The sequence below is a fragment of the Chiloscyllium plagiosum genome, chromosome 22 (genome assembly GCF_004010195.1).
Source record: "Chiloscyllium plagiosum isolate BGI_BamShark_2017 chromosome 22, ASM401019v2, whole genome shotgun sequence".
NCBI lineage: Eukaryota > Metazoa > Chordata > Chondrichthyes > Orectolobiformes > Hemiscylliidae > Chiloscyllium > Chiloscyllium plagiosum.
The window spans coordinates 15,687,938-15,750,118 of record NC_057731.1 but is presented as its reverse complement, the minus strand read 5'-3'; the positions used below and the strand labels follow the sequence as shown (position 1 = coordinate 15,750,118).

Genomic DNA, 62,181 nt, shown 5'->3' with positions numbered 1-62,181 from the left:
CAGACCATTATAAACACCGGAGGAAACATCAAAGAAGCGCTTTGCAGGAGGCTCCCAAGCACTGATGATGTCGCCTAGCCAGGGGACGAAACGTTTGCAACAAAAACTTCCAGCTCGGCGAACAGAACCACAGCAACCTTGTAACCTTCCCACCTCAACAACCCACCTTTCTCATCCCACCTGCAACCTCCATCCCTCCACTTGCAGCTTCACACCCCTCCAGCAGTCTGTATGCCCATCCCTCTTACATCTTCATCTTCCCCCCCTTACTCCTCTTGCATCTTTCTCCTTCCCCACTACCCCCTCTCCTACCATTCTTGCAGCCTCTTTCTCCCTATCCTTCAAGTCTACTCCTCCCGTTGCATCTCTTGTCGCCTCCTTCCCCTCCCTGTCAACCCTTTGTCGCCTCCCTCTTCTATCCCACTTCTCTGGGAAGTGCCTTCTCACACCAAAGAGAAAACCACACCTCCCCATCTTTTGTCTATCTCTCTGGCAAAAGGTAGCTCCAGATCTGCTGGCAACTCACTCATTACCAGTACTAGCTATCATGCTGCTCCAATCACAGGCTGCTTCTCTCATCCTTTTGCTGACATCAGCTGCTGTGGGAGAGAATCAGCCTGTGATTGGAGCAGCCCCAAATGTCATTCCGACCTCCCAGGCTTGTGTATAAGCAGCAATGTGAGAAAAGAACGCAAATCTTTTGTCCTACGAGAATTCAGTGGCTGATCAGTTGTATCCATGTTGTCATTTGAGTTACTGCTTTATGTGCTCCAAACAAAATGTAATTGTCCACTTGTAAAACTGATGTCAATCTGGCAGAAAGCTGTATTGCTGAATGCACTTTACAATGCAATGCTGTATGTCAAGTCTATGCCGAGATTAAGGAAGGATCACAGCAATTCTTCAGCAACCATGGCTCATGGAACAATCAATGTGTTCAGAAATTACACACCTCTGAAGTAAGGAGGACTTGAACTATCACTGTGCCGCAACAGCAGAGTTCAATCCTGCCTTAGAACCTATAACTTGACCACAAATAGAAGCAAGGGATAAGTGCAATAAAGATAATTCTATAACTATGTTAACTATTAAGCATACCATTGAGATCTTGCAGCAGTGCTGTATATTTCCCCATGGAGCGGGTGGGGAGTGTACATTACAATAAAAAATTGTCATGTTATGCTCCAGACCCTTTGGCATTCTTGGTAATCAATCTGTATTTTGATTGTTGCTCCAGATGACTTGGATATTTCAACACTAGTCTCTTCATCTATTTAAGCATCATTCATGAAATATGTGTTCATCACTTTTCCTTTCCTGTGTACAACACTTTATAATTTGTATATCATTACTTGATCCAAATAATTGCACAGTATCTGAATTGCCTCTTCCAAACATCACTACCTAGTACTACTGTTCATAAGAACTGTTGATTTTTCTATTTGCTTGTGTTATTTTTTTTCAAGATGGAAACCTGCTTTTTGGTTATGGAGTGAAATCTAGAAAGTTATAAGTGAAATAATTTTGCAAATTTCAAGGATCAAGAATAACCCTCAGTTAACCCCTCCCTTTCAGCAGTCATTCTTAGATTATTGTTCTTTTTATTGAAAATTAAATTTCAAATAATTTATGTGTATTCATGTGCAGTTTTACAAAACAACTCTTTTAGTATGCCTTGAGCATAACTGTTGCCAAAACCGTGTATGTATAGAACATACAAAACATGCCAAATGTATTTTATTCTGAAATCTACTCTCAGAATAGCTGTTAATTTCACAAAATTGTCAACAAAATGAAATGTAATTACATTTAAAAACATTGTTTTATATAAATTTAATAACATCTGTAAAAAGGAGTTTTCCCTATTTGTGGTGTCGTCCAGTCATGCGATTCCTATTTGAGACTGTTGGACATTAACAGTTAAAAATATTTTGTTCACCTCAGCCACACCATATTTGAGCACTTTTCACGGTCTTGGAGACCGACAGTAATCTGGCAATAGATATTATTTGTTTTTAGTGAAAATGTTGGAGTTGTTTTTAATTACAAAACAATAGGCATTGTTGATAACGACTTGCATGAATCAAAACAAACTAGGATATTCAGCAACAAGTAAATCTCACTCTACTGGTCCATATTAGCTTAAAACAAAATTTGACATAATATTAAACAAAGTTGAATTTGAAAATTGCAATATTGATTACTTTCATTGATTTAAAATAACTCTTGATTTTAATGGCATACATTGTTTTATAAAGAAAACAACTAGCAGTATATTTGATGTTTCTTCCAAACAAATAAAATCCAACACCAAAACAGTCCATTTACTGCATGATAATTACATGCTTAGATACGTAAACATATACATATTGGTAAGCTTTTTTACATTCAGATTATAACAAAATACATTGTTCTGGACATAGTACTTACAAATGAGCTACCTCTGGGGGAAATCTCTGAGGAATCGATTTTCTGTTGTCACATTGGGCAGTTTCTTCAGTACATATACAACTTTCAGGACATTTTACTGGTCTTCGCGCACATATTTTTAAAAAAAACAGACTCAGTATCCAAAAGAGAGTGAATCTTATTGCGGATTTCCTAGCATTGATAAAGATAAAGACACTATTTGTTATTGCTGAAAACTGCATGATTTTTGCAATTTGAGATCAGTAACTTTGATTTGTATATGATCAGTCATGATGGAATAATTTCTAAAGTAGATGAAAGCTTTTATTATCAAATTAGTTGCTAATTGAGCTAAGAAAAAGTGGCATAAAATACCATAAGTTATCAAGTAGGGAACTGTCAATACTTGTGATGGCTTGTCACAATTTCCATTTGACTTGTGTTTATTCTATACACCAGACTAAAACAAACTCATGGTAAATAAGTATTGTCTTAAGCCAGCAGTTTAGGGATGAAAAAAAATGTGCTTTTATTTTGCCTGAGCAGATCCAAAAGAATAAATCACATTCATACAATGAAAAAACAAAATATAGAAAGTATCTTCCAAGTTTTCAAATGAGCTTGAAGTTTTTCAGTTGCAATTACTGTGATCCATTCCAGAGTTTTGGACTGGCATAAAGGCTGGGGGTGGTTTGGATACTTACATTGGCTGAAAGAGGGCTTTCTTTTGGATGTTTACATAATTGGGTTTATATGTAAGGAATTGTGAATGGAAAGTTCCCTAGCCTACAAAGAGGGAACATTCCAATTGCATAATTCAAGCATCATAACAATGGAGAGAGAGTTAACATGAATTTAGTGTGTGCTGACTGAATTTTGTAACCACTACAGTTTGATCAAAACATTCAAAGGAAGAGTTGTTTTTTCCAGAAAGCAAGAAATAAAAAAACATCAAGAATTGTTTATGTTCAGAAAAAATTGGCAGCGTTACTGTGCTGAGTGGATTCATTATGGGAAGTGCTAGGAAATCCGCAATAAGATTCACTCTCTTTTGGATACTGAGTCTGTTTTTTTTAAAAATATGTGCGCGAAGACCAGTAAAATGTCCTGAAAGTTGTATATGTACTGAAGAAACTGCCCAATGTGACAACAGAAAATCGATTCCTCAGAGATTTCCCCCAGAGGTAGCTCATTTGTAAGTACTATGTCCAGAACAATGTATTTTGTTATAATCTGAATGTAAAAAAGCTTACCAATATGTATATGTTTACGTATCTAAGCATGTAATTATCATGCAGTAAATGGACTGTTTTGGTGTTGGATATTATTTGTTTGGAAGAAACATCAAGTATACTGATAGTTATTTTCTTTATAAAACAATGTATGTCATTACAATCAAGAGTTATTTTAAATCAATGAAAGTAATCAATATTGCAATTTTCAAATTCAACTTTGTTTAATATTATGTCAAATTTTGTTTTAAGCTAATATGGACCAGTCGAGTGAGATTTACTTGTTGCTGAATATCCTAGTTTGTTTTGATTCATGCAAGTACATTTTGTTTTCAGGTCATTCATGAAGTCTGGTTTCAGTGAAATTCCAGAAAGAAGCTTTGTGAATATAAAGTCCCTCCAGCTTCTGTGAGATCATGCTTATTTTGCATTTTCTGCTGTCATTCAGCAATGAATTATTGTGTTTTTTTGGGAATAAGAATTGATTATCTGATAACTGTTTAGCATTGCTGCAAAAAGAGATACTAGTGCTGAAGGCTGGGGCTAGATTGTTTTACTATTATTACTTAGGATCTGATAATGCTACTAAATGCTTTGCTGTCAGCATTGTACAGACCCAATGGATAATGTGAGGTTTGCTGTTTACTCAGTGAAGTTCTTGTGATTTTCTGGAAATGTCAGAGATGTGATAAGAGCAGAGTCCAGTGAATAATCAATTGCTGCCTATTATTTGTGAAACACTTTCTCTTTGTGAAGGTTTTAATAATCTTTAATATAAGATTATTAAAGGATTGGACACTGGAGGCAAGAAGCATGTTTCTGCTGATGGGTGAGTCCCAAACCAGAGACACAGTTTAAAAATAAGGGGTAGGCCACTTAGAACAGAGTTGAGGAGAAACTTCTTCACCCAGAGAGTGGTGGGTGTATGGAATGCTCTGCCCCAGAAGGCTGTGGAGGCCAAGTCTCTGGATACTTTCAAGAAAGAGTTGGATAGAGCTCTTAAGGATAATGGAATCAAGGGTTATGGGGATAAGGCAGGAACAGAATACTGATTGAGGATGATCAGCCATGATCATAATGAATGGTGGTGCTGGCTCGAAGGGCAGAATGGCCTACTCCTGCACCTATTGTCTATTGTTTTGTGTGTGGTGGAGAGAGGGACAGAGGTGGTGGAAGAGTTTCAGGGGAAATATGGACAAGCATGGAAGCTACATCTTAGATACAGCAATCAAGAATCTAGTTGTAGAGTAACTGTTAATGTTCCAGAATCCCTATTGATGGAGAATAGAACCGAAGCTAATCTTTACAATATTTATTTAGAGTCATTACAAGTGTTACCTTCCATAATAACGACCAATGTCAGTCTGTCTATTTCAAGGGGCACAAGGGAATCTCCAGCTAATGCCTGACTACTCACTAATAATAAATAGGCAATTAACAGATTCCTGTCCCTCTTGAAATAAAAATGAAACTTTATATGAAAAACCAACAATTCAAAATAAATTGAATGAAAAACCTTTATGTTCTACAAACAACATAATGTTGCAAACAGCCCTTTCTCAGACCCTTAACAATTTATTGGTGCATAAATTTATTTTTGTAAAACAGGGCGCTGATGATCCGCCTCCACCCAATTTAATCATTTATTTTCTCTACCCAGCATTTGTTTCAAGCCAGCAATGTTAATCTGAACCTTTCTTCGCTCTCACTTTTCATACAGTGTAGATTATTGCACAACAAATAGTATCCCACTCAATACATCTTCTCCTTTGGGTCCATCCATTGCGCAGAATCTCACTTGTTGATTAATAGCAGTTCTGAAGAAGATCACTGGATTTGAAACATTATCTCTGCTTTCTCTCTACAGATGCTGCCAGACCTGCTGAGTTTCTCCAGCAATTTATGTTTTTGTTTCAGAATTTCATATCTATGCCTCCACAAGAGTCAGTATTTCAGCATTCTCTAAAAGAATGGTAATTGTTATTTAAAGTTATTCCAAAGGATTGCTACTTAAAAGCTAAACTGATATATGTAAAAGCCTTACAAACCTGATTTCCAATTCTACATTCTATACTTTTTAATTTCTCAGATTTTGCAGTACCATCCTATAAGAAATCATCAGCATGCATTATGGAAATGCCTGAAAGATTTCATTTTATGATAGCAACAAAATATTTCAGAATTTGCTGTTAGTTGAACACAGTCTATTTTCTGCAAAAAGCTCTCACTATACAATACCATACCTTGGCATCATTGAGATTAAAGGTAAAGTCGCCATAGTCCTATCAGACCATAAGACTGCTCTCTCATTAGAGAAAGAGATAACTTGTGTGGTTTAACCTGAGGTTCACCATGCCTCTGGTGAGGGGGGAGTTTGGGATGGAGACTCCTTCATGGTAATATCTGTTGATGGGGGAATTGAACCCTTGCTGTCTGCATCATTCTGCTTCGCAAACAAACTGTCCAGCAAACTAAGCCAACTAACTCCTTTACACAATGATATTTGTATGGTTCCTTAGATTTCCTTCTGGACCCGCTGCCAATTCCTGCAGAAACAGCAACACTTCTTGAAAAGTATGGCCTGTCAGAAATGTCACTTTTATGTTGTTTGATACGAATGATCAAAAAGGATTTTTGAGATCACTTTACCAACTGTGGGAGAGTCCATGCTAACGTCTGTGTCATTTAGTAGCTCTTCAAAATTCCAAGCACCTCATATTACATTGATATATTGCTTTTTATGACTGCCAGTTATCTTAAGGCACTTTACACCAATGAAGTCCTTTTTGAAGTGTAATTACCGTTGTAATGCTTCAGAAATCCCATCTGCAATGATTTTATCAGTACAAATCCACTTGTATGGTACCTCTGAATGAACTCCCAACTCTCTCCAACTGTTTAATTAATTTTGTTTTGACTCTTTTATTAGTTTACTTCCAGCACTTCATGTTTGCAAGGAAGACTTATCGTTCTGTTCTGAAACTATTCTGTTTCTTCAGTTCATTGATCTGTTTAATCACCTCTTCTATCTGCACTTCCATATTTGTTTGGATTATGCCTACAGTATTTGAGATTCACACTACTGGAGATTTTTTTTCCACTAAAAGATCATTTTTGACTCAAGAGTGAGTTCTGGACCAATCCTTACACTGAGCATTTTTACTCTCCACTCTTGTCACACTTTCACATCATTCTAAATATTTAATTGATGTTTTAAGTTCCTAGAAAAAAAACAAAGAACTGCGGATGCTGGAATTCAGAAATTGCTGGAAAATCTCAGCAGGCCTGGCAGCATCTGTGGCAGCATATGTCAACCTATTTTTTCTGCATAGATGCTGTCAAGCCTGCTGAGATTTTCCAGCAATTTCTGAATTCCAGCATCTGCAGTTCTTTGCCAGACTTACAGAGGATTTTCCAGCAATTTCTGCTTTTGTTTTAAACTTCTTAGTATCATTTTTCTAATAGTCCCCCAATTGTTGCATCTCTCTGGAACATATGTCATCTGAGGACACACTGGACAATTGACCTTTGTGTGTGATAGCTCTGTTAAGTGCTTTGATGACCCATGTTATCACTATCCTGCCTGTGATCTACAACTTATTTTCCTCAGAATTTACATCATAAAACACATGAGCGTTTAACAGATCATCTTTTTTCTAGGTTTCATCCAACAAGTCTAGTAGAAGGTCCAAGCCTTCATTATTATCCAATTGATGGGCATCTGTTTTTCAAACTACATACAGATTGTTTACATTTTTCAACAATACTGTTTCCTCTTTGATCGAAAATGATCTATGCTTACACAACCTCTTTGTTTTTCCAGTAGTCATATGGCTCAGTCTCTGAGGGCATCCAAGTGGAATCATAGCCTCATAGTACACACATGTTTTCTGCTGTTTTCCACAATGGATTTCAGTTTGAAAATTATTTTTAGGTTCCACTTATCACTGGGTTACCATGTTCATAATTTCTGAATACACATTGAGGGATCGAATAAGAGCCAATCTGTAGACATGTACATAAATATTTAAGTACAGAATTATACACACACACCTACTAACCCCAGTGCATCATTATTTCAATGAGCCACCACACACTGCAGCACAGAGGAACTATAAAAGAGGAGAGGAAAGTCACTTATACAGTGTATTAAAAAAGAATGGGCATCCAATGAACACAATCTGCCGATTTCTGAGCAACAAATCCAAACAAGCAGACAAAACTCGTCCAGAAACCCTAGCCACTCTCCCCTACATCAAAGACATCTCAAAAATGACTGCTGGACTACTCAGACTTCTTGGTGTCATGGTAGCCCACAAACCCACCAACACACTAAAACAGCAGCTGATGAACTTGAAAGATCCTGTACAGATATCAAACAAAATGCACATCATTTACAAAATATCTTGCAAGAACTGTAACAAACACTCCATTGGACAAACAGGCAAAAAACTAGCCACCATGATGCATGAACATTAACTAGCCACAAAAATATATGATCCACAATCACTAGTATCCTTACATACAGATGTGGAAGGATACCCCTTTGACTGGGACAACACATTCATCCGAGGACAAGCCAAACAGAGACATGCACGAGAATTCCCAGAAGCACGGCATTCCAACCAGAACTCTATCACAAACACATTGATTTGGACCCCATTTACCACCCTCTGAGAAAAAGAACAGGAAATTACATCACCACAGGAAATGACATCACCAACCCAAGGAAACCTGAACACATAAATAGAAAGGCGGTCATAATACAAGTGCTTCACCGGAGGCTCACTGATGATGTTACCCAGTATGGTGACAAAATGAACCTTCCAGCTCAGTGAGCAAACTTACATCAAACACTGTCATCAGTTTACATCTGCATCTATAGAAGTACAAATGAATTGTCCACTGTTTGCTTACAATTGAATGTTATTTAGCGGTTGGTGTACCAGCCAGGGTTTGAGGAACACAGCACATATCTTGTGTCCTGCCTCCTGTCTTCTTTTTCATGATCCAGCCACTTTGGAGCTACTGAAGTCGCACTAGTCTGTTTATGATATTTATTAGCCAGTGAGCACCAGTGAATGTCAACTGCTTGTCATTATATTTCAACCGCTGTATGTTTCCTGAAGACATTGATTGTAACTGTTGATAAATTATAAGGATTTTGTAGGCTTTTCTCTTGCATCATTCCCATACCTCCATCTTAATGTCTACATCTATCTTTCTATTATTATTATTATTCTATCAAGCACCTTCAGACATATTCTGAGTTAAAGGTGTGGCATTAATGCTAATTGTATGAAATAAATTCTTCACAATTTATTGTATTTAGCCATCTTGATATGCAGAACATTTACCAGAAATCCACCAAGTGTCTGCTATGGTTATTATCATCAAGGGTTTTGCTTTGTGAACCCGAGTGAGATTTCTCACACTATTCTGTGAAATTTTCCTTATTACCTATGCATCATGCTTGTTTGGTCTCCAGCTCGTCCTCTCGCCAGAAATACACACCCCTGCCAGAAGTCCTGGGATATCCAGTGCTGTCAGTCTGGTGCTGCTGTGCTTGATTCATTTATCTGAAGCATTGTCCTTAGGATGGCTGACAGAGGCAAGTTGGTACTCAGATTTGCTGACAGGAACATAGAGATTCTAGTGGATGGAGTGGTGCAGAGAAGGGCTTACTGGCAGAGGAGACCATGCCACCAGACCCTGTTAGCTTGGTCCAACCTTCCACCTGGATCAGTGCAATTTCCATTGTCCAGAGGAATGCCCAGCAATGCTGTAAAAAGATCAGCGACCTTCTGCGCTCCCTGAGGGTAAGTATAACCATCTTCTATCTGTTACCTTACACTTTATCTTTATAACTGCACCTACTTCCTATCAAAACTCATGGTGTACCACCTTCACTATTTTATGCAGCATCTTCCTTCAATCACTGCCCCCCTCCAGTTCTTCTGTGCTATTAACGCTGCATGCCCTCTTCATGGCCTACTCACTCACTCTGAACACCTCGCACTTTATCCCCTACCTATACTAGTACTACAAGCTAAGCCAAGCACTTTTGTTTCACTCAATCCCTCTCTTTGCCTCATTTCATGAGAAAATGGCCCACAGTAGGGCAGAAACAGCAATGATAGGTAGCAAGGTGCTCAACGTTTGTCTCTGCACCACATATGAAGAGAGGATCCTTGCCCTAGTTGGTGAGGACTGCGACTTTTCCTATGGTGATGCCAAAAACCTCCATATCCCAGCAGCTAAGTAAGAATCATTGTACATTGTTTGCTGCTGTTTCACTACTGTCACAGTGAATGTACTCAACATGCCTGAACTTCTTTCCCCTTTTCTATGATGCATTTCCTCTTTTGTCTCTTGCAGGTATAAGCAGCATTAGCATAATCTTAGCAGTCAAGAGGACAGCTGCACAAGTCATCTTCTTCAGGAGTTAGTTGGTTTAGTTTGCACCCTCTGGCATGCAAACAACTGACTGCCTTCACGGACAGCTGGTGGCTGCCATGGAGTGCCAGGTCCAGCATTCTCAGTATGTGCTGGATATATGCACTTCATTGCTCTAAGAAGGCTACAGGAAAGAAGGGGTCTCTAGCTCACTTCCACAATTACCAAGGTGGTGCCAATAGGCACCAGCAGGAGGTGAAGCCACATAAAGTGTCCCCTAACCCCAGAAGTCTCATTTCAGGACACTGCGGTGTGAGCCAGGACTTCTACCCGCCACACTGCCTTCGACCCTCATCTTCTGGGAGTTCAAGTCAAGTAGGGTTCATGCCTCTGGGCAATTCACCTAAATATATCTGGGCCACAAATGCCCAGGACCACCTGACTAACGCTCTCAAGTCAGCAGGCTCCATGTTAGGGCAGGCTCCATCTATCCCAGCTGCAGACCCTGGTTTGTAACAAAATGTAGTGGTAGAAAAAAGAAGACGACGACCTGAGGAGATATAGGTGGCGTGAATGAAAAGTCATTGTAACTATGCTCCCACATCTGTAAATATATGTTCACTTTTCATCATCAGCTGTATGAATGAACTTTGTTTTAGCTGCAACTACAAGAGTATCTGACACAAGTCATCCTTAGTGGTACATGATGTTTTATTGTCCAAGGTGTCAAGTGAGCAGCTCCTGTGCTATGTGAAGGCTCAGGACCTTGGAAGCGGTTGCTGTTTTGGCAACTAGGTTGAATCTTTCCAGGCAGCAACAATGTTTATGCACAATAGCCTTTGGTTGGATTAATTTGTAATGTTGTTTTGTATCGTACAGAGTGCCTGGGGTAAGGATTATACTCTATACAGTGGGTCAGTGTGTACGTTGCATATGCAGAACAACCTCGATTATCTGAACGAGACAGACGGGGAGTATTTTGTTCGGATAACTGATCTGATTGTTAACAAGGAAAGCATTTACAGCACTTTGAGATCATGTTTGGATAATCCGAAATTCAGATTATTGATATTTGGATAACCGAAGTTGTTCTGTGCAGCATTTTGTGATCGCAGATGTCTTTCACCTGTACTGTGTGTGTCTGTTTAATACTGTTGCCCTTTGAAGAGCCTCATATCACATGAAAGTGCAGCCCCCTCCCGCACAGAATGAAACACAAACCTCACCTACTCCAAGTGTGGCAGTAGCCATCTTCAACGCCTTTGTGCACTTGCTATTTGGATGAAGATAGAGTGGTCTACTTCACAGAGTGAATCACAGACTCAGCCTCTCCGTTTAGGTGATTCCCCCAACCTCTCATACTACCCCTTGTTAACCCCAAAAGCTTTGATATTCCCCACATTCTCATCCAACCCATTTATTTAACTCTTCATTTCCCTACTTTACCCCTGAGCCCCAGGCATACCACACCATCGTGTTGGGCATAGTAATACACTGTCCCTCAATTGAAGCCAAGGTTGTGTAGATATTTTAAGAATCTCCTTCCACATTAGCCCTACCTCTTCTATGCTCAATTGTCTCTCCACCCTACATCCCACTCCACCCTCCATTATTTGATGATTTTGCTCCCTTTACATTTGTTCTCCCCTCTGCATCCCAACATGCTGCCTCCAGTTCTTGCAGTTGAGTTCCCCAGCTTCTCTACTGCAGCAGTGCCCCTTGATAACCTGTACACTTGACATTTAGTGGGCAGAACTTCAGGACTGACCATGGTTCACCCACTTGACTGACTGGGATGTACAGCCCCATCTGATGTCTAACCAGCCCCATTACTGAACTGCGTGCAATTCCTTGACTGATTGCTGTGAGGGCCTGGACTGATTGATCTGGTTCCATATTACTGACTGTGACCCACTCCCTGGACTGTGGTGATATGGATTCCTGACCATGATCACAACAAGCAGCCACTTGACTCTGTCCAAGCCCCTGGACTGGTAGCCAACACTGCCATTGACTTACTGAGTCTGGACTCCCTGAATAAAGGCTGCTTTCCTTGAATTGACTAAGGATTACTCCCTATTGACATTGAGCCATGGCTATTTGGTTAGTGTTGAAGCAATGTATTTGCTATGTACATCACTGGCTCAGGGTGTAGGTGTGAGATTCACATGGTACAAGGACAAACAGCAACATGTCCCCCCATTGACTGATCAGTGCTGATAACTATGACAAGCTCGTAAAAACATACTACTGCAAATGCTGGAGATCTGAAATTAAACAGAAAATACTGGAGAAACTCAGCAAGTCTGGCAGCAACTGTGGAGAAAGAAGCAGAATTCATGTTTGGAGTCCAGTATGATTCTTTCCAGTATGACATTACAAGTGGATAAGCAATTTGCAAATAAAGATTACATTGCAGCAGCTCACCAAAGGGGTGCCCATGCCAGAGCCCAGTCCAGCAATTGTACCTGCTCTGTTCCAGGCCTCCAGCCTGTTCTCAGCTGCTTAAAGGTAAGTTTTCTCTGGGTTAGTACTGCTGCCTCACAGCTCTAGTGTCCCAGATTCGATTCCAGCCTCGGGCGACTGTCTGTATAGAGTTTGCACATTCTCCCCGTGTCTGTGTGGGTTTCCTCCGAGTGCTCCGGTTTCCTCCCACAGTCCAAAGATGTGCAGGTTAGGTGAATTGGCCACGCTAAATTGCCCATAGTGTCAGGTGCATTAGTCAGAGGGAAATGGGTCTGACTGGGTTACTCTTCAGAGGGTTGGTGTGGACTGGTTGGGCCGAAGGGCCTGTTTCCACGTTGTAGGGAATCTAAAACTCACTTCCCTGCGACTGCCTCTGCCCCGGGATTCACATCCCCAAGACGGGCTCCACTCTGGAACTCACTTCCCCACGATGGCGTCTTCTCTGGGCTCGCTTCCCCACAACAGCCTCCGCCCCGGGGCTTGTCAGCGCCAGCCTCTGGTCCGGAGTCTCCCTCTGAGTAAGTCCAAGTCAAAAGTTGAAAAAAAACACAGATTAGGAGAAAAGAGAGAAGAAAAAGGGCGGAGCAGAGGAACTCCAGTGGGAGCATCTTACTCTGCTGCCATCTATTGACTGCTTTTCAAGATGGAGACCCAGAGGAGCATGCAGCAAGCTGAAATTGCCAGATACCTGCTCTGATTAGCATTTTGGGAATTGTCACCATCTAGTTTCTATTAGATGGGAAAAGTGAAACTATGTATAAATAATTTGAGATTCAAATAATACTGAAATGCTAATACATGCAAATAGGCCTCTTGCTGCTCACTATTACATTCCTGCCCAGTGTTCAACAACTCAGTTGGTAAATGAGATGTTTTGCTCTCAAGATCAAGAATCTTATTTCTTCCAACGTCACCTTATTTTCCCAATCGCATTACCAATGCCCTCTGTTAAAGTGCTTGGGAGATTCTGCTCAATGTTTTAGCAATGGAATAATTGAAATGTAGGTAACTTTAATGAACCCATGCCATCAAGACATTCACATTAATTTGTAATCACATCACTCATACATTTCACATGCTATTCATCCAGTTGTTCTGAGATTTCTTAAGACTTATGGATTTGATCAATAGTGGAGATACTTTAAATTTAATTTTATTGGGGTCAAACAACGTTTACATCAAATAGTTTGGATATGCAAATTTGATTTTAATGTTTTGATGCAAATAATGTTGTTCTTGCACAAAAATGTATAATGCTACAATTTCTAGATTCTAGTCAATATCAAAGAAAGCATTGTAGACTGGAAGTGTACAATGGATCTAGTGATGCTGAACCTTCAGTTGGAAAGCCAAAAAGTAGCAACAGCTGCTAATTTAGGCTCCATTCAACTCTGCTCTTGATGTGAGCTGAATGAATAAGCATGAAATGCCTTGAGGGTGAGAGAAGATAATTCTACCTGGCTGGTCCTAAATGTGTTTTAACTGATCTGGATACATGCTTCACATTTGCTGCAGTAGTGTATGGCTCAGTGAATAAAAAATGCACATGTTTCAAGGACAACAATCACAAAATTTAAACAAATTAATACCATCAAAAAGTTTAAGATTTGCATACAGTATTTTTATGCTGTTTCAGACATTTGGTCAGGGAACACTGATACACTGTCATATTTCATAAGATTGACTGTTTTGTCCATTTTGACTTGGTCTTGGTGTAGCTCTGAACTAAGAATAAATTTTTTTTGAAAGCCTGTCACAGGATTGGCTAGACCAGTAATTTTTGCTCATCCCTAATTACTCATGTGAAGGTGATTGTGAGCTACTTTCTTGAACTTCTGCAGTTCAACTGGGAATACATACACCCACAGTTCTGTTGGGAGGGGAGTTCAAGGATTTTGATTCTGAGACAATGAAGGAATGATAGTACAGTTCCATGTCAAAGTAATATGTATCTTAGAGGATGGTGGTGGTGTTCCCATGCACATGGCTGCCCTTTTAATTGGTAGACGTCATGTGTTTGGAAAATATGAATGATATTAAGCTTAAAATTGTGTACAGTTTTATGAACTTTAATCAATTGTTAACTTTTGACAGTTTGTTTACTTCGAACACATTTTATTCAATTGCTGATGATGCATTCAAGGGCCTTGATCATCTGAAATATCTGTAAGTAGATGTTAAATCTTCCTTCTGGAATGGAAATTGGACATCTTGCAATAGTATGATCGTTTGTGTGATCAAAATGGTATAACACAATTTTTTTTTTCCAGTTTTATAGAAAATAATAAAATCCAGTCTATTTCAAGGCATGCTTTCCGAGGCCTCAAGACAGTTTCCCATTTGTAAGTATGTTACTGTTACTTAATTTGTAAATCTTTTCCCATGTAACATTGATTCTTATATTTATAATACAGTGGTGCCTTGGAATCCGACTTTAATTCGTTCCAGGAGGCTGTTCGGATTGTGAAAAGTTTGGATTCCGAAACTATTTTCCCCATAAGAAATAATGGAAAGTGAATTAATCTGTTTCTGGACCCCCAAAAAAAAATTTTCAAGACACTTTTAACTGCAAATACACATGGTTAAGGTAAAATAAGATGAGTAAATGACCTAAATATCAAGTAATTCTAATAAAAGCAAGAAATAAATGTACTAACATGAAAATAACTTAATTTACCTTAGTGAGGAGTGCTAATGGTGAATGCACTTATTTGCTTCACTGCTCTTCTTGGGTGCCATGGTGAATGCACAAGGATGATAATTTAAAAAACCAGCACAAATCAAGGTGAAAACATAAGGTAAACTAGTGATGGACACACGAGAGATGCTTTCACGACTACTTCCTGGGACGAACTGAACAAACAATGTGCGACCTGAACGGTTCGTGGTATTCGGATTCTGAAAATGTGTTCAGATTTTAGGGCAAAATTTTCTCAAAATAATTGTTCAGATTCCAAGTTGTTCGAACAATAGGGCGTTCGGATTCTGGGGTCACCACTGTAATTAGATAATCATTGCAATCATTAGGTGAATGTTTCACCTTCACTTAACAATTTACATTAAATTATGTACAATGTTGTGAGAACGTGCTGAATAGTTCCTTCCTTTCACCTAATAATCTGTAGATATATAATTGCATTAATTGAGCCCTTAAATCTAATATATTAGCATAAAATTGACTATAGCAGTTAGCAGTGAACTGCTTCGGCTACATTAATCAACTTGCTACTTCTAATGCTACTGACTTCAGAGAAAGGATATTAATTATTGAATTAAGGAGCTTTGATCCAGTTTTATTTTCTGTTGAACATTGTGCCCTCATTTATTTAGTATAACTTATTTACAACACAGATCTGTTGGCATACAGTGAACAATAATGCAAGAACCATGAAATAATACCTGACACATGAGTAATCAACATTGAAGAAAAATAGAATTACAAAGCTAACTCTAAAAAATGTTACCTTTCTCATCGTCCCCACCTCTGGGTATGAGGCAGCAGGCTGTAAAATTAGACAATAGATTTGTTTTTACTCTAAATAAGCAGTTCAATGCAAACAGTGTTCATGTGAAGCAGAATGTGAAGGGAAAATGGCAAGTTGTAGGAGATAGTGGAATGTCCATTCAAAGGCCAAAGCTAATCCATTGATTCAAGTCTCACCATGGTAGTTCATCAACTTTACAATCAAATAAAAGTTCTGTAATGCACATCTAGTCCTGGTAATGGTGATTAAACAATAATTAAAACCAATGCACATTAGGGAAGGAAATCTATCATCCTTAATGGGTCTAGCCTACCTATGACTTCAGGTCCATTTAATAGGTAGGATGGGAGTGTGTATTGGTTACATCTTTTCCTCCCTTTACAGAAATGGCACCCTACACACTAAACAAGTAGGGAATGAGACTTTTACCCTTAGAGGGTAACTCCACTCCTGATCTCCCCAAATTAGTGCAACTCTATCCTTGCTAGATTACAATCCTTCATCAGTACATCGTAATCTTTTCCAGTAATTCTTTATAAAATATGTTGTGAAGGCTTTCCGGAAATTATGGTGTATAAAATTTACATGTCTCCTTGGTGCAACTCCCATCTCTTAAACAGCAGGTCATTGGGTATAAATCCCAAACCAGATTTTCAGCATATAATTTAGCCTGGGTCTTCAGTACAGTACTGAAGCGCTCATGATTTGGAGATGCCAGTGTGGAACTGGGGTGTACAAAGTAAAAAAATCATACAACACCTGGTTATAGTCCAAAAGGTTTAATTGGAAGCACTAGTTTTCGGAGCACTGCTCCTTCATCAGGTGGTTGTGGAGGACACAATTGTAAGACACAGAATTTATAGCAAAAGTTTACAGTGTGATGTAACTGAAGTTATACTTTGAAAAATACCTTGATTGTTTGTGCTTCCAATTAAACCTGTTGGACTATAACCTGGTGTTGTGTGATTTTTAACTTTGTACTGAAGCAGCACTGCATTGTTGAGGCTACCAGCTTTTGGTTAAGACATTAAGCCATGTCATGGAACAAAACAGCTCTCATAATACTGCATGTGTGGCAGAGGATTGCTGACAGATATCTAGCATTTAGGGATCAGTCTGTTAATCTGGTAAGTGAGCATCTGTCAAAGATAGAAGCTGGAGCTGGTCTGACTTCCACATAGGTTTATTCACAATATCTCAGTTTAAGTGTAGGCTACCTTTCATTTTAACATACCAGTCTCTCCCAGGTTGAAGCTGTTCCCAATATATGTGCCCTAATCTTTTCCCACTTGCAGTGAAATTGTGATGAGTTAAATTCAGCTAACCCAAAACACTGATTGTGGTGAAGCTGTCAGTCTTTCCTGCTGGCAGAATAGGAAATGTAGCATTAAAGTTACTTGTAATAAGGTGAATTTCCAGACTGGTGACTCCAGATTAGCCAAATGCTCAGACATATTTGATAAGACTGTGCCAGCCAAATGAAGCAGCGTTAGGCCTTACTGGAGTGTGAAATCACAGGCAAGTCTGTAGCAGTGGCTGCAAAATGGTCTTGCTCATGTCCTGAATGAGTCTGCACCAAAAGACAGTTGTAATGTAGCTACCACTGGACTGTTTGCTCTCTTTTACCAAATCACTCCTTAATATTTAAATATATAATGTGTAGTTGTGAAAATCAATGGAAGAAATGTATCCCTGCTTTTGTCTACACCAGAATGCTTAGTCCTGATAAGGTGCCATTTCTTGTAACAGGAAAGTCCAAGAAGTCAAGATGCATTGCATATGGTCAGGACACTATTCACACAGTATGAGGCTTACAAAATAGCCTGGATGACCTCTCAAATTTTTGATGTGTGAATCAGCAAAAATGTGCCAACAGAGAAAGAAAGGAAGAATATTACCCTGATAATCCTGAAGAGCTCATTAATGCCTGCCTTCTCACCTGCCTGTTTCTGTAGCTGGAGAGGCTGGAGAGTTGCTCTGGGATTTAACACTGCAGCACAGATAAATAGAAACCATGTTTGTCTGCCTTGCTGACATTTTATTCTCATCTGACGACAGCACACTAAACAGAACAATATTACTGAGTTTATCCAGAGCTTAAATCCCAGCTTTTTTTTCAGTGCCTTTTACTATTACAAGATCAGGCCATTGTGAAATTTGATCAAAAGTAAATGCATTTTTCTCATATTTACTTTATTGATAGGTTTGAATTTGTTCTCATTTGACATTGTGCATGTTGTAGGTATATCAGGTTACTTAGGGGCTTCTTCATGTATCTCGATGCTCTGCTTAGCATAGATTTATGCTGGAGCACTTATGATTCAACTTATTGCCATTTTATTTAATACCAGCTGCAGTTAATCACAACTACAGCATGCACATGTCCACATGCAATTGACACAGCAATTACCATGTTAGCACAGTTCACTGATGAAGTGTCCCCGATTGCTGCCTAATTCATCCATTCACTGTCATCTGTTGGTTTATTTATATTCAATTGCATTATTTCGCAACTGACCATATGCAGTCTGTGATCATGTTTTATCTGATATCAGCATGTTTCTGAAGTCAAAAAATGATGTATTCATTGCATTATAACAAAACAAAAATCCTAAGATTTTGACCTTAAATACAAATGGGCAAATCATCTAACATTTAGAGTAGGATTTGCAAGCTGTGTATAATTAAAGTGTAAATTAGAAATCAATACCCTCTGACTCAGCTCACTATCATCTCTTGGAACTGCTACGTTAGTTTGAGTACAAGTTCAACTGATGAGAATAGTTTCTGCTGCATTTACTGTATGTAACATCCTAAACAAAATCCATTAAGCAGTGTCTGCATAATGATTAATGCTCATGAGGAGGCAGCTGAATGTTGAAATGTGCACTAAATCAAATTAACAATCTCACTTTTATAGAACATGACTCAGATTACCCAATGTACTTGATATATAGTGTCATGATAGTACCCCCTTGTGACTTGAACTGGATAGTCACGTCTTTTATAAGTGAAGTTCTTCGAACTTAGGTTCTGTTTTGGTCCAATAAGTTGCTTCACTCCAAAAAGCTACAATACAGCATCTGAACAATTTATTTTAAAATAATTGTACAAAAAAAGAGCAACCTTACTTTGTTACAGCAATGAGTTGTCTGAGTTAGACATGTTTACTTCGCAACCTGAACTTCTCTCAGCATTTGCTGCTTGATGGTCTCATTGCACTCTGTTTCAAAATCTTACTAACTCCACCACTATTAACTCACTGTTCACAACCAGAAAAGGTGTCAAAGGTGTCACAGTTTCTTGAAATGGTTTTTGATGGTCCAGGTACACATCTGTGTTGCTTGTTATTTACATCTTATGGGGAAAACAACATCAATGTAAGCTCATTAAAGTCTTAGTTGCAATCTAAGGTCCTTTTGCCATAGCATATCAAGAAACTGAAAACAGGGTAAAACTCTCTTAAGCACCAGAAAATGTTGACATGAAACGCAAATACGTATTTAAAGTATAGCCTTTAATGGCAATTGTACTGACATACCCCTAATCTATTACACTGAATGAAAGTGCACTTTATGTCATGTCACATTTGAACAGTTAACATAGAATTCCTACAATGTTGGCCAACAACTCCACACTGACTCTCTGAAGAGCATCCCAATCAGACTCACCCTCCCAGCCTATCCCTGTAACTCTACATTTATTGTGGGAGGAAACTGGAGCACTTGAAGGAAACCCCACATACACAGTGAGAATATTAAAACTTCACACAGTCACCCAGGCTGGAATTGAAGTTGGGTTCTGGCACTGTGAGGCAGCAGTGCTAACCAGTGAGGCACCATGTTATGTAATATACTTTTACAAATGTTCTGAATAATGAATATTTTTGTAAAAATGTTTTAATTGCTTATTTTTAAGAACCTTTTTTAAAAAGTTCATAAATGCACTTAAAGAACTTTGAAACTGCTTTTCAAGATCCAATATTAAGAATGTGTCTAGTCAAAAATGGTTTTGACCATAACAGTGAACCTCTTCTTTGCATTCTGAGTGACCAAATGTGGTGTTATTGATCACATGACTATTAAGTAAACAGTTAAACAAGTAACAAAGAAGATAGCTAATAAAATCCTGCACCGCAACTAGGTTCCAAAGTTGGTAAAAGTAAGTCTAACTTTGCTGAAGTAATACTTAGCATTTCAAATTTAAGGATCCAGTTAATTTGAAGGCCTAGATTCCTGTTTTACTTAATATTGAATTTATGAGAGGTAAGTTAAAAATATTAGTTGCTGAGTTGTAATAAATTTCATATTTTTAAAAAACAAGTGTACAATAAAAACAAAATACCAACTACTGTTTCAAAAAAAAATTAAAGCATTAGAATGAGAAACAGGATGGGTTAGGGTATCATTCATACATGCTCCTTTCTGTCTTGAGTCATCTTAATAAGTATCAAAGAGAAATTGTTGGGGTAAAAGTTTAAGAATTATTAATTACTAATATTATTGCCTTTCATTTTTATTTGCTTTCAACAGAAGTTTGGCAAATAACAACCTTCAAACCCTTCCTAAAGACTTATTCAAAGGCCTGGAATCATTAACCAATATGTAAGCGAGTTATTTGCCCTTCAGAATACTTTGAGTCGTCTTTTTATGCTGTAAGATGTAGATAAATAATCTTTGTACAGCAAGAAACTTCCAGTATATAGGTATTATATGTGTTGCTGAAGTGAGTTTACTCAATTAATACGCTAAAATTGGTCTTTTTTTATGTTATCACTATACTAAGTGGAGCCTTATTCTTGAGAGAGAAAAATCATATGCATGAAGAGCTTACTATAGATTTTTGACATTTAGATTGAAGGTTTTCTTATTCAAAGAATACTTGAGTGTACCTTATTGAGTTTTTGTAAGATCTCATGTAACCAGCAGATTCAAGTAACCAGCAACCCTATTTTCCATACATGCAAGATAATGGGGAGTTTATTGCATATGTTTATCAGTAGGTGTAAATATATTTGTTCTGACTCAGTTGTGCTACCGAAAATCCTCAGATACAAGTGATCTATAAAGCCCTGACACTTGCAGATCTCCAGTAAACAAAGGTTTTGCATAGATGCATTAAGGACTCAGAAAATTAATTGAAGTGCTAGACTTCAATGAGGCCTAACTGCAAAATTCAAAAAAAGTACAAAAAATGTCAAGCAATAATGTAAACACTTACCTCTACGTAACAGCATCGCTGCACACTTGACTTTTGAGTATTTCCCTCTGCTTAATGTCTATTGCTGTTCTTTTCTCAATAGGGTTTACTGTTGTCACCTCCAAAGCAATATTTAAATCTGTTAGCCTAGGCTCAAGTTTGGACAGACTTCAATACTAAAAGCAAAATGTAACCCTTCCTTCTTTGACTGCCTCAACAGAATTCAAGCTGTCACCAAATTCTAAACTTTCCACCTGGTTTACGGAGCACTCAATTACTCCAAACCTGTGATTACACTCTAAGATTTAGCAGAAATAATTTATTATCCAATTTTTTAGCCATATCTAAATTACAGTTACTCAGTAAGCTTCCAGTTCATGATAATGGTTGATTTAATAATTTACAGCTGATTTACTGCTATTTGCTAACTGTTAAACTGTTGACTGCAATTAACTTGCTTGAATCTTTGAAGAGGTAACAAGCAGGGTTGATGAAGATAATACGTTTGATGTACAAAGTTAAAAAATCACACAACACCAGGTTATAGCACACTAGCTTTTGGAGCGACGATCCTTCATCAGGTGATAGTGGGGGGCTCGATCGTAACATAGAATTTATAGCAAAAATTTACAGTGTGATGTAACTGAAATTATACATTGAAAAATTGATTGTCTGTTAAGCCTTTCATCTGTTAGAATACAGTGATAGTTTTACTTCTTTCATGTGTAAATCACAAAACCTTTCTTTTAAAAGTTGCATTCTCGCGTTAGCTGTTAACAATGGTGATAGCTAGACAATATGTTGAAGGTGTTGGCCCCCTGTGTTTTTAGATTAGATTAGATTACATTACATTGTGGAAACAGGCCCTTCAGCCCAACAAGTCCACACCGACCCGCCGAAGCGCAACCCACCTGTACCCCTACATTTACCCCTTACCTAACACTACGGGCAATTTAGCATAGCCATTCACCTGACCTACACATCTTTGGACTGTGGGAGGAAACCGGAGCACCTGGAGGAAACCCACGCAGACACGGGGAGAATGTGCAAACTCCACACAGTCAGTCGCCTGAGGCAGGAATTGAACCCAGGTCTCTGGCACTGTGAGGCAGCAGTGCTAACCACTGTGCCACCGTGCCACTGTGTTCTCTGTCTGTGCCATGATGTTTAGATTGATTCTAATCTAAAAAGTGAGATAACAGAGTTTTACATAAATTCATGCAGTTTTTGAGCTCAGAGTTCTACATGAATGCATGCAGTTTTTGAGCAAAGTACAATGTAACTCTGCAAGTACAAATTCACCCCACAAAATTTGTGTGTGCATGTGGGTCTTTGTGCAAACTCCACACAGACAGTCTGTCTGACAGTTGCCCAAGACGGGGATCGAACCCAGGTCCCTGGCGCTGTGATGTAGCAGTGCTAACCTCTGAGCCACTGTGCCATGGTGGGAGATGACTCTAGTCAGCAGTAAAATATCAATACATTAGGAGTGAAGAAAAGTGGCAAATGAAATATAGAAAAATGTAAAATTTTACACCTTGAGAAGATAAACAAGACAAGAAAATTAATAAAAATGTTAGGATAGTGGGAAATGTAGAGAAACAGAAGAATTTTGGAGTACATGTCCACCTTTGCCTGAAAATAAAATAAGTAGAGTATAAGAACATGAACATTATGCTAGAACAGCTTTAAATACTAATTAGACTGCAGCTAGAATATAATGTACTGTTCTGCACCACATTACAGGAAGTTGCAATAGCGAAGGTACAGAGAAAATGTATAAGATGTTTCCAGAATTGGGGCTTTTTAGCAATAAATAAAGACAAGTAAGGATAAGTATCAATATAAAGAGAAGGCAAGTTATGTCATGAAGAATGACAGTTAAAGATGACTGACCATTAACTGCCAAGCTTTGTTTCATTTTTTTTAAGTCAGGAAGGTTGATTTTGATTGGTCAAGGCGTGAGCCTGAGAAATGTGTGTACATGTTCTTTTTGTCTGCCAAAAATAGATTTCATTACATTCAAGTGTTCTAACTGAAGCCAAACTGTCAATGGAAAACCAGATATCTGCATAATTTGTCACACACTCAGGATTCCTTCGCAACTTTTGTCCAAACACAGAATGACATCTTGTGACGGACACTATTTTGTAAGCATGGATTTGTTGGGAATAGTTAGGACCTTGCTTGTTTTGATCATTGAAAAGATATACAGTTTGATATGATCCACCAGTCTCTGAGACATATGTCCTACATACCTAGTATCACACCAGCACCGAATATCATAAACCACATTGCTCATTTGTGTGATATGAGAATTTCTTTTAACTTGCTAGCACTCCTGCATAGTAGCAGTATGAAACAGTTAGCTTCACCTTCTCTTGGGAAATATGACAGGGCAAGTGACTGAGGTGTCAGTGGGGGAGCACTTTGGGGGCCAGTGATCATAATTCTATTAGTTTTAAAATACTTATGGAAAAGCATAGACCTGGTGTAAAAGTTAAAGTTCTAAATTGGAATTAGGCAAGAACTTTCAAAAGTTGATTGAGAAAGGTTATTCACAGGTAACTGAATGGTTGGAAAATGGAAGTGCTTCCAAAATGAGATAACAAGAGTTCAGAGACAGTATGTACCTGTTAGTGCAAAGGTCAAAGCTGGTAGCTCGAGAGAATGCTGGGTGACTAGAGAAATTGAGGCGCTGGTCAAGAAAAAGAAGGAGGCATATGTCAGCTATGCACAGCAGGAATCAAGTGAATCCCTAGAAGAGGATAAGAGCAATAGGAACATACTTAAGAGGGAAAACAGGATGGCAAAAAGGGGACATGAGTAATTGTTGGCAAATAAAGTTAAGGAGCATTCAAAGAGTTTCTACAAATACATTAAGGGCAAAAGAGTAACTAGGGAGAGAATAAAGTCTCCTCAAGATCAACAAAGCCATCTATGTGTAGAACCACAGGAGATAGGTGAGTATTTCACGTCAGTATTTACTGTGGAGAGGGAGATGGAAGCTAGAGAACTTTGGGGAAACAAATATCTTGAAAAGTGTCCATATTACAAATGAGGAGGTGCTGTGGTTTTTAAAACGCATAAACGTGGATAAATCCCTAGGACCTAATAGGTGTATCCCAGAACTTTATGGGAAGCTAGGGAAGAGATTGCTGGGCCCCTTGCTGAGATATGTATATGATTGCTAGCTGTGGGTGAGGTCCCGAATACTGGAGGTTGGCTAATGTGGTGACATTATTTAAGAAAGGTGGTAAGGAAAGGTCAGGGAACTATAGACTGGTGAGTCTGACATCAGTGATTGCTATGTTGTTGGAGTGGAGTCTGATGGACAGGATTTACATGCATTTGGAAAGGCAAGTACCAATTAGGGATAGTCAATGTAGCTTTGTGCATGGGAAATTCTGTCTCACTAACTTAATTGAGTTTTTTTGAAGAAGTGACAAAGAAGATAGATGAAGATGGAATGATAGACATTATCTGTATGAACTTCAGCTAGGCATTCAACAAGGTTCCACATGGTAGACTAGTTAACAAGGTGAGATCACACAGAATCCAGGAGGTGATAACCAATTAGATACAAAATTGGCTTGAAGGTAGGAGACACAGGGTAGGTAGGAGACACAGGGTGGTAGGTGAGGGTTGTTTCTTGGACTAGAGTAGCACCCTGACTTAATCATATACATCACTGGATATTTCATTATCACTGCGTGAAAACTTAGAACTCGCTCAATATCAGTCCTGGCTGCTGTTGCGCCTCATTGCTGAGATCCGAGAGCTGGGTGAACAATGTGAGCTAGGATAACAAAAGGGACCTGCATCAACCCCATCACTTGCAGCTTACCATCTCCAGCAATGAAAAACTCAACAGATTACTGAGAGGAGTCACAATAGCCCTGCACAAATTCTTTGAGGTTCATATCAAAAGGAGGGGAAAGTGGGAAGAATGATTGGAGGAGAGTTGTTGGGGAGAAAGTATGAAGGGGAGCTGAGAGCTGAGGGGGTGTGTAGAGCTGAGTAGAAATCTGGAATTAAACCTGGCCTAACGTCAACTAGGTCAATTCTTTAAAAATCCACCATGTTCACTGATGTTCTTTTGTGATGGAAATCTCCCATCCTTACCTGGCCTACCTATATGTGAATCCAGACGCACAGCAAGAGGCTGGCTGTGCTGCCTTCTGAAATGGCCCTAGCAAGTCACCCCGATCAAGTGACAATTATGATTGGGTAATAAGTACTGGCCAGCCAGGGATGCCAACATTCCATGAACGAATAAAAATAAATAGCATTTAATTACTTCTCAACTGATCAAGCTTTTGATTTAGTTGATTACTAATGATTTCAGTTAAACGTTTTGACTGTTCTAAAGGAAAATAAGTGCTTGCAATTGATGTGCTTTGGAAGTTGTGTGATTTGTAACCAAGTAATTTTTTTTTTCACAGAGATCTTAGAGGCAACTCTTTCCACTGTGATTGCAAACTGAAATGGTTGGTAGGATGGTTAATTTCCACCAACGCAACAACTGATCCGATTTATTGTGCAAGTCCAGGAAAGTATAATGAAACAAAAATAAGCCACCTTCCACTGAAAGAATTTGACTGCCTGACTGCAGGTGAATCAATAAGTTAAAATTTACATCATAGATGTGCTGGTTTTTGAATTTACGTCTTTGATTTACCCACTGCTCCAAACATTAACAAACTTCAGGCAAAGTTGTTGGGTCAAAAATGGATTGTGAACTTTTATATTCGCTTCCCCTCTACTATCTATCTACAGATATCTTCGGTTGGCTTCCATTGAAATTTCTTCTGATGGGAATACAAAGTTAAAAATCACACAACACCAGGTTATAGTCCAACAGGTTTAATTGGAAGCACTAGCTTTTGGAGCGCTGCTCCTCACAACCACCTGATGAAGGAGCAGCGCTCCCAAAGCTAGTGCTTCCAAATAAACCTGTTGGACTATAACTTGGTGTTGTGTGATTTTTAACTTTGTACGCCCCAGTCCAACACCGGCACCTCCTAATTATGACTTCTGATGGGAGGCAGGCTTGTTTGGGTTGTTGATGCCTTCCTGATAATTATTAATGGTGACATACGATTAATCAACAGAATACGCTTCAATCTGATTTTCATATTTTCCTCACTCCTGCGGTCCTAGATAAGGCAGGCATTTTATTTATATTATTAAGCAATTTGTTGTTCTCATTTTTCCATTTTGATTCACTTTGTTAACTTTAATTAATTTCATTTTAAACATCTGTTCAAATGAGACTAAACCTTGCCCAAATATTCTCGTGCCCTTACCTGTTTTGGAGTTATCCCCGGGGTTCAAACATGTCTAGTCCTACATATTCTGATGAAGGGCTTTTGCCTGAAGTGTTGATTTTCTGCTCCTCGGATGCTGCCTGACCTGCTGTGCTTTTCCAGCACCACTCTAATCTTGACTCTGATCTCCAGCATCTGCAGTACTCACTTTTACTTAGTCATACGTTTAGGTTAGGCTGCTTTGGAAAAACAGTTGTTTCATGATGCATGTTTTCACTTTTTATTCCAATACCCTTTACAAATCTGTTGTGTTCTACCCTAGGGAGGACATTCTTGAGCCATTTACTGTGGAAGAGTATCTAAAGAAGTTTATTCTTGTATTCTCATGACTTTTATCTTCACAGTATCTTCTTCTAGATGGGCTGTACCTAAGACTAAAAACTCTTACCTGCTTTTTATGATCGTGGTGCGGGTTAGGTTAACCACACACATCAGTTGTGGGTAATCCATTTGGATGGCAGTCCGTTATTCACAGCTGCCTGGCCCCAGTCAAGCATGTCTGCATCTATGCTCTCCAGAGTCTAACATTCTTAAAACAAATGTTTATGTTTTAAATTAGGATTTATTTTGATTTTGTTCATATATATTGCATTTCTAAACCAAATTCTCATCTTTAGGACTGCAGTTGGGTTTTTTTTGGTAGACAATACCAAGACCAACAATTTGCATTTATGTTGGGCCTTCAATGCAGTAAATTGTTACAACATGCATTATCAACTAAATTTGTATGGAGATGTTAGGGGATAGGTTTGGTTCAAGAAATATTTTTCTTCAGAAATGTCTTAAAAGAGGTAAGAAAGCTAAAGAAACATTGAGATCCAGTGAGGGAATTCCAGAGCGTAGGACCTTAGCAGCTGAAGGCAATGCCATCCAAGTTCGAGCAAATAACATCAGGAATTCGCAAGACTCTGGATTTGGAAGAGTGCACATATCCAGAAGGTGGGAAGGCTGGAGGTGATTGCTGAGGCATGGAGGGGTCCACTGAGGAATTTGAAACCCATAATGAGCTTTTTAAATTGAACATTGCTTAAATTGTTCCCAATATAAGGGTTATTAGTGAAACCTTAGCAGAAAATGTTAATGTTGATTCTGTATTTGATGGTGTCCCAAATATGTCAGTGCATCATTTGAAAACAAATGGTGTAATTTGATAAGAATCTTGATCGCAGACTAAGCAATAGGTACTGACTCTTCCAGAATGACCAACTCTTGGAAGATTTAGAGGCACACTTCACCAGATGAGTAGGGATGGAGAAGGTGATATGTAAATAGCCAACAATGTAAGCAGTAGCATGTATATGGTAACACTGGGAGAAAGGGCTGAAAATGTGTTGCTGGAAAAGCCCAGCAGGTAAAGCAGCATCCAAGGAGCAGGAGAATCGATGTTTCGGGCATGAGCCCTTCTTCAGCCCAAAACGTCGATTCTCCTGCTCCTTGGATGCTGCCTGACCTGCTGCGCTTTTCCAGCAACACATTTTCAGCTCTGACCTCCAGCATCTGCAGTCCTCACTTTCTCCTAGAACACTGGGAGAAATAAGAGTTCATTAAAATACGTAATGAAAAACAAAAGCAAGTAACTTACCAACTTGCCAGGGCTCCAAGGTTCAACAACATCTCCAAAGAGTGACCTCTATCATCTGGAAGGGCAACAGCAATGGATACATGAGAACACCATCACCTGCAAGTTCCCCTCCAAGCTACTCATCATCCTGACGTGGGAATATGTCACCATTCGTTCACTGTACCTGGATCAAAAATGTGAAACTCCCTCTCTAACAGCTGCTCTCCTGAAGTACCTAACGGTTGAGATTCTGAAGCTGGAGCGCAACACAACCCAGGACAAGATGAAGACCTTTATCAACTCCACCACTTGTGGCTCACCATCTGCTATGATAAGGAGTACAGTATGTAAAATAGGTTAAACAATCATACATCTCATGACACTACAGCTCAGATTTAGAAAAATATCTGAGATTTACTGAAAATGCTTGGCAAGCTTGAACACTTCTAAACTGAGGACTTGTTTGGTGCTTTTGTTTCAGCTTAGTTTCTTTTCAGTTGATTTGCTTTGATTTCAGTTGAATTCTGTTTGCCACTTTAAGGAAAGATTTGCTATTGATGTGGTTTAAGTGCTGTGTGATTTCCATTCACATTCATTGGTTTTGATGGATCATTATGAGATGTCAAATAACGATGGCTGAATGCTTTGGAACTCTGATCATTGAAAATAAGTGTGATCAAACACTGTTGAGCAAGAATGATGTCAAGGTTTTCTGGGAGGGACGTGACTTGCCACAAGGTGGGACATGGGCTTCAGTTTAGAATGACTGAAAGATTACAGATGGTAGAATGTGGGAGGGCAGACCGGAACAGTCATACATGGAGGTAACAAACGTGTGTGTTTCAGTGCTACTTAACCTGAAGCAGGGTTGGAGTCCGATAATGTAACAGCTGTGCAAATGGGATGTCTCAGCGATGGTGAAATTGTGATTGGATGCTTATCTCAGGTCAAGTATGACATAAAGGTTACAATGTTTTGGTTCAGCCTCAGATGTTTGCCAGGAGTGGGCCTGGAGTCAGTGGTTAGAGAATGGAGTTTGTAACGGCAATTATATAGTTTTTGTATGATACCTATAGCTTCTTTCCCCCAGTGGTTCATTCCCTAGTGCCTATTGATGCTTTCCTAATGCCTCACAGTTCCTTCCCTTAGGGCCCGTTGGTTGCAGCAATACAAAGACTTATTTCTTTAAGAGTTTAACTTCAGTCGTCCTTAATATTTTAAGTGAATGAACAAGTTAAGGGCAGAAATCTAGAAAAGCTCATTTTCCCTGACCTAGCTCCACTCATGTGTGAGTAATTAAATTGTGATGAATAGTTATACTTAATTCTTGTCTTTTTCTTTTTCATAGATTTTGTTGTTTACCAGACCTTGAAATTTCAGTCCTTGTCAATTGAAAGCTTCACTTACATGAATGATATTTATGTAGCAATTGCCCAACCTGTGGCTGGAAACTGTGGCATCCTTGAATGGGATCATGTCGAAATGGTTTTCAGGAATTTTGACAACATTACTGGTATGAATGTCTCTGACTTAAAGTAGAAAATATCATTGCTGTCTTTATATGCATTGTTTCTGATTTTATTTGGTTCTTTACACAGGCACTTCGACAGTATTCTGTAAACCTTTGATCATTGAGGGTCAGCTGTTTGTAGTTGTTGCCCGGCTTTTCGGTGGCTCTCACATTTACAAAAGGGATATTTCTGCCAACAAGTTTATTAAAATCCAGGATATAGATACTTCAAAAATCAGAAAGCCAAATGACATTGAATCATTTCAAATAGAAGGAGAATGGTTTTTCATTATTGCTGACAGCTCCAAGGGTGGGACGACTACAATATATAAATGGAATGGAAATGGATTTTACTCTCATCAATCATTGCATCATTGGTACAGAGATATAGATGTGGAGTACTTTGAAATATCTAACAAGCCACATTTAATCTTAATAAGTCTTTTCCAACGTCCTGTGATCTATCAGTGGAACAAAGGGAGGAAAGAATTTGTTTGGCGTATTGATATCCCTGAGACAGATAATGTATATGCAGTCAAACATTTTAAAATCAGAGATAATTTATATATTTGTTTAACAAAATTCCTTGGTGACTCCACAATAATGAAATGGAATGTCTCCATGTTTGTGGAAGTACAGACATTTCCATCACGGGGATCCATGGTATTGCAGCCTCTTAAATTAAATAAATGGCAATACGCCATTCTGGGAAATGACTATTCATTTACTGAGATTTTTCAATGGGACACAGCCAAAGGAAAATTTATGAAATTTAATGAAGTCATCATCCAGGCTCCAAGGGCATTCACTGCTGTATTGGCTGATAACCGTGAGTTTTTGTTTGCTTCAAGTTTTAAAGGAAATACGCAAATATATGAACATATTATAATCGACACAAGTGGAACATAAGAATGCTGACTTTAATGTAGTTACATTATCAGAAAAATACTTCTTCAAACAACAGTGAATACATAAATATATCTGGATATGATAACGAAGGCCATACGTGACTTTGTATTGCTGTATTTTATAATGAAGGCTGTTTTTAATTAATATTACAAGAAGAACAATACTCCATGTTATTTCCCATTAATCTTTTATTGAGGTAACATGTACAATTAATACAAACTGATTCTTATTGAATTAACGTGCACTTACTCAGTTGGCACTTTTATGCAAAATCTGACAATAGGCAGATGAAATTTGTTAAGGATAACTAATAAACTTTTGATGTCAAATAAAAAGAAATATCTGGTGTCATTATGATATTTTATGACCAGTTGAGCTCTCATCACCTGAGGATGTCTTAGTTCATAGAACAAGAACCTATCCAAAATATTAGGAGTATATTATCAGACTATAAAATGGCCAAGGCAGCTCACATTTATGGTTAAATGTACAAATCAGGTCATAGATTCATAGAGATATATAGCACGGAAACAGACCCTTTGGTCCAACCTGTCCATGAAACCAGATATCCCAACCCAATCTAGTCCCACCTGCCAGCACACAGCCCATATCCCTCTAAACCCTTCCTATTCATATACCCATTCAAATGCCTTTTATATGTTGCAATTGTACTAGCCTCCACCACTTCCTCTGGCAGCTTATTCCATACATGTACCACCTTCTGCATGAAAACGTTGCCCCTTAGGTCTCTCTTATATCTTTCCCCTCTCACCCTAAACCTATGCCCTCTAGTTCTGGACTCCCCCATCCCAGAGAAGAGACTTTGTCTGTTTATCCTATCCATGCCCCTCATGATTTTGTAAACCTCTATAAGGTCACCCCTCAGCCTCCGACTCTCCAGGGAAAACAGCCCCAGCCTGTTCAGCCTCTCCCTATAGCTCAAATCCTCCAACCCTGGTAACATTCTTGTAAATCTTTTCTGAACACTTTCAGTTTCACAACATCTTTCCGATAGGAAGGAGACCAGAATCGCATGTAATATTTCAAAAGTGGCCTAACCAATGTCCTGTACAGCCACAACATGATCTCCCAACTCCTGTACTCAATACTCTGACCAATAAAGGAAAGCATACCAAACGCTGCCTTCACTATCCTATCTGCCTGCGACTCTACTTTCAAGGAGCTATGAACCTACACTCCAAGGTCTCTTTGTTCAGCAGCACTCCCTAGGACTTTACCATTAAGTGTATAAGTCCTGCTAAGTTTTGCTTTCTCAAAATGCAGCACCTCACATTTATCTGAATTAAACTTCATCTGCCACTTCTCAACCCATGGGCCCATCTGGTCCAGATCCTGTTGTAATCTGAGGTAACCTTCTTCGCTGTCGACTACACCTCCAATTTTGGTGTAATCTGCAAACTTACTAACTGTACCTCTTATGCTCACATCCAAATCATATACATAAATGATGAAAAGTGGTGGACCCAGCACCGATCCTTGTGGCACTCCACTGGTCACAGGCCTCCAGTCTGAAAAACAACCCTCCACCACCACCCTCTGTCTTCTACCTTTGAGCTAATTCTGTATCCAAATGGCTAGTTCTCCCTGTATTCCATGAGATCTAACCTTGCTAACCAGTCTCCCATGGGGAACCTTGTCGAATGCCTTACTGAAGTCCATATAGATCACATCTGTCACTCTGGCCTCATCAATCCTCTTTGTTACATTTTCAAAAAACACAATCAAGTTTGTGAGACAAGATTTCCCATGCACAAAGCCATGTTGATTAGCCCTAATCGGTCCTTGTATTTCTAAATACACATACATCCTGTCCCTCAGGATTCCCTCCAACAACTTTCCCACCACCGATGTCAGGCTCACTGGTCTATAGTTCCCTGGCTTGTCCTTCCCACCCTTCTTAAACAGTGGCATCACGTTAGCCAACCTCCAGTCTTCCGGCACCTCACCTATGACTATCGATGATACAAATATCTCAGGAAGAGGCCTTGCAATCACTTTCCCAGCTTCTAGGGTACACCTGATCAGGTCCTGGGGATTTATCCACTTTATGCGTTTCAAGACATCCAGCACTTCCTCCTCTGTAATATGGACATTTTGCAAGATGTCACCATCTATTTCCCTGCATTCTGTATCTTCCATATCGTTTTCCACGGTAAACACTGATGCAAAATACGTGTTTAGTATCTCCCCCCATCTCCTGCGGCTCCACGCAAAAGCTGCCTTGCTGATCTTTGAAGGGCCCTATTCTCTCCCTAGTTACCCTTTTGTCTTTAATGTATTTGTAAAAACCCTTTGGATTCTCCTTAACTCTATTTGCCAAAGCTATGTCATGTCCTCTTTTTGCCCTCCTGATTTCCCTCTTAAGTATACTTTATACTCTTCTAAGGATTCACTCAATCTATCCTGTCTGTACCTGACATATGCTTCCTTCTTTTTCTTAACCAAACCCTCAATTTCTTTAGTCATCCAGAAGTCCCTATACCTACCAGCCTTCCCTTTCACCCTGACAGGAATAAACTGTCTCTGAATTCTTGTTATCTCATTTCTGAAGGCTTTCTATTTTCCAGCTGTCCCTTTACCTGCGAACATCTGCCCCCAATCAATTTTTGAAAGTTCTTGCCTAATACTGTCAAAACTGGCCTTTCTCCAATTTAGAACTTCAACTTTTAGATCTGGTCTATCTTTTTCCATCACTATTTTAAAACTAATAGAATTATGGTTGTTGGCCCCAAAGTGCTCCCCCACTGACACCTCAGTCACCTGCCCTGCCTTATTTCCCAAGAGTAAATCAAGTTTTGTATCTTCTCTAGTAGGTACATCTATTATTGGATCAGAAAATGTTTTTGTACACTCTTAACAAATTCCTCTCCATCTAAACCCTTAACACTATGGCAGTCCCAGTCTATGTTTGGAAAGTTAAAATTCCCTACCATAACCACCCTATTATTCTTACAGATAACTGAGATCTCCTTATAAGTCTGTTTCTCAATTTCCCTCTGACTATTAGGGGGTCTATAATACAATCCCAATAAGGTGATCATCCCTTTCTTATTTCTCAGTTCCACCCAAATAACTTCCCTGATGTATTTCCAGGAATATCCTCCCTCAGTACAGTTGTAATGCTATCCCTTATCAAAAACGCCACTCCCCCTCCTCTCTTGCCTCCCTTTCTATCCTTCCTGTGGCATTTGTATCCTGGAACATTAAGCTGCCAGTCCTGCCCATCCCTGAGCCATGTTTCTGTAATTGCTATGATATCCCAGTCCCATGTTCTTAACCATACCCTGAGTTCATCTGCCTTCCCTGTTAGGCCCCTTGCTTGAAATAAATGCAGTTTAATGTATTAGCCCTACGTTGTTCTCTGCTTTGTCCCTGACTGTTTGACTCACTTCTGTTCTTACCTGTAACAATCTCAGTCTCATTATCCCCATGGGTTCCCCCCCACCTTACTAGCTTAAATCCTCCTGAGCAGCTCTAGCAAATCTCCCTGCCAGTATATTAGTCCCCTTCCAATTCAGGTGAAATCCATCCTTCTTGTACAGGTCACTTCTACCCCAAAAGAGATTCCAATGATTCAAAAATGTAAATCCTTCTCCCATACACCAGCTCCTCAGCCATACATTCATCTGTTCTGTCTTCCTCTTCCTGCCCTCACTAGCTCATAGCATTGGCAGTAATCCAGGTATTACTACTCTCAAGGACCTCCTTTTTAACTTCCTGCCTAACTCTCTGTAATCTCCCTTCAGAATTTCAATCTTTTCCCTTCCAATGTCATTGGTTCCAATGTGTACAATGACCTCCTGCTGGCTCCTCTCCTCCTTGAGAACATTCTGCACATTGTCTGTGACAGCCTTGATCCTGGCACCAGGGATGCAACACACCATTCTGATTTTTCACTGCTGGCCACAGAAACATCTGTCTGTACCTCCAACTAGAGAGTCCCCATACACAATCGATCTCTTGGAACCCGACGTACCCTTCATTGCATTAGAGCCAGTCTCAATGCTAGAAACCTGCCTGTTTGTGCTATGTTCCCCTGAGAATCTATCCCCCCTTCTTTTTCCAAAACATGTTTGAAATGGGGATAGCCACAAAAGACTCCTGTACTACTTGCCTACCTCTCTTACCTTGTCTATGTGACTGTATCTGCGACTTTACTCCCTTCCTATAACTGCCATCCATCACATCCCTTTGCTCTTATAAATTCCTTATTGCCTCTAACTGTCTCTCCAACTGATCCATTCGATCTGATAGAGTCATTGAGTCAGCATGGAAGCAGACCCTTCGGTCCAACCCGTCCATGCTGACCAGATATCCCAACCTAATCTAGTCCCACCTGCCAGCACCCGGCTCATATCCCTCCAAACCCTTCGTATTCAAGGATTCACAACCAATGGCATTTATTGCAGTTATAATCCTCAGTAACACATAAACTCTCCCTGAACTCCCACATCTGACAAGAAGAGCATATCACTTTACTAAAGGCCATTTTTGCTTCTTTCAATCTGAAGATCCAGAAAATAGGTCTTATTCCTCTACAAAACATTGCTCCAGATTAAATTAATACTTATGGTTTATATTTTTAAGTTTAATCAAGAGACATGTCTCAATATAACATATAATCAAGGGAGAACCCACTCTATTCGGGAAGTTAATATAATTTTGCTTTTCTGAAGTTATTAAGACTAAATTAGGGCGGCACGGTGGCACAGTGGTTAGCACTGCTGCCTCACAGCGCCAGAGACCTGGGTTCAATTCCCGCCTCAGGCGACTGACTGTGTGGAGTTTGCACATTCTCCCCGTGTCTGCGTGGGTTTCCTCTGGGTGCTCCGGTTTCCTCCCACAGTCCAAAGATGTGCAGGGTCAGGTGAATTGGCCATGCTAAATTGTCCGTGGTGTTAGGTAGGGGGTAGATGTGGGGGTATGGGTGGGTTTCGCTTCGGCGGGTCGGTGTGGACTTGTTGGGCCGAAGGGCCTGTTTCCACACTGTAATCTAATCTAATCTAAATGAAACAAAGATAAATTGCTCATGCCATCATATGGAGTGAAATCATAAAGATATTATCTTTGAATAAATTTTCAATAACCTGATCTAGAATAATTTGCCATTTCATCATCACTTTTTGTTCCCATTCATTATTAAACCTAAACCTAGATATTATTGTTGATATTAGCAATTGATTAGTGATTAATGGCATTTCTCTGTTCATTATTTTCAATGGGACTATTTTAAAGCACACTTAAAATATCAAGTTAATTCTGAATTAAAATAAAGATTAGAGCAGTGGTATTTGATAGCAATAAATGTTCATTATAGATACCACATAATTAAAGTTGTTTTAGAAGCCTGTTTAAACATAATAGTTGCATTTCTGCTGATATTCCAGAATTTGGTGTTTCTCCTGCAGTTATAGTTAACAAATGGGAAAAGCTCAGTGTAACTTCACAAGATGAGGCTTTTTTTAAAGATTGGCAGATATTTTATAACAAAAATCTCAGCATTATTACAATCTATTGTTTTTTCTTCTTTCAAAATTTGAAGCAGATTGTCAGCTCCTATTGGAATATATGCTTTCCTCTGCAGAGATCATAGAATCCCTACAGTGTGAAGCAGGCTATTTGGTTCCTCAAGTCCACAGCAATCATCCCATCCCACCCAGACCCAACCCCCTACCCTATTCCCGTAACCTCACTTTTACCATAGCTAGCCTGAACATCCCTGGCAATTTAGCAAGGTCAGTCCACCTTAGACTGTGGGAGGAAGCTGGAGCACCCGGAGGAAACTGACGCAGACATTGGGAGAATTATGCAAACTCCACACAGATAGTTGCCCGAGGCTGGAATAGAACTCAGGTCCCCGTACCAAGATGGCATTCCCTAACATCTGTATTTATAACCGTTTTCCTGAGAGCTCACATTATCATTGGCAAATTTCCTTAACCCATAGCTATAATATTCTGCACTTGTTCAGTAGAAATGGTGATATATCCTGATTGATTAATGCTTATTAGAGAGCTGCTGAAGAGGACAGTAAGTCAAGCAGCATCCGAGGAGGCCTCATTCCTGATGAAGGACTTTTGCCTGAAACATCGATTTTCCTACTCCTTGGATGCTGCCTCACCTGCTGTCCTTTTCCAGCACCTCTCTCATCTTGACTCTAATCTCCAGCATCTGCAGTACCCACTTTCACCCAAATCAATGCTTTTGCTGAGTTTGAGTTGGACTTCACATCATTTTGCAAAGTGCATACATGCTGTCTTAGAATTTGAATTTACAGAGCATTATACAATAAAAGCAATACTTTTTTGTTACGTATCAATTGCAATGATAAACTTTTAAATGTAAATTCACTTGATTCTACCTATATAAAACCATCAATTAATTTTTAGAAACAAATCTTTAATAAAAAACATAAGCTAAAGTTGCTTTTGATCAAACTGTACAGATGTAGCTTGAATTAAAAGTAAGATTTTACCATCAAGATGCTGGAAAAAGCATTTCCTAAACTCTATGAGTATGGTTATGTCTTAGTTTTAGTGTCTTTGCAAACTGATTGCCATTTCTCAGTAGCACAGGTATCAGTGAAATGTTTGACATAAACCTGACCTGACTGAATCGAGAAATAGAATGAGACTATTGACTGTTCCCATTAGAGGAAGCTCAAAGAATTGAAAACACAATGTAAGGTGAATCTGCGAAGGAACCTGCAAAATTAAGAAAATAATTTTTGTGTAGCAAATGGTCTAGATCTGGAATTCACCATCTAATAATCAGTGAAGATAGATTAAATCATGGCTTCCCAGAGGGAATTGGCTAAATATCTGAAGAGACAAAAGTTTCAGAGCTTCAGGGATACAATCAAAGAGTGGACTAGCTGAATTGCTTTTGTGGATGGTTAAAGTGGAAATTATACTTTTGTTATCTATCTTCTACATGTTAATTAAATACCTATAAATTTGAACAGACAAAACTAGCAACAGAGCTTTCACAGAAATAGCAAGATGTTGAATCTGGAGAGCGATTTTGAATTTATTTCAATATTAGTAAAATAACGAATTAATTACTTGTAATTATTAACAATATAGTAAGTTGTTTTTAACTGTGCAAAATAGAATGAATTCCCCCCTGCTCCATTCCCAACCACTGCTTCTCTCAGTTCTCATCTCCCCTCCATCACTACCCATTCCTGATGAAGAGCTTATGCTTGAAATGTCAACTCTCCTGCTCCTTGGCTGCTGCCTGACCGGCTGTGCTTTTCCAGCACCATGCTTTTTGACTCTGCCTCCAATATCACTGCTTGCTTCAATTCAGGTCAAGCTCCACCTGGAATCAAAAGGGACGCTGGTAGCTTGTTCCAGTCTGGCCTGACAGTCATGTGATGGTGAAATATCCCAAGTTTTAAATATTATCATATACGAAGAAGATATAAAAAAGTTTTAAAGTAAATAACTATGGCTTCTATCTGTATTGTTACCATTCTAAGAATCTTGTAAGAAGCAGTCTAGTGCGTATACTTCATCCCTGTATTCTTCATTCATTTATCCTTCATCTATTTGCTGTGGCGCATTTCATAATACATTCACCCCGAACAATAGCTCCTATGTTCAAGTCCCACCGCCTGAGCACAAAGTCGGGACTTGTACTCCAGTACTGACGGGGGTGCTACAATGGTGAAGATACTGTTCTTTGGATGAAACATTAAACCAAGCCTACTCGGGTGGGTGTGCAAAATCCCACAGTACTATTTTGAACAAAAGAAGAAGATTTATTAGGGGAGTATAATTTCAAAGTACTGTCGAGCCAGAATTAAAATGTGTTCATGGCAGACATTATTTTGCAGCTGATGGGTAATTTTTTAAATCTTTACTCAAAGTTGTTTTAACGTTTGCAGATGTTGACATTCTGGATGTGAAATGGGAGTTAGCATTAATTCCCGGCCTGAGCACTGGCCTGTCTCAGTTGTTTATGAAAATCAGGCTGTGTTTAGATTGTGATTCTTTTTGAATGAAGGCAGGATGGAAGGATTAATATAGATGGCATGCTTTGCATTGTCTTGTTGAAACTGGATTTGTATTGAGATGGGGTGAAAACCTTTTCCATGGTGTAGGGTGCCACTGACTGCACCACTGCTTCTTTAATGTGTAGCTGGCATGCAACCATGTGCGGTCAATGCATGCTGTTCAGGCAGAAGTCATTGTGTCTTTATTTGACAGTCTGCCTAGTCTGCCCAGTACCAATGACAACTGAATAACCAGGAGGATCCACAGGATAGCTACTGAGCAACAAGGGCTATTCACTGACATCTATCATGTGTAAATGCCACACTGCCAAATGGAATGTCATTGAGCAGAACCTCTCAACCATTAATCTATGATTCTGCTATCTGCAGCATTTTGCAAGAATCCTCTTGCAAATCCTACTTGTAAGAATGTGCCACGATTCATTATGATCTGTTGTATTGTGTAGAGCCTCTGCAGTATGTAGGCTCTGCTCATCCCAAAATATATGGAACACAACTGAGGAGAAGGAAGAGAAAAAAGGAGGCAACCAACACACTTGTGTGCAACTTTACAAGGTTGGCAAGCTGGCACCTCCACTGTACCTCTCCCCTTGCCCTTGCTACTGCCCACTTACCAGTTGCAGATCCCAATTCTCTGCTATCCTCTAAAGTAGACACAGTGTGAATGTCAGACCTGCTGGATGTGAGTGTGAGATCAAATGAAGACGGTACGTCACCATGAGTGTCTTCTTCTTGCATCTCCTATTCCCAGCATCACTGTCAAGTCAGTTGGCAATTCTTGTGTATCTGAAAGAAAAAAAGGTATGAGGAAGGTACAAAGAATCCAAACTAACAGGATTTGAGGTTATATGTGCTGCTGAAATGAGATATGGGGCAGAGATGTAGAAGTTCAATAAATATTGTTAATATTATAAACCTGAGTAGGGAAGTGGTGAGGAGAGGGGAGGAAAACAAAAGGGGTATGCTGCTTCTAAATCAGAAGAGATGAGAAAGATTAGGTAGGAATACATCATAATCGTCAATGTATTCAGCCCTTCAGCAAGCCACATCTCAATCATATTGACCATTTTCATTTTAATAAGGACGGGCCGTTCCTGTCCAACATGGGCGGCACGGTGGCACAGTGGTTAGCACTGCTGCCTCACAGCGCCGGAGACCCGGGTTCAATTCCCGCCTCAGGCGACTGACTGTGTGGAGTTTGCACGTTCTCCCCGTGTCTGCGTGGGTTTCCTCCGGGTGCTCCGGTTTCCTCCCACAGTCCAAAGATGTGCAGGGTTAGGTGAATTGGCCATACTAAATTGCCCGTAGTGTTAGGTAAGGGGTAAATGTAGGGGTATGGGTGGATTTCGCTTCGGCGGGTCGGTGTGGACTTGTTGGGCCGAAGGGCCTGTTTCCACACTGTAATCTAATCTAATCTAATCTAATCTAATCTAATGGGGTAAGTGCTACTGCTTATATTGTGCGGTGAGATATAGAGAGCGAGAGAGAGGGTGATGCAACATGTTTGAGTGACTCAAGTTACACGTGAGTAGCTGACAATGTGTCCAATTTGTGAGGTCTGGAAATAACAGTAACAGCACAGGTTGCATAAAAGTGGGATGACGCTGTCAATGAAGTATGACTCCTAATGGAAAGAAATTGGTCGATTAGTGATTTTTGTGGGGAAGTGTACTGAGCAGTGTGGGAAGTTAATGGTATGGTGCAGCTGATGGGATTAGAACATGTATTCAATGGCTTGAATCATTCATGTTAGGTCATTAAACAACTTCTGATACTATATCCTGGACCAAAGAGCTACACTGCAGGCACTGACTTGGACAGCTATCTCCTCTCACTGCCTTCCCTGAGTTTATTGAGGGGGCTACCTGGTCCCTGTGGATAGGAAACATCTCTCACCTTCTTTACCTCCTGCATCAAAATCATCATTATTGTGTGAGACAATGTTGGAGCTTGCTGTCTGTCATATTGTGTCATATCTACAGTATATCTCAAATGACTTAGAGCCAGAATGCATCCTCGCTTCAAAAGGGCTGGATTGAACACATGCTACTTCTCATGTTTTTATATACCCTGTTCTCAGTGTGCTTAGCACTGGCAACATACTACAAATATTTAAAATAAGCAGACAGCACAATATTTGTGTGCTGCCTTCATTGGAATGAGTGAGTTTAGGTTAATCATGCAATATTTTTCTGTGACATGTTGGCTGCTATCAAATTTTGAAACCCATGTTTATAATATTAACAAGCTTTATTAAACATCAATATTTCTGACTTTGAGACTGTTGTAATATTTTTTCAGCAACACATTTAACCTCAAATCCCAGCAGCCCTATAATCTCCTTTAGCTCAGTGCTGGACTTTAATAGTCACATTATTCAATTTATACCAGCATCCATACATCTCTCCTGCCAGTGCAGCATTTTTCCCCTTAGATTGTCTGTTTGATCTGTTTCCTCTCTCCAGATTCGTTTTCTTCCTGTTTTTCTGAAAGACCTCTACCTATTGTTTGTTTGATTTCTTTGGGTAGAATTTAATGCCCTCTCATGGTTTAGGCCTAGTGGTGGGGGCATTTAATTGGGCATGAGGAAGGGTGGCATGTGAGGACCTCACTGTCTTCCTGTTTCTATCCCAGTGAAAACATGGGTGGAAAGGCTTACATTCCATCTCACCCTCATGCATGATCTCTCCTGATATATAAGCTGCAGATGCTACAAGCATGCAATCGAGGCTTTCTTCAGCTTAGTCCCATCCTTGTGCCTTTAATGCCCACTTAACGGCCTTATCTTACGATTGTTTTATAAGGCATTGTTGAGACCACATGAGGAATATTGTGCCCAGTTTTGGTCTCCTTACTTGAGGGAGAATATGGTGGCACTGCAGGTACTTCAGAGGAGATTCCCTCAGTTGATTCCAGGGATCATAGGACTGTTGTATGAGGAGCATTTGAATATCTTGAGCTTATACTTTGTGGAGTTTAGAAGAATGAATGATTGAGGTAAATAAAATGCTAATGGGAATTGATAAGGTGGACACTGAACAAATGTTCCCCTTTATGGACAATCTCGAACAAGAGGTCATAGATATAGAGCAAGAGGAGGCAGGTTCAAAACTGAGATGAGGAGAAACTACTTTTCACAGAGGGTTCTGAATCTGTGGAACTCACTGCCCCAGAGTGCACTGGAAACATAATCAATCAACAGATTCAAGAGAGAAATCAATGTGTTTCTGTCGGAGAAATTTGCCCAGTGGTTAGAGATCACAAAACACAGCTCGAAGTGAAATTGAAAAACAGTTTATTGCAAGCGATATCACTGGAAGAGAAATTGACCTCGGCTGACACAGAACTGACAGTCTGTTACAGGTAGATCAGATTTCTCCTCCCAGAGCTGAGGATGAGACCAGTTTTATAGTAATGCTGCACAATGAAACTGATGAAGAAATGGGAAACTACAATGTATCTGGAAATGGAGTAATTTAGTTGCAAGGATGCTAATCGGAAAACAAATATCGGATGAATGTCCTGTTCCTTCACACAATGCAACATCCTGACAGTATCATGCTTCCATTCCTCTTCACAGGTAGGTGTTAATGTCTCCTCTGAAGTGGTGAGGTGCTTCCATTGTCCTGTTCTGGGAGCATGTCCTTGCTGGTGCCTGTCTGTCCTGCTCTTTGTGTGGCTTTGGTATTGCTGGGCTGTTAAACTGCCCTTGGGGCTTTGACATATCTGTGGTGCTCTGTCATGTCCATGGGAGCTTAAAGTATATTTCCTTGTCTGCATGCTGTCTGATTCAGCTTGTGAGCTGCTCGGGAATTCTGGGGGTTCTGGTATAGTTTGGCCAATTTTACTTTTGTGGGCCTATCATGGGTTAGCAAATCTTTTCCCATAGTTTCGGATGGAAAGTGGGATAAAGGGAGACAGGGAGTAGGCAAGAAAGTGGTTTTGAGACCAGGATAAGATCAGCCATGGTCATATTAAATGGCAAAGCAGATTCAAAGGGCTGAACTGCCTCTTCCTGACCTTTGTTCCTATGCTACTGTTAATATTCACCTTGTAGTAGAAAGGTGGGTAATGTAGGAATCCAAAAAGCACACCTTGTCAAAGTTGTTTCCAGGCTTTTGGGGTTGGAGTGGGGTTTCTGGTTCAAATACGTTCAATGCCTCATCAAGGAAATCAGCAATCAGAAAGTCAAGCCCCACGGAGAGCCTGCCCCCTATCCTTGCTCCTATGCTTTTACACATCCCAGCTCAATCGCCCCCACAAACACCCAGCTGAGGCCTTGAGTCGCTTAACAATCCTGGGCCTCAAGTGGGTGCAATACCAGCATTGGCCACTACCTCCCAGCGGACTCAGTCATGTAATGAAGAGCTTCCAGCATCGACTTGGTTTGCAGTTCTGAGAGGGCAGGACCTGTACCCTCATGGTACTTGATTCTGTGAAAGGTCTTCTGCTGCCCAGGTAAATGACCTCACTAGTTCTCCAGCCAGCAGACATGCCCCCCGATATCCTCAATACATTTCACATTTTGTGCTTTTTTCAAAGTAATTACTGGCATGTGCAGTAAATGTGATCTTGTTCCTGGCACGAAAATCCAAAGAGTGTTTTCTTATATAAATCTATTATGAAAATTGTTTGAACTCCTACGTGTTATCTGGTATGAAATAACTGGTTCATTGTTAGTTTGAAAAATGCTGTCCCAGGTTATTTTGTGCAGAAGATTATGTTTCAATTCATATTCAGTGAAGCTTTGCAAATGCAAGTGGATTTTTGTGCTTCATACAGGAAACAATCTGTTGGTTTGAATTGTAGTTGCCATCTGAAGCTAAGTCATGTGCAGCACAAACTGAACATTTTCTTTTCCCCCCTTGGCTGGTTCAGTACCAAAATGACTTTCAGCCTTCTTTAATAATGGTGCTTCTTGATTGTAAAACCCTCATCAATATAATCAATTTAAGGGATGATTTCTCCTTTCCCTTTTCTAGTTCCTAGGCCAGCACTTTAATTTCTCTTTAGAAGGTAGTGATGGGCTGCCTTCTTGAACTGCTGTACTCCATTGAGTGCAGCTGAACCCACAGCGCTGCTAGGCAGAGAATTCCAGGATTTTGACCCAATGACAGTAAAATACAATATGGTTCCAAGTCAGGATGGTAAGTGGCTCAGAGAGGATCTTGATGGTGGTGGTATCTCATGAATTGGCTTCCCTTGATGGAGCTGCTTCTCATCCTGGGAACTGGAGAGTACTTTGTCACATTTTTGATTGGAATTTTGTAGATGATGGACAGGTTTTGTGGTGTAGGAATATAGGTTATTGGCCAGGTAAATCCTGTCCTCTGACCTGGTCAGAAGTAACATGACACCAGGTTACAGTCCAATAGATTTATCTGAAATCAAAAGCTTTCAGAGTACTGCGCCATTGTATGGTAAAGTCTGACCTGTTCTTGTTGCCATAATGCATATGTGGCTAGACCAGTTCAATTTCTGGACAAATCCCAGAATGTTAATGTAATTTAATGTCAAGATGAGATGGGTAGTTTCTATCTAGTTAGAAATGGCCATTAGCTAGCATTTTTGTGGAGTAAATGTTACTTACCATGCATCAGCTGAAGCCTGGATGTTGTCAACATCTTGCTGCATTTCAACATGGGACAGTTCAGTATTAGAAGAGTTGTGAATTGAGCTGAGATCTGTGAAATCAACAGCAAACATCCCCACCTCTGACCTTAGGTGGGAGGGAAGACCATTGATTACAACTGGATCTGAAGAATTCCTGCAGTGTTGTCCTGAGACTGAGATTATTGACATACAATCACCACAAGCATCTTACTATGTGTTCTTGGTATTGCCCTAACCAGTAGAGTTTTCCCTTGATTTCCATTACCTTAAATTTTGCTAGATCTCCTTGATACCACACTCAGTCAAACATTGTCTTCATATCGAGGGCAGTCTCTCCAAAACACAGTTCTAGTTCAGTTCTTTTGTTCATGTTTGAACTATGATGAACCAGGGTCAGCAGTTGAATTGATCTGACAGAAGCCAACCTGAACATCAATGTTACTTTTATTGTCGATCAAGTGCCATGTAATTGCATTGTTGATGACACCTTCAAACATTTTGCTGATGATTGAGAGTAAACTGACAGGGCAGTAATTGATTGGGTTGGATTTTTGGATTTCCTTTTTGTGGACACAACATATCTGGACACTTATCCACATTGCCAGGTGGATGTCAATGCTAGAGCAGTATTGGAACAACTTGGTCAGAGTGCATTAGTCTTGGAACACAAGTCATAGAATAATAGAGTCATAGAGATGTACAGCATGGAAACAGACCCTTCGGTCCAACCCGTCCACGCCGATCAGATGTCCCAACCCAATCTAGTCCCACCTGCCAGCACCTGGCCCATATCCCTCCAAACCCTTCCTATTCATATACCCATCCAAATGCCTCTTAAATGTTGCAATTGTACCAGCCTCCGCCACTTCCTCTGGTAGCTCATTCCATACACGTACCACCCTCTGTGTGAAAAAGTTGCCCCTTAGGTCTCTTTTATATCTTTCCCCTCTCACCCTAAACTATGCCCACTAGTTCGGAACTCCCCCAACCCCAGGGAAAAAACTTTGCCTATTTATCCTATCCATGCCCCTCATGATGTTGGTAACCTCTATAAGGTCACCACTCAACCTCCGACGCTCCAGGGAAAACAGCCCAGCCTGTTCAGCCACTCCCTATAGCTCAAACCCTCCGACCCTGACAACATCCTTGTAAACATCTTTTTCTGAACCCTTTCCAGTTTCACAACATCTTTCTGATAGGAAGGAGACCAGAATTGCACGCAATATTCCAACAGTGACCTAACCAATGTCCTGTACAGCCGCAACATAACCTCCCAACTCCCGTACTCAATACTCTGACCAATAAAAGAAAGCATACTAAACGCCTTCTTCACTATCCTATCTACCTGTGACTCCACGTTCAAGGAGCTATGAACCTGCACTCTAAGGTCTCTTTGTTCAGCAACACTCCCTTGGACCTTACCATTAAGTGTATAAGTCCTGCTAAGATTTGCTTTCCCAAAATGCAGCACAGCACCTCACATTTATCCGAATAAAACTCCATCTGCCACTTCTCACCCTATTGGCCCATCTGGTCAAAATTCTGTTGTAATCTGAGGTAACCTTCTTCGCTGTCCACTACACCTCCAATTTTGGTGTCATCTGCAAGCTTACTAACTGTACCTTTTATGCTCGCATCCAAATCATTTATGTAAATGACAAAAAGTAGAGGACCCAGCACCGATCCTTGTGGCACTCCACTGATCACAGGCTTCCAGTCTGAAAAACAACCCTCCACCACGACCTTCTGTCTTCTATCTTTGAGCCAGTTCTGTATCCAAATGGCTAGTTCTCCCTGTATTCTGTGAGATCTAACCTTGCTAATCTGTCTCCCATGGGGAACCTTGTCGAACGCCTTACTCAAGTCCAAATAGATCACATCTACCGCTCTGCCCTCATCAATCTTCTTTGTTAATTCTTCAAAAAACACAATCAAGTTTGTGAGAAATGATTTCCCACGCAAAAGCCATGTTGATTAGCCATAATCAGTCCTTGCCTTTCCAAATACATGTACATCCTGTCCCTCAGGATTCTCTCCAACAACTTTCCCACCATCGAGGTCAGGCTCACTGGTCTATAGTTCCCTGGCTTGTCTTTACCGCCCTTCTTAAACAGTGGCGCCACATTTGCCAACCTCCAGTCTTCCGGCACCTCACCTGTGACTATCGATGATACAAAAATCTCAGCAAGAGGCCAAGCAAGCACTTCTCTAGCTTTCCACAGAGTACTCGGGCACACCTGATCAGTTCCTGGGGATTTATCCACCTTTACGCGTTTCAAGACATCCAGCATTTCCTCCTCTGTAACCTGGACATTTTGCAAGATGTCACCATCTATTTCTCTACAGTCTATGTCTTCCATATCCTTTTCCACAGTAAATACTGATGCAAAATACTCATTTAGTATCTCACCCATTTTCTGCGGCTCCGCACAAAGGCCGCCTTGCTGATCTTTGAGGGGCTGTATTCTCTCCCTAGTTACCCTTTTGTCCTTAATGTATTTGTAAAAACCCTTTGGATTCTCCTTAATTCTATTTGCCAAAACTATTTCATGTCCCCATTTTGCCCTCCTGATTTCCCTCTTAAGTATACTCCTACTGCCTTTATACTCTTCTAAGGATTCAGTTGATCTATCCTGTCTATACCTGACATATGCTTCCTTCTTCTTCTTAACCAAACCCTCAATTTCTTTAGTCATCCAGCATTCCCTATATCTACCAGCCTTTCCTTTCTCCCTGACAGGAATATACTTTCTCTGGATTCTCGTTATCTCATTCCTGAAGGCTTCCCATTTTTCCAGCCGTCCCTTTACCTGCAAACATCTGCCCCCAATCAGCTTTTGCCTCATACCATCAAAATCTTCAAGTACTGAATGCTGGAATGTGGTCAGGAAGCACAGACTTTGCAGTATCCCATGCCTTCAGCAGTTTCTTGATATCATATGGAATACATCAAATTGGTTACAAACTGCACTCCATAAAGCTGGGTCCTTTGCAAGAGTCCGACATGGAATATCTATTGGTACTTCTGGATTATGGCACATGTTTCAGCTTTGTTTTTGAACTGATGTGCTGGGCACCACCATCATTGAGGATGGCGTATTTGTGCAGTCAACTGTTTAATTGACAGCTCCTATTCACAGCTGTTTGTAACAGAACTGCAGACTTTGATACTTCTGCTATTTAATATGCAAGTAAAGTAGCTCTATTTTGTTGCTTCACCATACCTGGTGCTACTCCTGGTCTGTTGTACTTTTAATTGAACTAGGGTTGCAAGTGACTACTGAGCCTCCCTTGGTAATGAGCACTGAAGTTCCCTTACCAAGAGTACATTGTGTGCCCTTGTCCCCTGAGTGTTTTTTCCACTTGCTCAACATAGACGAGTACTGATTCATCAGCCAAAGGGGACGGGATAAGGTCACTGTGTGGTAAGCAGCAGAAAGTTTCCTTGCCCTTGTTTGACCTAATTCTGTGAGACGTTTTCAGGTCCACAGCAATGTTACCTCTAAGCTGTGCAGCTGCTCCGAGGGTTCGGACAAGGTGATCAGCTTGCCACTCACAGCACTGACCTCCAATACTGGACACCGCTGACACCCAACCACCTCAGAGATTTGTACAAAAGAAAAAAAAAGTTACCAAGAATGCTGTTCCAGAGCTAATATTGGTGATTCCTAAGACAAATCTCTCCTGATCGTACATCACTGTGCTGCCATCTCTGCTGTCATTTGTTTTGTGAAAAATCAAGACTAGTTTCATGGTCACTGTTAATTATTTATTAATTTAAGTAAAATTCCACCATCTGCTGGGGTGGGTTTAAACCTGTGATCTGTTTACATTAATATGTCCAGGACATGACTGCACTCTCACATGACTTTCACCATGTCCAATCCATGCAGCTTTTGATTATATCTTGTACAATTCCAAGGAAGAGGAAAGAGTGGAGAAGTGGGGTGTGTATCCCCAGCCGTTTGCATTGTTGCCTCGAAGCCCATACAAATGTAAGGTTTACTTAGATTGTGTCAGTGTGTCCATGTTACCAGAAAATATTACGATTACTCTTCCCCCCCTCCTCCATCCACACAGAATGTTATATCATCTACAACATGCACTACAACAACTCATGAAGGCTCCCTTGACAGTACGTCCCAAAATCAATGACCTCCAGTGGCTAAGGTAGCTGCATGGGAACAATGTCTCCTGCAGGTTCCCCTCCTTGCAATACACCGTCCTGACTGCTCCATTATCGCTAGGGACAGGGTTGGGCTCAGCTATATTCATTCTGTGGCAAAGAAAACCTGTTGATGCTATTGTCAAGGCTTACACAAATTATTGGATGCTTTCTAGCTTGGTAGCAAGTTGTTATTGAAGTTGAACAGTACATAATACTTCTTGTGGTTTCCTGAACAACTGTCTTGATGTAAAATTTTAAATAGCATTCTTAGTGCAAATGAGCCCCTCCTGTTCTCATTCTTGTCTGTAAACAAAGAGCCAAATGAATTCTTTATTGTTTAACTGGGGCGCCATAAATTCTCTGGAGAAATAGCACCCACTCATGAAACTTTTTCTTCTATATGCCATGCCCACCATTCTTTTTACATTAACTACTTTATTTCCAAACAACATTTTTATTATTTTATATTGTTGTGTTTAAAATTATTGCACACTACCTTTAATTTGGCTACCTATTAAGCAATCTCTCAGACAATCAAATACTGGAACAACGATTTAAACTTTATTGCACGTAGCAACCAAAATAAGACCCCTGAAGTAAGCAAGTTAAGCCTCAAAATCCAACTTGACTATTACCTGATTAATGGTGAAACTTAGCCACGATTCCAATCAACAGGGTCTATCTCTGGAAGTGTCCAAGGTTCAATCCTTGTTCAGTGTTGTTCTATCACTTCCTGATACTGGAGTTAAATTCTTATACAGCTTCTTGTCATTCAAGGTTATTGTATGACATTTTTGATGATCCTTTAGATTCTGTCTTCCACAATATCGCAAGTCTGCAGTTTGCCTTCTCATACCTGACATATGCTTCCTTCTTTTTCTTAACCAAACCTTCAATTTCTTTAGTCATCCAGCATTCGCTACACCTACCAGTCTTTCCTTTCACCGGAACAGGAATATATTATCTCTGGATTCTCGTTATCTCATTTCTGAAGGCTTCCCATTTTCCAGCGATCCCTTTACCTGAGAATATCTGCCCCCAATCAGCTTTTGAAAGTTCTTGCCTAATATCATCAAAATTGGCCTTTCTCCAATTTAGAACTTTAACTTTTAGATCTGGTCTATCCTTTTCCATCACTATTTTAAAACTAATAGAATTATGATCACTGGCCCCAAAGTGCTCCCCCTCTGACACCTCAGTCACCTGTCCTGCCTTATTTCCCAAGAGTAGGTCAAGTTTTGCACTGTCTTTAGTAGGTATATCCACATACTGAATCAGAAAACTTTCTTGTACATGCTGAACAAATTCCTCCCAATCTAAACCCTTAACACTATGGCAGTCCCAGTCTATGTTTGGAAAGTTAAAATCCCCTACGATAACCACCTTATTATTCTTTGCCGTCAGAGGGTGGTGGCGGGGGGTTGTTTTTCAGATCAGTGGAGTGCCACAAGGATTGGTGCTGGGTCCACTACATTTCATCACTTATATAAATGATTTGGATGTGAGCATAAGAGGTATAGTTAGTAGTTTGAGTTTGCAAATGACACCAAAATTGGAGGTGTAGCGGACAGTGAAGAAGGTTACCTCAGATTACAACGGGATCTTGATAGATGGGCCAATGGGCTGAGAAGTGGCAGATGGAGTTTAATTCAGATAAATGCGAGGTGCTGCATTTTGGGAAAGCAAATCTTAGCAGGACTTATACACTTAATGGGAAGGTCCGAGGGAGTGTTGCTGAACAAAGAGACCTTGGAGTGCAGGTTCATAGCTCCTTGAACATAAGAGTCGTAGGTAGATAGGATAGTGAAGAAGGCATTTGGTATGCTTTCCTTTATTGGTCAGAGTATTGAGTACAGGAGTTGGGAGGTCATGTTGCGGCTGTACAGGACATTAGTTCGGCCACTGTTGGAATATTGCATGCAATTCTGGTCTCCTTCCTATCGGAAAGATGTTGTGAAATTTGAAAAGGTTGAGAAAAGATTTACAAGGATGTTACCAGGGTTGGAGGATTTGAGCTATAGGGAGAGGCTGAACAGACTGGCGCTGTTTTCCCTGGAGCATCGAAGGCTAAGGGACGACCTTATGGAAGTTTATAAAATCATGAGGGGCATGGATAGGATAAATAGGCAAAGTCTTTTCCCTGGGGTTGGGGGAGTCCAGAACTAGAGGGCATAGGTTTAGGGTGAAAGGGGAAAGATATAAAAGAGACCTAAAGGGCAACTCTTTCACTCAGAGGGTGGTATGTGTATGGAATGAGCTGCTAGAGGATATGGTGGAGGCTAGTACAATTGCAACATTTAAGAGGCATTTGGATGGGTATATGAATAGGAAGGGTTTGGAGAGATATGGGCCGGGTGCAGGCAGGTGGGACTAGATTGGGTTGGGATATCTGGTCGGCATGGACAGGTTGGACCAAAGGGTCTGTTTCCGTGCTGTACATCTCTATGAGTCTATGAATGATAGAGTTCGCTACTATCTGTGGTTTCGGGCATCAACAATAGGCCTTCAAACGTATCACCCGTGGATACGGGTTGGGGGGGAACACCTGTATTACTTTTTTCCCCTCTAGGCTATCACCAGGAAACTTTCCTGGCAGCATGGCAGGACTGTGTTATGGGGATTTGTACTAATGGTTAAATTAATCAAAGTCAAAAATCCTCTCAGTTGCAATGCAATATATTTTTGCAAACTTCCCTGAGTCGCGATAGGCCATGTACACCATTATACCTGAGGCAAGCGGCTATGTTTAACAAAGGATTAGAAAACAGCACACAGCCAGGCGTCCTCCAGATATATAGAGAGCAAACAACCTGCAAAAACACAGACAGCATATTCATTCAGGAAAATGAGGATCTATGAATCATGAGTTGGTTCATTTGGTCTAAGCACTCAAATATATTCATTATGTCTGCAACCATAACTTTGCATAGCATAGTGGAAGCCAATGAATAAATGCTTTTGACAAAGAGCAGCCTGACACATGAAAATATTACTGCATGATTAACTCAGTAATAGACCTTAGTTCCTCCAGGCAAGGAAAGGAATTGATTCATTTAAGCTTAATACAAATGCTAAATATGCAGAGCTCTTTGTGTCCAAAAAACTTTCAAATTAACTTCAATGTGAACAGTTAATGTTGATCAGTTTTTGTCCTGTATATAAATCTGCTCAAAATGGTGGGGACTGTATCTGCTTCTCCCACCCTTTCAGGAAGGCGTTTTGCTTTCATGCAAATGCACTATTTAAAAGGAAATTCCTGTCTCGTGTTTTGTCAATTGTGTCAAAAATGTACTTTGCATGAGAACAAGGGAAAGCTTGCAGTGCTGCTTTCTCTACCTCTGAAACAGAAACTTGTGATTCATGTCCAACATCAAGATTTGATGGCTTTGCAAGGTGAGTCATAATGTGACCAAAAAGCTTGATTACCAATCTTTAAATCTTATGAAATATGGGTGCTAAGAGTGGGAGAGTTATCTGGTCAGTCAGAACTGCGTGGTAGCTCCAGTTCAACAGCCTTATCACGTTAAAGGACTCCACATCCACGTTCAAGCCATTAGCAAGTGCCAACCTCGTCCTAAAGACTATCACACTCTCTCTCATTCTTTCTTTCACATACACACTGACTGAAAAGCAACTTGAGATCTCTAGGGTTTAGGGAAAAGTTAATTAGTTCCTATTATGTTAAAACTCTTTGCAATCTCAGTGATTTAATGAATATTCAGAACTTTTTAAATATTTTCAGCATTTTAAAATTGGGATGTCAATTTGTCAAAATAGGATATTCTTTTGTATCATTCACAGTTTCAATAAATGGGCATTGACTAGAAGCTCTTGGCTTGTTACTAAGTGAAAGGAAGGAAATAACTATGATTTGCTAGCATTTCGTTTGCTTATCTGTTTCAAAATAATTTACTTCACAACATAGAAATTTCCATTGTATATTGTTCCAGTGCTTTCTGCACATCTTCAGGTTACATGATTAATTTGAGACGTGTGTATTCTGCCTGTAGCATCTCCTTATAAGACTGATCATTTGGATACCAAGCTGAGGAAAACTGTGTTCCATTCAAAGGGGTAGCAAAAAGACCACTTTCTGAAAGGTGTGTAATGTTGTATATCCCTTGAATTTGATATTGTGCATTAGGTTGGTCCGCAATAGTGTCCTTTCCCAGCTAATGTACACAACATTGAGGCACTAATCACTCTAAACCGCCTCCGCTAGGTGGGACATTTAGTTTATATGTCTGAAACCACACTCCTGAAGCGAATGGTACTTGGTTCTAGCGAGAGACTTCCAGGAGGTCAGCAGAATCACTTTATGGACAGGAACATGCAGAAACAAAGCTGAGTGATGGAGGGAGTGTGCAAATCTCCCAACAACTAATTACTCTTGAGACTTCCAGGCAACGCTTATCCCACCTGTGGTAGAGTCTGCAGATGACACATTGGTCTGAGAGAGCTGATAAATCCAAGTTAACAGGCATGGGTGTAAGTCCCCTTCAATCCTAAGGCACTGCCTGAGTAAAAGATTGTATAGTGTGGTATTTTGTCAGTTTCTTTCTGATTGTTTGTGTTATTTCACCAGTAAACTAATCATTTGGGTTATCTAAAACAGGTTGATAGTGTTACATTTTCTGTCACCTAAAACAACAGGAGAGCATGGTTGGGTTTCTATTATAAACTATTCGCTGTGATTAGCATTAATAGTTAGGTTGGGCTTGCTAACTCTGTTTGGGAATAGAAGTATAGAATCAGGCCGCAAAGATTCAGCTTGTTACAGAAACTATGATCAAACCATTTACATGAGAAGAAGGTGCATTTATGGTAATGTCAACTGACACAGTAACACAAACCTGTTTGTGGTTAAACAGCAAGAGTCAGGGTGTCTTAATGTCGATGCTGCCATTTTTCATAAATCTTGCATGCATCGTAAGCGATATAAACAAGGTCAGTATTTGTGACTTGGGAACTGTCGAAATTTCAATTTATCTCTGATAGGTGAATTGCAAATATGAGCTCCATCGGGAACAATCTATCCCAGCCCCTGAACAATGCAGTCTATGTTGTGAAAGTTGGCAAATTTGGGTCCAAATTGCATGAGGCATTGTAGTCCTGCAACATTTGTGCCAGTTTGCTCAGTGCCCCCGATAAGCCTGATTCCTGATGAAGGGCTTTTGCCCGAAACATCGATTTTCCTGCTCCTCGGATGCTGCCTGACCTGCTGTGCTTTTCCAGCATCACTCTGATCTAAACTCTGGCTTCCAGCATCTGCAGTCCTCATTTTTGCCCCTCCCCCCACCCCGATAAAGCTGCCTGCTGCTCCTGTATCTGCTTGAACATGTCGATGAAGTCTCAAGCTGCCAACATTGTGGCATCCTCTTCTGGCTGGGCCTGAGCAGCTATCCAGTCTGTGGCAGTCCTCTGAGTTCCAGCAACATGGAGTGTTTCACCTCAATCAGCTGCAGAGACATGATGTGCTCACCAGCAGTTGCTCCCAACTCTGATCTAGATACAATAGCCACTGAGGTATCAATATCTGAGCAGGTGGATGGTGCATTCTCTGAGCTCCTTCTTAGGGGTGGAGAAAGAGACATGTTGAGGGGTCACCCTCTTGCAGAGACCATAGTTGTTGAAGGACACAAAAGAAAGAATGTGTCACAAACAAAGGGAAGAAGGTGAAGTATTCACATTGGGCGTAATGGGAAAGCAGCACCGCAATGGACAGTGCTTCTTATAAAAACAAAATTCTATGGATGTTGGAGATAGACAGTGAGTGGGCAAAGACTTAGTAGATGGAATGTAATGTGAGGTTATGCACTCTGGTAGGAAGAATAATGGAGCTGAATAGAATAAATGGAGAAAGATGGAAGAAAGCTAAAGCGCAGAAAGATGTGTCCACAAATCACAAAAAAAACTAGCATCTACTTCACTGGATTATTGGCACCTGGGAAATCAACCTTTGGGAAGTTTTGCTAATATTATACAAGGTACTAGACAGACCACGGCTGGAACATGTGGAAAGTTTTGTGCCTCTAATCCAAGGAGAAATAGACTGGCTTTGGAGACATTCAAGTGAAGATGCACCAGGCTGATACCAGGTGGTGAGGGAACCAACAGGAGGTAGAAACATACCTGACCTCATCCTTATCGATCTGCCAGCTGCAGATGCATCTGCCCATGACAACACTGGGAAGAGTGACCACTGCACAGTCCCTGCGGAGACAAAGTCTGCCTTCATGTTGAGAATGCCGTCTATCACGTTGTGTGGCACTATCACTGTGCTAAATCAGACAGGCTTCAAACAGAGTCAGCATCCGTGAGACGCCGTGGGCCATCAGCAGCTGAATTGTACTCCAGCACAATTTGCATCCTTGTGACCCGGCAAATCTCCCATGCCACCGTTACCATCAAGCCAGGCGATCAACCCTGCTCCACTGCAGGAGGATATGCCAGGAGCACCACCAGGCATACCTAAAAATGAGGTATTAACTTGGTGAAGCTACAAAACAGGACACCTTGCATACCAACAAGTGATACATAGAGTTAAGAACCACACAAGAACAAAAACCAATGGATCAAACAAGCTCTGCAGTCTTGTCATATTTAACAGTGAATGATGTTGGACAATTAAAAACTTGCTGGAAGAGGAGAGTCCACAAACATCTCCATTCTCAACCTTAGAATTATTAGTGCAAAAGGTTAGGGCCAAAGCACTTGAAACAATCAACAAAGTTGGATGATCCATCTTGGTCTCCTCCAGTGGTCCCCAGAATCACAGATACTGGTCTTCAATCAATTCACATAATATCAAGAAACAACTGGAGGCCCTGGTTCCCGCAAAGACTACAGGCCCAGACAATACTCCAGCAATTGTACTGAAGACTTGTGCTTTCGAACTTGTCACAACCATAACCAAGCTGTTCCAGTACAATTGCAACATTGGCATCTACCTGACAATGTAGAAAATTGCCCAGATATATGCACAAAGCAGGACAAATCCAACCTGGTCAAATACTGTCACATCAGTCTACTCTTAATTATGAATAAAATGATGGAGCGTGTCATCAACGGTGCTATCGAGCAGGATTTCCTTTACAATAATCTGTTTACTGATGCCCATTTTGGGTTCCACCAGGGCCACAAAACTCCTGGCCTCACTACAACTTCAATTCAAACATGGGCAGGAGCTGAATCCCAGAGGTAGGGCGAGAGTGACTGTCTTTGATATTGAGGGTGCATTTGTATGGCATTAAGAAGCCCTAGCAAAATTGGAGCCAATGAGAATCAGAGTCAAAACTCTCTGTTGGTGGGTGTCATACTTGTCACATAAGAAGATGGTTGTGGTTGTTGGAGGTCAGTCATCTCAGCTACAGAACATCTCTACAGGAGTTCCTCAGGATAGTGCCTTTGGTCCAATCATTTTCAGCTGCTTCATCACTGACCTACCCTCCACCATGAGGTCAGAAGTGAGATCTTCACACCACACAAATGTTAGGCAATGACTGTCTCCAATAAGAGACAATCTAACTACTACCCATCGAATGGTGTTGCCATCACTGAATTCCCCACATCCTGGGGTTTTCATTCACCAGAAATTCAACTGGACTCACCATATAAACAAAATGGTTTCAAGAGAAGGTCAGAGACTAGGAATACTATGGAGAGTAACTCACTATCTCACTCCCAAGGTATGAGTCAGGACTGTGAGAAAGTGAGGACTGCAGATGCTGGAGATCAGAATTGAGAGTGTGGTGCTGTCAAAGCACAGCAGGTCAGGCAGTATCCGAGGAGCAGGAAAATCAACGTTTCGGGCATCAACCCTTCATTAGGAATGAGGCACGTGGGCTAGAGGCTGAGAGATAACTAGGAGGGGGTTGGGTTTGGGGGGAAGGTAGCTGAGAAAGTGATAGATGGATGAAGGTGAAGGAGAAGGTGATAGGGAGTGATGGACAGGTCAGGAAGGTGGTGCCGAGTTGGAGGATTGGGACTGGGATAATGTGGGCGGAGGGGAAATGAGGAAGCTGTTGAAATCCACATTTATCCCATGTGGTTGCAGGGTCCCGAGGTGGAATATGAGACATTCCTCCTCCAGGTGTGGGTGGTAACAGTTTGGTGGTGGAGGACGCGCAGGACCTGCATATCCTTAACGGAGGGCGAGGGGGAGTTGAAGTGTTCAGCCATGGGGCAGTGGGATTGGTGGGTACAGGAGTCCCAGAGATGTTTTCTGAAATGATCTGCAAGAAGGTGTCCTGTCTCCCCGATGTAGAGGAAACCACACCAGGTGCAATGGATGCAGTAGATGACGTTGGTAGAGGTACAGAGTCAGGACTGTGATGGAATATATCCCACCTGCCTGGATGCTCCAGCAGCATTCAAGAAACTTTACACCATCTGAGACAAAGTAACAAAGTAACCCATTTGATTGGCATCACATCCACAAGCATCCACTCCCTCCATTACCAAAGCTCAGTAGCAGCAGTGTGTACCATCTACAAGATGCACTTCAGAAATTCACCAAAGATCATCAGATAGCACCCTCCAAACTCAAGAACAATTCCATCTAGAAGGATAAGGGCAGCAGACACATTGGAAAACATCACGAGAACTGCAAGGTCGCCTCCAAGTCACTCACCATCCTGACTAGGAAATATATCTCTGTTCCTTCATTGTCACTAGGTCAAAATCCTTTAATTCTCTACTTAAGGGGATGTGGGCCATCCCACAACACATGGACTACAGTGATTCAAGAAGGCAGCTCACCACCACACTCTCAAGGGTAACTAGGGAAAGCACTAGTGCTGGCCAGCTATGCTCACATTCCTTGAGTAAATAAAACAAAAATGTTCATAGATGACTGAACAATGTTTACCATGCATGACTCAGTCACTGGGGCAATCCATCTCCAAATGCAGCAAGACCTGGACAATATCCAGGTGACACTAAGGTCAGTAGAGTTGTGGATAGTGACGAAGGATATTGTCGGTTACAGAGAATAAATCTTACAGAAGGATGTTGTACGTTACGTGGAATATTTGAAAATGTATATTTGAAAATGATGTATAGTCATCACAGACGCAGTATTTCTTCTGCAAGTTTGGGCTGTAAAGTGGAAAGTATCATTCATGCCACACAAATGCCAGGCAATGACCATCTCAAAGCTGAGAGAACCTAACCATTGCCCCTTGACTTTCAATAGTACTACTATCACTGAATGCCCCATTATCGACCTTCTGACTAGAAACTGAACCGACAAGTTGTATAAATATTATAGCTTCAACAGTAGGTCAGAGGTTAGGATTCCTGCAGCGAGTCACTCAACTCTTGACTCTGCAAAGCCTGTCCACTATTTACAAGGCACAAGTCAAGATATCCCCCAATTGCCTGGATAGTGCAACTCCAATAACACTCAGAAAATTTGACAAAGCAGCCCATTGATGCACCAAACCCACAAATATTCATTACTTCGACCACTGATGCTCAGTAGCAGCTGTATGTATCTACAAGATGCACAGCAAAATTCTCCAAGGATCCTCTCACAGCACTTTCCAAACCTTTGACCACTTCCATCTATAAGCACATGCTCAGCAGTTACATGGGAACACCACCAGCTGCAAGTTCCTCGCCAAACTACTATCTTGATTTGGAAATATATGACTGTTGCTTCATTGTCACTGAGTCAAAATCCTGGAACTCCCATCTAATGGCATTGTAGATGTACTTACAAGACACCAAGATGGGGTTGGCTGGCCAGTCAGTAATTTTTTAAACAATTAATCATGTAAAAAATATTTAATTGCAGAGGAAATATTGAGTCTGTGATGACTATGCATCATTTTCAAATATACATCACCAAAAATGTGGAAGAAATGATTCCACGTAATGTACAACATCCTTCTGTAAGATTCATTCTCTGTAACCTCCAATATCCTTCATCACTATCCACAACTCTACTGACCTTAGTGTCACCTGCAAATTTACTGACCCATCCTTCTATGCTGTCACCCAGGTCATTTATAAAAATGACAAACAACAGTGGACCCAAAACAGATCCTTGCTGTACCCCAATAGTAACTGAACTCCAGGATGAATATTTCCCATCAACCACCACCCTCTGTCTTCTTTCAGCTAGCCTATTTCTGATCCAAACCGCTAAATCACCCTCAATCCCATGCCTCCGTATTTTGTGCAATAGCCTACTGTGGGGAATCTTATCAAACATCTTACTGAAATCAATTGCTTTATCCTCATCTACCTGTTTGGTCACCTTCTGAAAGATCTCAAAAAGATTTGTGAGGCATGACCAACCCTTCACAAAACCTTGTTGATTATCTTGAATCAACTTATTCCTTTCTAGATGATTATAAGTCCTCTCTCTTATAACCCTTTACAACACTTTCCCCTCAACTGAAGTAAGGCTCACAGGTCTATAATTTCCAGGGTTGTCACTACTCTCTCTTCTGGCACTATTCCTGTACACAATGATGATACAAAGATCAAAGCAAAAGACTTGGCAATCTCCTCCCTGGCTTCCCAGAGAATCCTAGTATAAATCCCATCCGGCCCAGGGGACTTACCTATTTTCACACTTTCCAGAATTGCTAACACCTCCTCCTTATGCACCTCAATCCCATCTAGTATAGTTGCCTATATCTCAGTATTCTTCTCAATCACATTGTCCTTTTCTAGTGTGAATACTGATAAAAAGTATTTGTTTAGCACTTCCCCCTATCTTCTCTGACTCCATGCACAACTTCCCACTACTATGCTTGATTGGCCCTAATCTTTCTCAAGTCATTCTTTTATTCCTGATATACCTATAGGGTTTTCCTTGATCCTGTCTGCCAATGACTTCTCATGTCCCCTGCTGGCTCTTCTTAGCTCTCTCTTTAGGTCTTTCCAGGCTAACTTGTCAATCTTAAGTGCACTAACTGAGCCGTCACATCTCATCCTAACATAAGTCTTCTTCATCCTCTTGACAAGTGAGAGCCTTTTTTTCTTGGATGGCGATGGCTGGCACAAGGGGACATAGTTTTAAAATTGAGAGGTGATAGATATAGGACAGCTGTCAGAGGTAGTTTCTTTACTTAGAGAGTAGTAGGGGCGTGGAACACATTAGGAGAAAGTGAGGACTGCAGATGCTGGAGACCAGAGTTGAAAAGTGTGGTGCTGAAAAAGCGCAGCAGGCCAGGCAGCAGCCAAGGAGCAGGAGAATCGACATTTCGGGCGCATAGCTTATGCCCGAAATGTCGATTCTCCTGCTCCTCAGATGCTGCCTGGCCTGCTGCGCTTTTCCAGCATGGAACACATTGCCTGCAACAGTAGAACTCTCGCTAACTTTAAGGGCATTTAAATGGTCATTGGATAAACATATGGACAAGAATGGAATAGTGTAGATTAGATGGGCTTCAGATTGGTTCCACAGGTCAGCAGAACATTGAGGGCCAAAGGGGCTGTACTGCACTGTAATGTTCTATGTTCTACGATTATATGGCTCACAGTCCTTTGATTTGTTCGGAAAAATGTTGGGACAAGTAAGAAGGGCTGTTTCAGTGGAGTTTAATTCTCCTGATGTACAAGTTAAAAATCATTCAAGTCTTTAGGAAAGATAATGTTATAGTTGATGTTTTATTAAGAATACTTACAAAGGAAACTGAGTGTAGTGTTATAAATAGTCTTACATAAAATATGATTGCAATGAGAATCATTGTTTATTTAATTTCAGTACAGTATCCATTAATTTGAAATAGAAATGGTGTTTTAAAGAACTTATGATAGGGAATGAAAATGCTTCTTAACATTCTATTTCTGTGTGTGTGTGTGTGTTTTTAAACCAGTGGTATATGAGTGTTTTTTTTGTGAAGTGATTTAATAAATAACTAGGCCAGTCTTTCCAGAATCAGTATTGTCAGAAAGCAGATGACTGAAAACCCCCTGGAATATGAAAGCATGTTTGTTTATAATACAGGTTTACAGAATTGAATTGAATGAGCTTTATTGTCACATGTACTCGTGACAACAAATGAGTACAGTGAAGAGCTTATAAATTGCTACTTACAGCACTATCTCAAGTCCAAAGGTACCTAGGCACAATCCTTAGTTACAGAATAAAGAAATGAAGAAAGAAAAGTTATATTACAGCTATATACAGTGTAAGTCAGAAAAAATAAGAAGCAAAGTTAAAAAGACAAACATCACAGTCTGTCTCCAAGGCTCTCTGCAGCAGACCAGCACAGGTGGGCGTGGGGGGCTCTGCATGGTCTGACTGCTGGATGCCAGCACTCTCCATGCTGGGCCATTGCCGCCACACCCCTGCATCAAGCCATTACCCCCCCTCTCCACACTCGGCTGCTGGTCACTGGCAACCCCACTCTGGATGCTGAAAAATTGGAAGTCATTGGCTTGCTTTTGGGCTTAGAATAAGAAAGGATTGATTTTAGCTTAGGAAAAAAAACCATATTGGAATGCTTTTGAGGGTAGTTCAAAGGAGACGTGGCTGAATTCAGATGCAAGAGTAGCTTCTCTTGGAAAAAGAAGTTTCTTTAGTGTAATTAAGGGAATGCGTTACCTCAGTGTAAGCTTTTTTTGTAGTTAGTGAAAAATTTAGACCAGGAATATTTGGTTCGAATTTTGCATTGGTTATTATTGGTGATGGAGCAAGTCTAAACTTAGTTGTATGAAAATTTGAGGAAAAGGCTTTAATCTCATGGAACTGGAACAAGAAAGGACCATTTAAGGTAAGCTATGGACTTGAGAGGGCAAGGGAATTTCTTTGGCTTTTGCCAAAATCTTTCAGTCTTATAGTTGGAGGGAAGTAATTGGAGAACAGTAATTTACACCAAGTTTCACCAGAAACACTATTTATTGTAAACACACTTATTCTTAAACAAATGGCAAAGGAAAAGGAAAGATTACTGATCTACTAGGTTTTCTTCCACTTTTCCTTATACTTCCTTAGATCTACTAGTATGTGATTTAAACTCTATCCCCTTCAACCGCAAATATACATACTTGTTCACAAATATTATGGATGGAAAATATAGACAGGAAAATGATTTTTGTAGATCAAAGTCCAGACCAGAAAGATGGCTTGTTATTTGTCACAGTTATTTTGGTTTTAGCAACAATGATGCTGTATTATCTGCAGAGTGATGGTGGTTCTTTGATTTGATAATTGATGGCTTGGACCAAGGTCTTTTCTGGTATGAGAATTCTTTTCATAGAACCATAGCATCCCTACAGTGTGGAAACAGACCATTTGGTCCATCAAGTCCACACCAACTCTCTGAAGAGTATCCCACTTTCCTATTACTTGATATTTCCCCTGACTAATGCACCTAACCTACACATCCCTGAACACTACGGGCAATTTAGTATGGCCAGTTCACCCAACCTGCACATCTTTGGACTGTGAGAGAAAACTGGAGCACACGAAGTAAACCCATGCAGACACAGGTCTTTAAAGTGTTTTTTTTTAGTCACTCAGACAGAGAAAAGGGAGAGAGGTGTTTCCTGTTTGCTGGCTCTGGATGATTCAGACTGCTCTGTCCTCATAGATCTGTAGCAAGCTGTGGCACAATCAATCCAAAGATTTGTCAGGCAGTTTTTGCTTTACTCAAAAACTCCTGGTGCCACTCTGTCTCAATAACCTGAAAATGTGTTGCTGGAAAAGCACAGCAGGTCAGGCAGCATCCAGGGAGCAGGAGAATCGACGTTTCGGGCATGAGCCCTTCTTCATGAATGAGGAAAGTGTGTCCAGCAGGCTAAGATAAAAGGTAGGGAGGAGGGACTTGGGGGAGGGGTGTTGGAAATGCGATAGGTGGAGGGAGGTCAGGGTGAGGGTGATAGGCTGGAGTGGGGGTGGG

General features: G+C 40.4%; 1 protein-coding gene across 1 annotated transcript; it reads left to right on the top strand.

Moving 5' to 3' along the window:
- The first annotated feature begins 3,219 nt into the window (after nucleotides 1-3,219).
- On the top strand, nucleotides 3,220-30,841 carry lgi1b (leucine-rich, glioma inactivated 1b). The gene is made up of 8 exons (XM_043712465.1): nucleotides 3,220-3,604; nucleotides 3,978-4,049; nucleotides 14,598-14,669; nucleotides 14,774-14,845; nucleotides 20,521-20,592; nucleotides 25,633-25,802; nucleotides 29,427-29,591; nucleotides 29,677-30,841. Exons 1-8 carry the CDS (start codon nucleotides 3,420-3,422, stop codon nucleotides 30,495-30,497), a joined length of 1,629 nt encoding a protein of 542 aa, XP_043568400.1. The 5' UTR covers nucleotides 3,220-3,419; the 3' UTR covers nucleotides 30,498-30,841.
- The last annotated feature ends 31,340 nt before the right edge of the window (nucleotides 30,842-62,181 follow it).

Coding starts and splice junctions, on each gene's coding strand:
- lgi1b (XM_043712465.1), top strand. CDS start 3,420: ATGGGAAGTGCTAGGAAATCCGCAATAAGATTCACTCTCTTTTGGATA. Junction 14,670..14,773: donor CTTGATCATCTGAAATATCT/GTAAGTAGATGT, acceptor TTTTTTTTCCAG/TTTTATAGAAAATAATAAAA. Junction 14,846..20,520: donor CTCAAGACAGTTTCCCATTT/GTAAGTATGTTA, acceptor TGCTTTCAACAG/AAGTTTGGCAAATAACAACC.